General features: G+C 32.8%; 4 protein-coding genes across 6 annotated transcripts in view; 1 reads left to right on the forward strand and 3 right to left on the reverse strand.

Moving 5' to 3' along the window:
- Positions 1-4,355, reverse strand: part of LOC107877526 (adenylosuccinate lyase) — a 7,510-nt gene extending 3,155 nt beyond the window's left edge. The window contains exons 1-6 of one of the 2 annotated variants that reach the window (XM_047415072.1): positions 3,907-4,042; positions 1,416-1,507; positions 1,013-1,165; positions 653-868; positions 393-575; positions 1-88 (exon numbers count right to left, since the gene is read on the reverse strand). The exon at positions 1-88 is cut by the window's left edge and continues 134 nt beyond it. In XM_047415072.1, coding sequence (XP_047271028.1) covers positions 1-88; positions 393-575; positions 653-868; positions 1,013-1,165; positions 1,416-1,478 — 703 coding nt within the window. In that variant the 5' untranslated portion in view covers positions 1,479-1,507; positions 3,907-4,042. Of the gene's footprint in view, positions 89-392; positions 576-652; positions 869-1,012; positions 1,166-1,415; positions 1,508-3,906 lie in introns of both variants that reach the window. The other variant, XM_047415071.1, reaches the window with a different exon arrangement.
- A 1,318-nt stretch (positions 4,356-5,673) lies between these two features.
- Positions 5,674-14,408, forward strand: LOC107877527 (preprotein translocase subunit SCY1, chloroplastic). Its single transcript, XM_016724191.2, has 8 exons — positions 5,674-5,944; positions 9,849-9,991; positions 10,084-10,469; positions 10,905-11,204; positions 11,426-11,515; positions 11,635-11,758; positions 12,568-12,731; positions 14,064-14,408. Exons 1-8 carry the CDS (start codon positions 5,745-5,747, stop codon positions 14,289-14,291), a joined length of 1,635 nt encoding a protein of 544 aa, XP_016579677.1. The 5' UTR covers positions 5,674-5,744; the 3' UTR covers positions 14,292-14,408.
- A 5,351-nt stretch (positions 14,409-19,759) lies between these two features.
- Positions 19,760-28,915, reverse strand: LOC107877528 (cyclic nucleotide-gated ion channel 17). Its single transcript, XM_016724192.2, has 7 exons — positions 28,762-28,915; positions 25,763-26,315; positions 24,209-24,418; positions 23,258-23,559; positions 21,917-22,028; positions 21,520-21,756; positions 19,760-20,801 (listed from the first exon to the last, which is right to left on the reverse strand). Exons 1-7 carry the CDS (start codon positions 28,788-28,790, stop codon positions 20,076-20,078), a joined length of 2,169 nt encoding a protein of 722 aa, XP_016579678.1. The 5' UTR covers positions 28,791-28,915; the 3' UTR covers positions 19,760-20,075.
- An 8,586-nt stretch (positions 28,916-37,501) lies between these two features.
- Positions 37,502-41,683, reverse strand: LOC107877529 (probable alpha,alpha-trehalose-phosphate synthase [UDP-forming] 11). Of its 2 annotated transcripts, XM_016724194.2 has the most exons (4): positions 41,441-41,640; positions 38,571-40,483; positions 38,206-38,479; positions 37,502-38,119 (listed from the first exon to the last, which is right to left on the reverse strand). In XM_016724194.2, exons 1-4 carry the CDS (start codon positions 41,441-41,443, stop codon positions 37,754-37,756), a joined length of 2,556 nt encoding a protein of 851 aa, XP_016579680.2. In that variant the 5' UTR covers positions 41,444-41,640; the 3' UTR covers positions 37,502-37,753. The 2 variants fall into 2 exon arrangements, with proteins under 2 accessions (XP_016579680.2, XP_016579679.2); XM_016724193.2 differs by having other exon boundaries at positions 38,571-41,683.
- Positions 41,684-72,089: the final 30,406 nt, after the last annotated feature.

Raw genomic sequence — 72,089 nt, forward strand, 5'->3', positions numbered from 1 at the left:
TCTCAATTTGAGAAATCTCCTTTCTTTCTCTACTCAATCGATACGCAAAAATTGCCATTTCCTTTCCAAGGGTTGTTGGCGAAGCTGGCTACAAGGTGCAAAAAGAACGAGAAAACCTTTTAAAAATTGTTGTCAACAATTAATCATAAGCAAACAATATTACGCATTATATTAGACCACCGTTTTCCACGGAGCTTGAGCTTCTTCTATCAAAACCTATTCAAAGCTATGTTGCTCGGTCTCGCTAAAAGTGACGCCACGCCCGTGTCGGATCCTTAAAACTGAGCTACTTTTGAAGGACCCGACACAAACCTGTCGACATTTTTAAAGAGTCCGAGCAACACAGATTCAAAGTACGCCTAACTAGAGGACTGCTGGATAAAAACGCATACCTGCCCATGGGTGCGAGAAAGCATAGGGACAGAAGAATGTGTTGTGGCCATCTCACATATTGCTTTAATCAATTCATCCATAACGGGCAAGATGACCGTGTTCAAAGCTCCTTTCAGCATCAATGCATGGGCAAGATTGTTGATGTCCTCAGATGTACAGGCAAAGTGAAAAAACTCGAGCACCTACCACAGAAAGAGGGACAACTATAGGAACATGCACATTCAAAATAAAGCTTTTTGGGGTTTCAATTTATTCATACCTTAGATATCTCTGGATGTGATTGACATCTTTGTTTCAAGAAGTATTCCACCGCTTTCACGTCATGGTTTGTGACTCTCTCAATCTTCTTAACCTCCAACGCATCGTCCATACTAAATCCATCAATCAATTCTTGCAAAAATGTCCGAGCTCCTTCGGAGAATCTCGGAACTTCAACTATTTGAGGTATCTGAGACATTTTTATCAACCATTTAACCTGACAAAAAAAGACATCACCGAAATTTCATTACTGCTTAATGCTATCTCCCTCGGGTAATCTAATTCCATTTGAAATTTTTTCCATGAAAATGATCCGAAGTTAGACTTTACTACTAGATAGTCAAGTAAGAAAAGTAACCACCTCAACCAAAATGCGGAAATGAATTAAGCCATACTCGCTCATAAACGGGGCCAATTCTTTGACTTTACCCCAGTAACGACCATCCAATGGGCATAGAGCTGTTAAACTTGAGAGTTCTAGATCTTGAGAATGATTAGAAGACATCCCTGTGACCTAAGAAGTTTAACAAGATACCATGTCAATAAATTATATAGCGATAATTCCTCCAACAAAGAAAAACAAGCGACCTCGCTCCACGAGACAATACTAATAAGATGAGCGGAGTACCAATGAACTCCGCACTAGATATGAAACTGTAAGAAAATTTCCATAGATTAGTCATGCATATTTATAGAGCAAGTTCAGGTAGCATAATGAGTCTTCTAATCTTTGATCTTACCCTAGCAAATGATACAACTCTTACATTATTAATTCCCGTAGAGCATATGCTGCAAGATGGTGACTCAAATGTTGTCCATAAAAGCATCCGCAACTATGCAATTCCTTCCTAGTCAACTTACGAATACAAAACAACGAACTAAGATCTCTTTCTGCCTTTATTGTGACGGTTAACAAGAATAAACTCTATATTAGATTTTCCATTCAATAAATTGCAGAGATTCTGAGAGGCCTAGGTTCAGATAGAAGCAGATATAGATATATACGACAAATATCCAAACCATGGAATTGTAACATCCAGCAACAGCAACATTAACAACATCAAAGAAGGGAAATCTACATCTATAACTAATCAGGAAAATTATATTTAGCATTGAAATAATAAAACAGAGATAATCATCCAATTAACGAATCATTGAATTCTACTGAATAATTTTATCTCATCCCAACATGGCGTCACGAATCGCGCTGGCAGTGGCAAAGGAGAATAGAGAGGTAGTGACACCCTCACTCCCACTCCCATTCCAACGCTAGATAAATAAAATACATAACCAAGAAAATTCAGCTGAAATAAGAACTCCAAACCGATATTTTAAAAATTCCTAATCATAATAGTTTCTTGTTATCCTAAAAGAGGGGCAATGAAAACCCAAGTCGTCGTCATGGTCATCATCAAGATTGCACCTTTACTGTAATAACATATACCATGTAGCAAATTGACCACCTCTAAAGTTCTGTTCCAAGGAAAACCTTATTTTGACATAACAGTCCAACACAGGAAGGTCTATCGGAAACAGGTAAGTTTTGCGTACATCCTGCTGTCCCCAGATCCCACTAGTGGATTTACACCGGACATGTCGTTGTTGTAACATTCTAACAAGGACTATACATTGGATCACATGATTAACAACAACAACAACATACCCAATGTATTCCCACATAGCGGTGTCTGGGGAGGGTAATGTGTACGCAGACCATACCACTACCTCAGATGAAGTAGAGAGGTTGTTTCCGATAGAACCCTCCGGCTCAGGACAGATAACAGTATAACAAACATAAAATACAAAAGCACACAACAAAATGAGATAACACATTGCTAGCTAATACAGGAAACAAGACAACCACAAGATAATACGATAATCTATCTATTCAAAATCCTAGACATCACCAAAACACCACGAAACTATCTATTAGCACACATGATTAAATTCATCAAAATTGTCAAAACTGATTCCCAAAGACTTATCCTCAACACAAACCATTAAAAAAAATCTCCAGCATTTTTTTTTTTAAAAAAGAACAGCCCAGTATACTAAAGGGAAAGGCCGGACCACAAGGGTTTATTGTAAGTTGTTTCCATTGCTTAGAAACACATCAACTTTACCGATTACTCCAAAAACACACTTGAAGCATTGAAACATGTTCGAAGTTCCATCATTTTTTGGTTAAACACTAAAGTTACCTGATTTCTTCCTATCTATTCTAGCCTTAGTAGACACAGTTAACTGATATATTTTATTACTCATGGGGTGGGAGATATTCCCTGGATTTAGTCGAAGTGCATGTAAACTGACCCGGACACCACAGTTATAAAAGGAAAACTTACATATAACAAAAATAAAAAAATCATACAAATTTTATATTTTAGCTAGCTCGGACACCACGATTATCCAAAAACACTAGGTGAGCTGGGAGATATTGTGTGGATTTAGTCGAGGTACGTGTAAACTGACCCAATCAGCACACTTATAAAAACAAAAAGTTACATATAATAAAAAAAAGGAAATCATACAAATTGTAGATTTTAGAGGTTCATACTCGGGATGCGTGAAAGCTGACCCGGACATCAAAGATTATAAAAAGGAAAAAAGTTCCATATAATAAAAAAAAGTTAATACAAATTGTATATTTTAGCTAACTCAGACACCACGATTATCCAAAAACACTAGGCGATTTCTTCCTATATATTCTACCCTTAGTAGGCAAAGTTACTGGTGAGCTGGGAGATATTGTGTAGATATAGTCGAGATGCGTGTAAGCTGACCGAGACAACACAGTTATAAAAACAAATGTTACATATAAGAAAAGGGAAATCATATAAATAGTAGATTTTAGGGGTTCATACTCGGGGTGCACGAAAGCTGACCCGGACATCAACAACAACAACATACCCAGTGTATTCCCACCAAGTGGGGTCTGGGGAGGGTAGAGTGTACGCAGTCCATACCACTACCTCAAGCGAAGTAGAGAGGCTGTTTCCGATAGAGCCCGACCAATAACAATATAACAAACACAAAACATAAACGTATATAAACTAACAACGCTAGCCACAAGATAATACTAGAGCCACAGGATACTACTACTAATACTAGACCCGGACATCAAGATTATAAAAAGAAAAAAAGTTCCATATAATAAAAAAAAAGGAAATCATACAAATTGTATATGTTAGCTAGCACAGACACGATTATCAAAAAAAAAACTTCATATCATATCAAAAATAAGAAAAATCAAACCTTTTCTTGAATTTTCAAGGAGCTGATGGTGGACCCTTTAGCAATTGCTCTACAAGAACAATTTTTGAACCAAGAACATGGCAGAAAATTGGATTTTTGGATAATTGGAGCAGAAAAAAACAATTTTTTATTGACATTAGAGCCATTGAAACAAGTACCAAGTTCCATTGTTAAAGCTTTGACCAAAAAAAAAAAGTATAGCAAAAATAGAAGAGTGATAGTAGTAGGGTTTTAGCCTTCTTAAACCACCCAAAATAGAAAAAAAAAATTAAAATTTGAAATTAATTTTTTCTTTTGTATTTAGTTTTAGTTAATTGCTAAGTTCAAAAATTATTTTATATAAAAATAACATAAACACACACATTAACTTATCATATTTACACAAATTCTCACAATTATAAAATAATTTTTAAAAATTTAATTAATTATGTGTCTTTGTTGAATACATCGAGTTAATTGCTAAGTTCAAAAATTATTTTATGTAAAAATAACACAAACACACACTTATCATATTTACACAAATTCTCACAATTATAAAATAATTTTAAAAAATTTAATTAATTATGTGTCTTTGTTGGATATATCGAGAGCTAATTATGTATCTCGATAGACCCAAAATCAAAATAATATAGTTGGAGCTAATTATATATCTTTATAAGAAAAAAATGTATCTTCGTTAGCGGTATGATATATCTCGATAGATCCAAAATCAAAAAAAAATTATCAGAAACTAATTATGTATTTAACAAAGGAAAAAAAGCGTATGGATTGTATCAAAAGCTAATTATGTATTTCGACTGACCAAAAACTGAAACTTTTAATAATTATATAATATGTCAAAATTTCTTGTAATTAAACTCCAAACTGTTTATGTATAAAAATATATCTTTGTTGAGTGTATGATGTATATCGACAGAATCAAAATCAGAAAAAAAAATATATCAAAAACTAAGTATGTATTTTTACAATGAAAAAAAGTTCAGCTTCGTTGGATGTATCGGAAACTAATTATGTATCTCGACAGATTCAAAATCAGAAAAAATATATCGAAAACTAATTATGTATTTTTACAGTGAAAAAAAGTGCATCTTCGTTGGATGTATCAAAAACTAATTATATATTTCGACAGACTCAAAATCAGAAAAAAAAAAAAATATCAAAAACTAAGTATGTATTTTTACAGTGAAAAAAAGTGCATCTTCGTTGGATGTATCAAAAACTAATTATGTATCTCGACAGACTCAAAATCAGAAAAAAAACATATCAAAAACTAAGTATGTATTTTTACAGTGAAAAAAAGTGCATCTTCGTTGGATGCATCAAAAACTAATTATGTATCTCGACAGACTCAAAATAAAAAAAAAATATATCGAAAACTAAGTATGTATTTTTATAATGAAAAAAAGTGCATCTTCGTTGGATGTATCGGAAACTAATTATGTATCTTGACAGACTCAAAATCAGAAAAAAAATATCAAGAACTAAGTATGTATTTTTACAATGAAAAAAAGTGCATCTTCGTTGGATATATCGGAAACTAATTATGTATCTCAGCAGACCCAAAATCAAGAATTTTAGTAACTATACAAAATATCAAAATTTTCTTTAATTAAACTCCAAACTGTCGGAGCTTATGCTGTTTGCCCAAAAAATTTTCCTCAAACTAAGATAGCCCAAAAACCAATATTTCAAAACTATAAGGACCCAAGTGATAATAAACAAACTTATTTTTCTCCTTACAAAGAACTAAAGTACATTTTTCTACTTCAACTGACAAAATCATATCTAGTTCAACAATAATAATCCTAATATCCATAAAACAAAAAATTCCAAAGATAATGTTGATAACAGTTAGAGAAATTTCTTCTTCTTCTTTGTACTTCAACTCACTTATTTCTACCAATAATAATAATAATAATTACAAGCAGGATAGGGTAATACCTATTTGTAAAGCTAGTAACAGTCTCAGTTTCAGTAAAAAATCCATTGCTAATATTGCACCATCATGGAATCTTGGTCTTTTTCAGTCTACAAATAGGTAATTTATTGGAAATAAAATGTATATTTTTGGTGTTTTTGTTTAGTTTTTGTTCAATTTGATAATGGGAATATGAAGAATTGAACTTGATTTCTTATGTTATATTTGTTGTAATAGTTTTTGTTTAATACTTTCTTGAAAATAAAAATGAACCCTTTTAGTGTTTTTGTTTAGTTTTTGTTCAATTTGATAAAAGTTATGTGCTGGGAATAGAGAAAATGCACCTATTCCACCCTAAATTATACACGAAATTGCTGAGCACCCGAACTTTAGGAGAGTCCTATTACCCTCGGACTAATTAAATCTGTATTTTTGACAAACTTAGTGCTTACGTGGCACATACGTGTGCCTAGTGAACCTCGGTGTGTTGATTCACGTATGTGTCACGTAGGCACCAAGGTTGACAAAAATATATTTTTAATTATAGTCTCAACAATTTTGTGTATAGTTCAGGTGTAAACAGAGCAATTTTCTCTGGGAATATAAAGAATTGAACTTGATTTCTTATATTATATTTGTTGTAATAGTTTTTGTTTAATACTTTCTTGAAAATAGAAATGTACCTTTTTAGTGTTTTTGTTCAATTTGATAGAAGTTATGCGCTAGGAATATAAAGAATTGAACTTGATTTCTTATATAATATTTGTTGTAATGATTTTTGTTTAACACTTTCTTGAAAATAAAAGAGATAAGCGTACAATACCCCCTCGAACTATGGTCAAAGTTGCTACAACACACTCCAGCTTCACATGATTCCTATTATATCCCTGAACTCAATTTTAGCATATTTTTGACACCCTTTTGTGCTAACATGGCAACATTATTACGTAAAAATGAAATTCACGTCAAAGGTGCCACACCAGCTAAAAAGGATGACAAAAATACATTAAAATTGTGTTCAAGGGTTATAGGATCCTTGTGAAGTTGGAGTGTGTCGTAGCAAATTTGGTTATAGTTCAAGGGGTACTAGATGCTTTACTCAAAATAAAATGTACCCTTTTGGTCTCTTTGTTTAGTTATTTGTTCCTATCTAGCGGTGTGATATCCCTTTTTGTTGGTTGGTTTTTTGTTTGTTATATTTGTTATCTGTCCTGAGCCGAGGCTCTATCGGAAACAACCTCGCTACTTCCTCTGTGGCAGTGGTATGGACTGCATACACTTTATCCTCTCTAGACCCCACTTTATGGGAATACACTCGATATGTTGTTGTTGATAAAAATATGTGAATATAAAGACTTGAACTTTGTGGGTAATCTTAGTAGTTCAGTTGGTTGGCTGGCGATTTGAACTTCCACCTTGTTGGTGAGAGTTCGATTTCCCACATTGTACTCCCCTCTCCGTTTGCCCTTTCCCTATTCCCATTTTTTTAAAAAAGGGCAAACAACACCGACAGTTTGGAGCTTAACTATAGAAATTCTAATATTTTGTATAATTACTGAAAATCTTGATTTTTCTCACATCTGAGGCAGTGATATGGACTGCGTACACTTACCCTTCCTAGACCCCTTTTGGTGGAAATATACTGGGTATGTTGTTGTTGTTGTTATTTGTACTGAAAATCCCGATTTTGTGCCCATTGAGATACATTATTAGCTCCCGACACATCCAATGAAGATACATTTTTTTCTTTGTAAAGATACATAATTAGCTTCCGATACACTTTTTTCAATTTTGATTCTGTTGAGATACATAATTAGTTGGGCTTTTTGTAGTTACTCTGTAAGGGTGAGAATTTGTGTGAATATGATAAGATAAGGTGTATGTTTATGGGATTTTTTCTAAAAAAAAAAAAAAGACTTGAACTTTCTTATTCTGTTGTAATGGTTTTTGTTCAGTCCTGGTCTAGGTACTTGAAAATAAAATGATACTTTTTTAGTCTCTTTGCTCTTACTTTCCTTGGATATAAAGATTTGAACTTTCTTAATCTGTTTGTTGTAATGGTTTTTTGTTCGTTTTAAAACGGGAGTCTTGGAGTAACTGGTAAAATTGCTGTCATGTGACCAAGACGTCACAAATTCAAGTTGTGGAAACAGCCTCCGACAGAAATGCAGGGTAAGGCTGCATATAATAGACCTTTATGGTTCGGCCCTTCCCGAACCCCACACATAGCGAGAGCTTTAGTGCATCGGGCCGCCCCCTCCTAAATATGTAACCTTTTGGTCTCTTTGTTCAGTTTTCTACTCAATTTGATAAAAATATGCTGTGAATATGAAAACTTGAGCTTTCTTAATCTGTTTGTTGTGATGGTTTTTGTTTAGTCCTGGTCTTCTTTACTCCAAAGATCGGTACTTAAATGAAAATAAAAAGTAAAGCATCTAGTACCCCTGAACTATGACCATATTTGTTATGACACACTCCAACTTCACGGTGGTCTAGTTACCCCCTAACTAAATTGCAGCGTATTTTTGTCATCCTTTTTAGCTGGCGTGACACCTTTTGTCAACCTTTTTAGCTGACGTAGCACCTTTGACGCGGGGCCCATTTTATGTAATAAAGGTGTCATGTCAGTACAAAAGGGTGACAAAAATATACTAAAATTGAGTTCTGGGAGTTAATAGGACCCCTCTGAAGTTGGAGTGTGTCCTAGTGACTTTGGCCATAGTTCGGGGTATTGGGTGCTTATCTCAAAAATAAATGTACTCTTTTGGTCTCTAAGCTCTTACTTGACTTGGGTTTTGCTCAATTTGATAAAAATGCATGCTGTGAATTTAAAGACTTGGAACTTTCTTATTCTATTTGTTGTAGCGGGTCTTGTTTACAACAAAAAACATAGCCAATGTAGTCTCACAAAGTGTAGGTCTGGGGAAGGTAGAGTATTCGCAGACCTTACCCTCTGTGGCTGTTTCCGACAGACCCCCAGCTCAAGAATAACGGATCTTGTTTAAAACTTGTAATTTTGATTCATATATTCCGGAACAAGTAACCGGTAATGTTGCTGCCATGTGACCGAGTGGTCATGGATTCAAGCCTTGGAAACAGCCTGAAATGCAAGGTAAGGCTGCGTACAATACACCCTTGTGGTGGGGCCCTTCCCCGGACCCTGTGCATAGCGGGAGCTTTAGAGCACTGATCTGCCCTTTTTGTATTCTGGAACAAGTCTTGAATGTTCATATTGGTCTTTTTAATTCCAGAAACAGGCACTTTGTTGAATACGGAATATATCCTATTGGTCTCGTTGCTCTTAGGTGCCTTGGTTTTTGCTCAATTTGATATAAAGTATGTTGTGAAGATAAAGACTTGAACTTTCTCACTGTTTGTTGTAATGGGTCGTGTTTAAAACATCTTAACTTTAATTCATTGATTTCTCAAACAAGTCTTGAATTTTAATGTTGTTTATTATGATGATTCTTGCGTAGAGCTTCTAATTTCATGAGGTTCAAGACTTTTGTGTTGTCTTTTGTTTTCTAGGATTGTATCATTTACTTTCATGTCGAGTGTTTTCCCCGAAGCATAAGGCTTTTTTCCTGTTAAAAAGAGTCGAGACAAATAGCCTTTTTTTCCTCCAGCGGAGGAAGTATAATAAATTTATGACTTACTGAGTATATTACAGTCGTTTATTTTAGAACAATAGAGGAAATGTAAGAGTAGTTAACATGATAGTTGGTCCAAAAGACCCTTACTGTATTTTACAGTTGAGGTACGTGCAAGCTGGCCTGGGCACCACCAATATTAAAAATAAAGGTTGTAATGGTTGAATATCAATTTTTATTTCTATGTTTTTGTGTGTTGATCACATGCATGAAAAATAATAAACTGTTATGTGCTGTTTCACATACACTTTCTCCTTCTCGATCTTTTTGCAGTACTATGTGTCGTCGATCCATTTCATCCGTTTAATAATTTCTGCACCATTTACTAAATCTTTAGTCCTATCGTCTTTCTGACTTTAACCCTCTTTCTCCAGCTGCAATAGTACAGCATTTGATCCATTGGGTATCAATTCAGGTAAATCATCATGGGATAATTTGGTTAGCTTGCTCTCTCAGACATTTGAAAACTCGTCAAATACGAGAAAAGAGAAAAATTCATCAGCTAGAGGATTGGCAGGTAGTTTAACTATCCACGATACCGTGCTTTTATGTTATCGGTTACGCCCCCACATATCTTAACCTTTGATTAGGATTTTTTGTCGCTGTCAGCTGCAATTGAAGATACTAGCATTGATTTCGGAGACTTTTTCAAAGGCCCGTTACCAGGAAAGTTTCTAAAGCTGTTAGGCTTTTTGGCTTTGTCACGACTCGGGATCTACATACCGCTCGGTGGAGTAAATCGGGAGGCCTTCGTTGGGAATTTAGATGAGAATAGTATTTTAAGTACTTTGGATTCGTTCTCCGGTGGTGGCATAGGTCGACTTGGAATATGTTCCCTAGGTATTGTTCCTTTCATCAACGCACAAATCGTGTTTCAACTTCTTGCTCAAATATACCCCAAGCTACAAGAACTTCAGAAAAGAGAAGGCGAAGCTGGACGGAAGAAAGTTCTCCAGTATACTCGCTATGCTTCTGTTGGATTCGCCGTAGTACAGGTAATATTTTGAATAGGCATAATTGGCAAGTAATCGCTCTAACTTCGAGAGTGCACATCTAGATACCTCAACTTGGTCTTAACTGACAACCAAACACTCTAACTTGTCCCCATCATGTCACGTGGACAACCGATGCTGACGTGGCACATATAATTTGGAGGTGTCTGGATGATCATTTTGTAAGTTGGAGTGTTCAACTGACACGGTAGTGACGAGTTGAGGTGTCTAAATGTGCATACTCAAACCTGGAGTGCTTACTTGCCAGCTAAGACCAAGTTTGAGTGTCGGGTTATGTATTATGCCGTTTGAATTAGATAATACGTGAACAAAATTGTATTGGTAGTTTGTTTCTAATTTGATTCTCCGTTGTACGTTTTGGTCGCATGTTTGCAGAATCAATTGGCAAATTACACTGATTTTTAACTTCTATGGCAGGCAATTGGCCAAGTATTGTTCCTTCGTCCTTATGTTAACGACTTCAGTACCCAATGGGCGATTTCTTCTGTTGTTCTCTTGACCCTCGGCTCAGTATTTACGACGTATATTGGGGAGCGGATCACTGATTTAAAGCTTGGAAATGGTACGTCGCTTTTGATCTTTACAAATATCATCTCCTACTTGCCAGCGTCCTTTGGTAGGACAGTCGCCCAAGCATATCAAGATGGTAATTACGTTGGGCTCGTTGGCATCCTAGTCTCATTCTTCCTGCTAGTCCTCAGCATTGTATATGTTCAGGTACGTTCTTATATCATATGTTGCTCGAACTTTTTAAAATTGATGCCGTACCCGTGTTGGATCCTCCAAAAACGCACTAGTTTTGGAGGATCCAACACGCATCCATTGATATTTTTGCAGATTCCGAGCGACATAGCTTATGTCTAGGTTACTTGGCATTTAACTTATTGTCATACCATTGAGGGAAGATCTCTAACAGTGTTCGCAACCAAGGTTTTCAGGAAGCGGAGAGGAAAATTCCGCTAAATTATGCATCGAGATATGCTGGCAGAACAGGAGGACTTGAAAAATCTGCGTACTTACCGTTTAAAGTTAGTATCCTTTTTTTTTTCCCTCGTGTTTCGTTTAGTTTATTTTGAAGGATCGGAATGCTAGACAAAAGTGAAGCTCTTTTGCAATTACAACTTACGGTTATAGTTACAACGAGCAGGTGAACAGTTCCGGAGTAATGCCGATTATTTTCTCTACATCATCACTAGCCCTTCCCGGCACTTTGGCACGATTCACCGGTGTAGGTTTCCTGAGGAAGGCTGCAGCAGGTTTAAACCCCGGAGGTAAGTCAAAAAAATAGTGTGGTTGCGTTACTTCATGTGGACTTTTCACTGAAAAGAGTTTGTGCCTTAAAACTCGATTCCGTATGAACTTGTGATGCGTATGCATTTCCATTCCTGATGTATAAAAGTTCCGAGACAAATTCCAACTATCCCGAAGTGAAATGGTGGAGCCGGGATTTTCACTAAGGGGTTCAAAATATGAAGAAGTAAACACATGAAGAAGTCAAAGGGGTTTAACATCTGCTATATTTAAATAAAAACAGTATAATTTTCTGGCGAAGGAAGGTTCGGATGAAACCCCTTGGCCCTACTTGGCTTTGCCCCGACCTAAGTGAAGAGGTTTAGTTTTGTAATACCTGTTGTGCAATACCTTTGAGTTAGTGGTACTACGTAAAAGATAGAGCAATTAGAGGCGGAAACCGAAAAGTGACTTGTCTAAGATGGAAGATATGATTTTACGTGGGGTTGTGATCTAATTCTTCTCTCCGAAGGGAGATTATCGGTGACCGTCATTTTGGAAATAAAGGAAAAAGATAAAAACCGGTTTTGTATTTTCAACAAAAGGAAATAAGCAAAACGATGAGAAATAGTTTGTTATTATTGATAGTGCATTTCTTTTGGTACATGCATGTTTCGACTTAATTTTTTCACTTTATAATATTTTGAGGTCCTCGGAGGTAGCGGTATGGACTGCGTACATTTTACCCTCCCCAGACCCCACTCTGTGGGAATACACTGGGTCTGTTGTTGTTGTTGTTGTTGTTGTCATAATATTTTGAGGGCTACACCTAACAAACGCTCGTTTGTAGGTTCTTTCTATCTCCCGACGAACATTTTGTTGATTGCCTTCTTCAATTACTATTATACATTCCTGCAATTGGACCCCGATGATGTCAGTGAACAATTGAAGCGACAAGGTGCCTCAATCCCACTTGTTCGACCGGGTAAAAGCACAGCGGCATTCATCAAAACGGTATTATTGCCTTCTTCGATTTCCTTGATAGTCGTAGGCTTTTTCTTCTTCATGCCAATCTTGATAATTTTGAATGATTGGAAAGTTCAGCGCTAAATATAATTGTGGTACTGCTGGCACACGAGTGTGGACGTGTGGTTACGTCGCCCAGCTCTTTCAAAATACAGTATGAACTCGATTAAAGTTTCAACACATCCGTATGGAAAAGATACCCATGCCTGTGACGGAGTTAATGCAACGCGAGAGACCCTATTTCCTCGAGCGTGATTATAACTTCTGCACTTGTTTGATCTGTAGCTGAGCGAACACAATCATTTTGGAATAATTGATCACTGATTACTTTAGTAAGATTTATCTGAAAATTTTATGGGCTCGGCGCTAACAAATTACAAATAGAGCAAATGAAGCTAGGAGTCCACCGATCGGTTTAAGCAAGGTGCATTTTGTCGAGATGATTTGGATTTCCGTTCTTTTTTCCCTTTCTTTTTTGGGTTTTAACAACTTGATGTTTGAAATTATTGGCCCGATTAATTTGAATTTGTGACGCATAAGGCGTATAAAAGGGGGAAAGCTCCCTACCAGGAGTTCCTCCATGCTCGAAGGCTTGAACTGATCTTGTTTAAGGGTCGGAGGATACCTAAGTTGCTCAGACTTGGGTACGGGTATCCGATACGGGTACGGATCTAGAGGTCGGATCCTTCACTGTCTCAATTTAAAGATTCGGGGATATGGATCTAGGGATGGATACGGGTGCGGGAATTCGGCGAAAAATAATTTAAATATCTAAAAATAGAGTTATAAAACATAAATTTTAAGATATTTTGTGGAAAACTTAAGGAGAAAATATTTTTCAAGAAGAAAATCCCGAAAGGAGATAAAAAGAAAAGTAATAACATAGAAATTTCTATATACAAGGTATTTCATTTCTTCAATTTCACCTTAGCTTTTATTTTGATTATAGAATTTCTTAAATTGTCTGGACTTTCCCAGTCGATTTTGGTCAAAGTACCCAAAATCGGTTGACCATTTCGGGTACGGATCCCACACCCACACCCATGTCTTGTCGACACGGGTGCGGCAAGAGTCCGAGTAACTTAGGAGGATAGTATCCATCCCACCGCAACCTTTCGTGGTGGGATTTCACTTCTCCGTTTCTTTTTAGTAAGGATGGTGTCCCTTTTCCTGTATACTTGAGTCTGTAGAATCGGTTATCGGTGTACTGCATATATATTTATGTACACACCATATGAATAGCTGCACGTTGTAATCTTATTAAGGTTCAAAGATGAAAGTGCTTCGTCTTGATTAATGCCTTAAATGGGTGATTTACAGGTACTTAGCCGGATATCAGTTCTTGGTTCTGTATTTTTGGCGGTTCTCGCTGCTGGTCCTGCTGTGATTGAACAAGCCACACACCTCACTGCTTTCCGGGGCTTTGCAGGCACGTCAGTGCTTATACTTGTCGGTTGTGCTACAGATACTGCAAGGAAAGTGCAAGCGGAGATCATATCCCAAAAGTACAAGAATATAGAGTTTTACGACATTGATAATAAATATTGAAACAAGACTTCTGGTTAAAGCTGAAGAAACGAGATTCTATTACATAATGAGATCTATGTAAAATGCTGGCAAACAATTGCCATCTATTTTGTGTTTGGTTTAGTTCCCTTTTTCAAATTCTTGGAGCATTTCAATGATCTGAATTCAAAGACAAGAGAAACAACATCTGTGGACTTTTTTTAAGTGGGAGGTTAAGGGGAAATTTGAAGCTTAGAGCGGGTAAGGGTGGCTCGACGGGGTCAGCGTGACCATTTGGGTGGTCAAACGGGCAAAACAGCGCGAACGGGTCGTTTTCGAGCCAATTTGGTGGGTGTTAGCCCACGGGTCTCAGGGTGGGTTCGGGCGCGGTTTGGGTTGAAAATCGACTGGCAACCCCCCGGTCGTGTGTGGAGCGGCTGAGGGTGGCCCAGCGAGGTCGGCAGGGCCATTTGGGTGGTCAAAAGGGGCGAAACGATGGGAACAGGCAATTTCAAGCCAAATCGGTGTGCTATAGTGCACGATTCTTGGGGTGTGTTCGGAGCCCGAACGTGTTTTGGACCAAAAATCGATCAGAGGCTCTCAGGCAGGCTAAGGAGCGGGGGAGTATGGGCCGGTGGGATCAACAGAGCCGTTTGGATAGTCAAATAGGCTAAACGATGTGAAAAGGCCATTTTTGTACCAAATCAGTGTGCTATAGCCCGCGGTTTCTGGGGTTAGCTCGAGTATCAGGCGTGTTTGGGATCGAAAATTGATCGAGCTGCCCTAGGCAGGCTGGGGAGCGGCCTAGTGTTGGCCTTTGGGGTCGTCGGGGCGGTTTGGGTGGTCAAATGGGAGAAACAGCGCAAACGGGTCATTTTTGAGCCAAATTGGTGTGCTATAGCCTACGATTTTCGAAGTCATGGGGCCCAGGCATGTTTTGTGCCGAAAATCGATCGGGTTGCCCCAGGCAGGCTGGAGAGCGGCCTAGTGTGGACCTTTGGGGTCGTCGGGGCGGTTTAGGTGGTCAAACGGGCTAAATGGCGCGAACGGGCAGTTTTCGGGCCAAATCATTGTGCTATAGTCCACGGTTTCAGGGTGGGTCCAGGGTTCGGGCATGTTTTTGGCAAAAAATTGACCAAGCTGCCCCAGGCAGGCCAAGGAGCGTCCTAGTCTGGCCTTTGGTGTCGTTTGGGCAGTTTGGGTCATCAAACAACATAAATGGGCTGTTTTCGAGCCAAATCGATGTGCTATAACCCATGGATTTGGAGTGGGCCCGGGCGTGTTTTGGACCAAAATTGACCAGGCCGCCCCATGCATGCTGAGGAGCGGCCTAGTATAGGCCTTTGGGGTCATCGAGGCGGTTTGGGTGGTCAAACAGATGAAATGGCTCAAACGGGCCATTTTCGAGCCAAATCGATGTCCTATAACCCATGATTTCTGGGTTGGGCCCCGCGCCTGAACGTGTTTAAAGCTAAAAATTAATCGGAATGTCCCAAGCAGGCTGGGGAGCGACCTAGTATTTTGGGTGAAAGTTTATATTATTTGACTCCTTGATTATATTAGTAATATTACACTATTGACATCTGGTTTTTGGCATGATTGATATTTTGGATAAGTTCTTTCTGCATTATTATGATTACTTATATGGTTCGGCTTCGTTTTAGAAGCCTTACCTTTGAATATTTCTATCTTTTCCTCCTTTTGTAGCAATTTGGGTGATAAGCTTACTTGTGAAAGTACGTCGCGACAAGTGTCATCATGACCCTCATTTTCGGATCGTGACATATATATTATAAACTTTTCAAATCTTGATATGACAAAAAATATATCCCAAAATGTTGGTCAAAGTTTATATTGTTTGACTTTAAAAAAGGGATTGGGAACAGTAATTTAGAACAGTGGGAATATTGAATTGACCACCAATTTGGAACTGTGGGATAGTTGGTCAAACTACTGACTGAAAGAAAATTAAATCTGAAAGAAAATTAAATATACATAATTCAAGTCCAATGTTTCTTTCTTATTTTGGCATAAAATTGAATATACATAACTCAAGAACTATGTTTCTTCTTATTTTTGCATAAAATTGAATAGGTCACTAAATAGGTAAACATATGAACTAGTATATATAGATGAGTGCAAATAGCAGTAGACATATCTCAAATCAAATCAAGCAATAATTTCTATCTAATATGGAGAAGTTCCTCCAAATTCACCTTTTGATTTCAATTATTTTCTCAATTTTTCTAGTAGTTTTTGGTGGTGAAAAATCTTTTTTATCCCTTAACTCCAGTTACATTATGGAAGCTAGAGAAAGATTTATGTCTATTGATCTAACTAAGCTTCCAGATCCTCCAAGGCCATCCTATACGTTCACCCTTTTCAGTCGCGATTTATTTGAAAAATCAAATTTCAAGGACTATGACTCGTTACTTGAAAATAAGTTATCCCGTACTCGAGCTAGAGTAAGTCATTTGGCATCAATACTTGACAATGGTAATTCGAGTAAAAGTGCTGATGTCAAGGCTCCGGCTCCGAGAAGAACAAGTACACATTACGTAGGTCCTGGTGACTACGTTGCATCTTTTACTATTGGCACTGAACAAACTAGAACTTACTTGATCATAGACACTGGCAGTGATGTCGTTTGGTGGCAATGCGGACCATGCGCGGAAGGAGGGTGTTACAGACAAAATGATCCTCTATATGTTTCAACTAGTTCGAGAACATATGAAACACTCGATTGCATTGCAAAAAGTGAAAGTTGTTTCCAATCCGATCGTATTATATGTTGGCAGAGTACTCGCGCGTGTCTCTATGATGTGATATACGCGGATGGATCAAGAACGCGAGGTTGGATTGCCGAGGATACAATTACTTTTGTTTTAGACCACAATCAGGAAAGAATTCTTTTTGGATGTGGAAAGGATCAAAGAGGTGAACCTGGCGGCCTGTCTTTTAGTCCTCGATATTCTGGAATTGCTGGCATCGGGCGTAGAGTGTTGAGTGGTGGATATTCTTTACCATCGCAATTTGAAGCAGACATAATGGCCATGTGTCTACCGGGAATTGACCCCCAAGGATCAATACTTAGCTTCCACACAACCCCATTTGAGAAAACAATATCAGCACAGCTATTACCAAATCCCACAAATCTGTATTACGTCAACCTTTTTAAAGTTTTTGTTAACGATAAGGAAATCACTCTGAACCCATCAATTGGGAATTCTAGAAATGCCATAGACCGTTGCTTGGTGGATACCGGAACAGCTGTTACCTATTTCCCTCGAGATTTTTATAATGTATTTCGCAACACATTCAGACAAGTAGTAAAAGACCATCCTTTGGTTACTGGTCCAAGACCTGCAGGTTTCGACACTTGCTACACGGGGGATGCGGTTGTTGTTCCAGATTTTCCCCAAGTGACGATGTACTTCGGCCGCCAAGACCCGGAAAATCTGTTGTCACTGACACACCAGCGAGTCATGGTGTACATTAGGGGGATGTACTGTCTGGCTTTTTTCGCATCGGACACTAACTTCGCAATTTTAGGAGGTACTCAACTACAAGGCATAGGATTAACTTTTGATACTGCAGAAAATACTTTGTCTTTCGACTTAGATCAATGTAATTGAGTATCTATATGTTGTAGTCTAATTGTGTCTTTTGATTTTTAATTATTTCTGTGCTTTCATAAATCATAAAATAAGGTTAAACTCTGTGTACATTACACAATTTTTCGAGTCGATCTAATGACCCGAGACAATCTTGAATCCGCTACTGAGGAAAGTAATTAATCCCTCGGTCCAGAACCTTTTTTTTTTTTTTCCTTTATTAAAAAAAGAAATCAACCCTCTAGTGAAAGTCCAGATTATTTAACTTTGATGAAAAAGAAAGTAAGTCGAAGAGAATTAAATATAACATAATCTAACTCCTATTCAAGGTTCCTGATCGTCTGATGCCAACTTTATACTTTTTCCATCTACAGTCGAGATTTATTTGAAAAGTCAAAATTTAAGGACTATGACTCGTTACTTGAAAGTAAGCTAGCTCGTTGTCAAGCTAGAGCAAATCATTTGGCATCGATTCTTGCAAATGGTAATGTGATTGGTGCGAACAGAAGCCTGACAAGCCAACACTGTATGCGTCAGAATATAAGGGCCCACGACGAGGTTCCGAAAAAAACAAGTACACTTCTCCTAAATGGTGATTGTGCAGGAGTTGCTGGTATCGGTCACCGGGAACTTACTTCAACAATTAGCTTCCACACAATGTCATTTAGAAGAAAACATCAGCAGAGCTATTACCAAATTCCGCATTCCCTAACTGTTATTTCATCAACCTTTTATCAATGATAAGGAAATCCCACTGAACCCATCAATTTGGAATTTGAGAAAGGACATATCCCGTGGTTGCATTGTGGATATAGGAACAATAATTACCTGTTTCCCTCGTGGTCAAACGAGCTAAACGGCGCGAACGGGTTATTTTCAGACTAAATCGGCATGCTATAGCCCTCGATTCCGTGGGTGGGCCTGAGGCCCTGGAGTGTTTTGGGCCGAAAATTGACTGAGGGCTCCCATGCAGGCTGAGGAGCGGGAAGTGTGGGACGGCGGGGTCAGCGAGGTCGTTTGTATGGTCAAACGGGCGAAACGACGCAAACGGAATGGTTTTTAGGTGATACGATGCAAATAGGCGGGGCCGCTCGGGTTAAGTTGGTGCTCAAATGACCAAAACGATGCGAATGGGCTGCTTTGGGCCCAAATTGGTTGGGGGTGTTAGCCCATGATTAGATGGGTGGTCCGACAGAGCCGTTAGGGTCATTTTAGTGGTTAAACGGGCGAAACGACGCGAACGGATAATTTTTTGCCCAAATCGATGGTTGTTAGCCCACGGTTCGATGGGTGGGCTTCGGGCCCAATGTCAGATCTTGGCAAATATTGATCAAAGGCCCCTCGACGTGCTGTACAGTGCATCTTGGTGGTCCAACGGGGCCGCTAGGGCTATTTTGGTTGTCAAACGGGCGAAACAACGCAAACAAACCATTTTTGGACCAAATCGGTGTGTGTTAGCCCACGGTTTGGTGGGTGTATGTAGTATCTGCGATCGAAGCACCCTTTCTTAAACCTTTCAAGGCACATAGTAAACGAAGGGCGTGATAATTCACACCCTTCGTCAATTATATGCCTTGTACGTCGTCCTGCAAGAGAACTACTTTTTCGCATTATTCCATACAATATTCAAAATCTACCGATCCGATTAATTTGAATTTACTCTGAGCGAGCCGCCTACTATAGAAATGTTGTTTACGCAGCCTTACCCATACCTTGTGAAGGTAGAGAGGTTGTTTACGATGAACCCTCGGCCTAAATATCACATACAGAAAAATATATAGTAGTGAAGAAGTCATGCAGCAAATAATTGGAAACAAATTAACTACCTCCAAGCAACTCTTAAGGCAAGTTAAAAGGGAAAAAGTGGACATATTTAGCTCAGTAAGCATTGTAAAGTTTGGTAAAATACTTATTTACTTTGTACTATGGAACTAGCAAATTTTAGTTTTTACAGATGACTTAAGATGTTATTGAGTTTGTATAAGTCCAAATTAGCATCCTGCTACTGAAGAAAACTAGTCATAAATACAATTACATTAACAACAAAGGCAAAAAGTGCCAAAAACTTACCCTCTTACAGTGCGGTTATCTCTTAGAAAGGCGTGTTCCGCATGTACAACGATGATCCTTGAGTGTAAGAATGTATTGCGGAAAACCTCAAGCTCGGAGTTGGCCATTGTAGCGATGTCTGAATGAAACTATTGGTCGTAAACTAGTCATCTGGCTCAGCTGAAAAGTCGGGCTCTTCCGGTTTCTGTAACTTGGGCAATCTTACATCTTTAAGCTTTTGAGCTCTTCTTGTGTTAGCAGCAAATCTCGAAGCTAATATCGTCACTCCGAGGTGTGATATCCTCGGAGACGGATTTGAGCTAGCGTTACCTTGATCTTGCTCCTCGTTTTGCTCAGTTTCATCGACTGCACTCTCGTCGAGAGAAAATGATTCTAGTGCTGCAAGATCTTTTGCCAGTGTCCTCCGCTTATGTCGTCTCCATGCAGCCTGAATGAAACAGGCTGCCCATGTGCGCCAATGGTGAGAGTAGAACCGGAATGTGTGCTGGAGCCTCTTGCTATGAAGGCGTCTAAATTGGTTGGCGACAAACTTGAGATCTTCAGCTCCTAACGCGAATGCTTCCACTTCAACAAGCGCTCTGACTGTTCTGGTCGAAGAAGGTAAGTTCACCGTTGATTTCGGAAGCAAAGCCCATGCGAGTAGCTCCTCACCGCAAAAATCACCAGGCCTCAATGTAATGGAATTGAAGAAACCAGTCCGTCCACCATTCGTTGTAGAACTCTCGAGCCTACCTCTGATGATAAACAACATTTCCGTCACTGGATCCCCTTCACGGACAATATAAGTGCCTTCGGTGCTTAAGGATGAGACTAGACGTTCGCATATTGCATCAAGTAATTGATCATCCATTTGGGAGAAAAATGGAACCTAAACAGATATAACAAATAAGTGAAGATGAGCTTAACATGCAAGAAAGAATAGACAACAACAAATAGAGCCATCAATTTGGGCCAGACCCGTTGGGCCGGCCTGTAATTTGATGGAGTTGGGCTTCAATTTTTGCAGCCCATTTAAGAACAGGGCTTTTTAGCCTGACCCGAATAAGCCTATGGCCCGTGGGACTTGAGCAATGTGGGTTGGGCTAGCTCGTAAGTCAAATACATGCAACTATTTAAATTGCTTATTAGTATTTTTATTTGGTTCAAAGGATATCATGTCAAAAGTTATTCAATTTCGCTATTAGAGTATTTTTTGACGGTGTTGGAAACTTGATTAACAAGTATTAACACTATGTAATATTGGCTGGTAATATTTAAGTTTATTATTAACATTCTAATAATAAATTATAAAATATTATTTTTTAAAAAGTGGGCTGGCCCATGATGCCCGCGGCCCACAGAGTAATGGTTTGGGCTTGACGTTTTTTGGCCCATCAAAATGATGGGCCAGCCCGGCCTGACCCGTCAAACTCAAAGCCCGTGTGGGCTAAGCCTGGATGGGCTGGGCCGACCCGTATTGACGGGTCTAACGACAAAGAATGCATCCATAACAAATGCTTATATAATTGCAACTGAATCACTTCAGGCATGTTGATGAATATAGCAACACTTGGGAAAGAATCACTTCAGATGAAAGAAAGTTATACCCGTCGAACAAGGTCCAGGCAAAGATGACGTTGGATGTCACGACGAAGATCGGTAGGCAGGCCATGCAAAATAGTTTCTTCATCTACGCCTCTAGTAGCAACCCATTTATATTGATCAAAACGTCTAACACGCTTTCTTAAATCTTCTGGAAGTTGTCGATGTTGCATCCACTCTTCAGTATCTCTTCTCTTGAGTCTCCATTCCTCGAGCCTCACCGTCAAAGACTGCAAGTACGTCTACATGCAAGAAAAAATGAAGGGTTAGTATCCAAATAGAATGATACAAGACGTTATGTACAACTTGCAATGTGCACCCGAGTGTTGATCAAGATCATGCCGTTAATAAAACAAGATCATACATAGGGAGAATGAATAGCAGCGGAGCGTTTTGATTTACCTGCATATTCCCAATAAGGTGTGCGAACAAAACCAGTCCCAAAATTGCAATCAGTATCGCAAAGGATGTCTCCCCGATAAATGTACTCGTTTCCAAATTCTGCCCATACGAACTGTAACACACGAAAAGGAAAGATTAGAAGTTCGGATCTTCCATCAACTGGCTCGTTAAAAGTTGGATTAGAAGAGGAACCGGCAGATTCACTCTCTCAATGTAATTACATCCTTCAGAACTTTTTTCAACAACTTCATCGTGTATTTTCATGTCAAAGAAGACAAAACCATGATTTATAGACTACAACACAACAACAACAATACCCAACGTAATCCCACAAATGGGGTCTGGAGAGGGTAGAGTGTACGCAAACCTTATCCCAACCTCGTAGAGATAGAAAGGTAGTTTCCGATAGACCCTCAGCTTAAACAAAGCAATTTACAGACTACATATGCTCCTATCAACATTTTTAGGTGCTAGCTTGTTTAACGAAGCAAAATAAGTAAACGTCTACCACTGTTCTTTGGAAGACGAGAATGATCATATTACCCCGAGAAACTCCATGTGAAAGATCGTGCGAATTAGATATTTGGAACTCGTACCATTCACGTTAGGTGTTGAGATGCACGTCAATCACAGGGCCAAAAAACAAGTTATTACCAAGCACATAACGAGTTAGTACTCCTTTCACAACTACGGTGACCCATTGATAATTGAAAAATTAAAAATTTTGAATAGTAATATACTGGAGTTCTCGATTGGAAACAACCTCTCTACCTCCAAGGTACGAGTACGTACGCTCGACCCTCCGAAGAACCCACTTTGTGGGATTACACTGAGTATGTTGTTGTATTATATTGGAGTTAGCTAGATGTATTAAGACGGGCTGAACAATGGAAAGCCGGATAGATTGTTAAAGAGCTATCATTGCAAGGTTAAAGTAACTCCAAATCCAAATAAACTAATTCTATTTCGATTAATTTGAACTTGAGTTACTTAAGAGGTACTATATGATAAGCCATTGGGCATCTCGATTAATTTAACAGGGTATTGTACCGTGTAACTATGTGCATGCATGCTTGGACAAATGGCAAGAAAACACCAAGCGTTTTTGTCTCCGCTAGGATTCGAGCATGAGACCTCACGGTTCTCAATCTACGTCAGCGACCACCAGGCCACACCCTTGGGTGGGGTGCTCAAATTTAGCGGGAGGTTGTTACCATGCGCTTTCGAGATCGAAAATGTCTAAATAGGTTACCATTAAACAATGTGCGGACAAAAACACTAGATAAGAACATTATAAATGTAAACGACATCATCATTTATCCAACCACATAGGAAAATTACCTCAGTTGTTGCAAGCCCCACCACAAGCAATAGAAGTACTTTGCTATAAAACTTGAGGAGACAACATCCTTATCAACTGCGTTTTCAAATATTCCATATTTAAAAGTACTATGTCCATCGGGATCGCAACGTTCAAATACCTTGGTGATACTTGCCCAACTCTTACGAACATCATCGTCAAACATATCACAATCCAAGTATCGAAGAACACACTGCGTAGAGCTGGCTTCATTTCGGCATATTGATTTCCAGCAAGAAGTGTACCGATCGATCGACAGCAAATACCATGCTGCCCCTATAACCTAAAGATAAAGAAAGAAAAAAAAATACTCTGTCGTTATATCAACTCTAAGAAATGAATAAAAAAATGAAAAGAAAGAGAAGCGCAACCCCTGTGCATAACATCAGACGTTTTCAACCAATACTTTGTGACGTTCACGGGTTAATACCACAATTAACCAGACTTTTAAAGCATACAAACAACAACAACATACCCAGCGTAATCCCACAAGTGAGGTCTAGGGAGTTTAGAGCTAAGTTGCTCAGACTCTCCAAAAACGTTGTCGCACCAGTGCCGGATCCTTCAAAAATGCACTACTTCTGAAGGATCCGACAAACACCCCAATGACAATTTTGAAGAGTCCGAGAAACATAGAGTTTAGTGTGTACGCAAACCTTACCCCTACCTTAGGAGGTAGAAAGGTTGTTCCCAATAGACCCTCGGGCTCAACGAAAAGCATATCAAAAAAAGAAATAACCGAAGTTAAGAAATCATGGCAAAATACTATAGAAAGCATGACAAAGCAGTCTGAAAAAATAAAAACAGTAACTACAAAAAAATACTGAAATAATTGAAGCACAAACGACAGCACATAGTAACAGAAATTACAGGAGAAATAATACAACTTCTCGTACGAAAATTTTGAAAATAAAGGTGTTGGAGCTACATACGTGACTTGCCAACATGTAGAGAAGTAGATTATATGCAGCGCCAGCCCAAGCCGTTTTTGTGACAACTCCAGTTGCTTTGATAATCTGTGAACTTAACGGGAATATAAGATACAGTCTGGGAACATATTGGATTAGGACAATCAGCGCAAGAGCATTATTGTTATGATTAGCATGGCTTCTCGTCGCTGGAATAATAAACCAGATAACAATCTGCAAGAAAGATTACTTTTTCATCACACGCTGCTCTATTACGGTAAAAGTAGTGAAATTTCAAAAGCAACGAGGACTGATGAGACCAGAAGAACGAAAAAAAGGGCAGCCCGGTGCACTAAAGCTCCCACTATGCGTCGGGTCGGGGGAAGGGCCGGACCACAAGGGTCTATTGTACACAGCCTTACCTTGTTGCAGTCTGGGGATCGGACTAGAAGAACTTGTTGTCGCGTTCTTGACACGTAATGCTTCAAATACTCTAACACCAATTAGAAACCTAAGTTGCACGGACTCTTCACTTTCGATGCCGCACCCGTGTCGGATTCTCCCAATATACTCTACTTTTGGAGAATCTGCCACGCACCCGCTGACATTTTTGAAGTGTCCAAGCAAACATAGTTAGAGACAAGAAATTGGAACTGAGTGGCACAATCACAAGTCCGAAATCAGGCTAACACTTGTCAGAGATCAGGCTACCGTTATGCTCACGTAGCGTATAGTATAATCAGAAGAAACAAACTGCTTATCGATGAAGAATTTTAAAGCCACTTAAAGGTAATACGATACATTATAATTAATTACTTAAAGTATGCTCTTTGTAACAACTAGTTGTAGTTGTTCAAGAGAGCATACTTTTAAATAATCAACACGCTCCTTCACATGTCGGCCTGATTCCTTTTTCATTGGTCAAGTACACGGATATATCTTTTGCTTTTTGGTGGCGGTGATTCGACCTCGGGACTTCTGTCGACTTAGATATCAAAAGGCAATAATTACATTCCCACAAAATCTCCTAATCACAAATATGATAGTCTTTCAATATTTACACGGTATATATTTTAACCATATTTAATACCTAAGTTGAAAGGACTTTTCACTTTCGATGCCGAACCCGTGTCGGATTCTCCAAAAATACACTACTTTTGGAGAATCTAATACGCACCAGTTGACATTTTTGAAGAGTTCGAACAACATAGTCTAACACTCCCCTCAAGATGGATGTATATACGTATACTCCTAGCTTTCCACAAATGTATACTCCTCAACGTACTTTTACGAGAACATCAGTTAGTTGGTTTTTTGAGTTGACAAAACTCGTAATAATGAATCCGGATTCAATCTTTTTGTCGAATGAAATGACAATCTACTTCAACGTGTTCCATTCTTTCATAAAAGACTAGATTTGAAGTGATATGTAGTATTGCAATATTATCAATTTTAAGCAACGGAAAAAGCCTTTTGTACGTATTATTTGCTATTGGTAAATTCTCGAAAAACTCTATGCAAGCATGTAAGCTTGTGAAATGGTTTATAAGGAAAAATGCTTCTCGCGAAATAACGTACCTGAGGTAGAGGAAGAGTTGCAATCAGATCGATGAAAAAGTCCGATCTTAAATATCTTCGAGCAATCTTTCCGGGATCCATGACGAGCTCACCCTTCCCAAATACCCTTGTATTTGGGGCAATATAAGCAGTCCGGAACTTAATGAACACATGTAATAGATAGAAAAAATCTGCTATAGTTCGGAAAATGGTGACGATGATTCGCAAATTCAAATCCGTTTTCACACAACTCGACTCTTTAGTTCCTTGTATGATGGGCAAATAGAAATACAATGGGTCAACAAACAGCGCCACCAAGCATGATATAATAAAAATTCGATTCCATTGGATTACTAGGTCACTTCCCGGATCAAAAATTCGCTCTCTCCAAGACTCGTGATCGTCAGGATACACCTTAGATCTCCCAAACTTAAGAGTATCTGTGAGTTTGTATCCGCCATCGGAGTTGAATAATGGAAACGACAATTTATAGCCAGAAGATGATTTCTCAACGTTCGAACCGTCTGCTTTTCCTCCCAAAAAACTAACTTGTTGCTTTTCACCGGAGTAGAACCTAAAAAAAAATGCATAAATCAACTATGAGCTTAACAAGAAAGTCCTTATAATAACAACATAACCAGTGTAATCTCACGTAGACCTTACCCCTACCTCATAGGGATAGAGAGGTCGTCTCCGATAGACCCTCGGCTTGAAATAAAGCCTATCCTAGCCTATGGTGCTCGGACTCTTCAAACATGTTGATGGGTGAGTGTCAGATCTTCCAAATATAGAGTATTTTTGAAGGATCCGACACAGGTGCGGCAAATTTTTTGGAGAGTCCGAGCAACTTAGATCCTAGCAGTTTGAAAAGGGGGATACAGAAATAAGAGCAGTAATAACGATGAGATAATGTGAAATGAAGAGCAGTACACAACATACGTAGGAATGAACAGTATGAAAAACGAAATAATCTGATATTCGAAACACAAAAAACACTGATGATACCGAAGAACAAGAAAGTCCTTGATTATGATAAAACTAGGAAATTTCCAACCTCATTGGACGAACTAAATGATCTTCCGGTAAAGAAATCAAAACACAAAATTATACAATCCAGCTTACAATAAAACTAGTAAATTTGCCCGCGCTTCGAGAAAACCTCATTGAACTAACAAAAATGTTCTTCCGGTAAAGAAATCAAAACACAAAATTATACAATCCAGCTTACAATAAAACTAGTAAATTCGCCCGCGCTTCGAGAAAACCTCGTTGAACTAACAAAAATGTTCTTCCGGTAAAGAAATCAAAGCACAAAATTGTACAATCCAGCTTAAGATAAAACTAGGAAATTTGCCCACGCTTCGAGAAAACCTCATTGAACTAACTGAATGATCTTCCGGTAAAGAAATCAAAACACAAAATTGTACAATCCAGCTTATGATAAAGCTAGTAAATTTGCCCGCACTTCGAGAAAACCGCATTGAACCAAAACAATCCAATCTTTAAACACCCAATGTTCTCTCAGCAATATATATCACAGAAAAACTACCCTGTTCTCTAAGAATGCATAAATCAACTATGAGCTAAACACGAAAGTCCTTGATTATGATAAAACTAGTAAATTCGCCCGCGCTTTTTATAGTCAAGAAAGCCTCATTGTACTAACTAACTGAACTTCCAGTAAACAAATACAACAACAACAACAACTTACCCACCCAGTGTATTCCCACAAAGTGGTATCTGGGGAGGGTAGAGTGCACGCAGTCCATACCGCTACCTCAGATGAAGTAGAGCGGCTGTTTCTGATAGACCCCCGGCTCAGGATAGATAACAAATATAACAAAACATAAAAGCAAACAACAAACAAGGGGTCGCACACCGCTAGATATTAAAGAAAACAAGACACCCACGAAGTAATATTATAAACTTGCAATAGAAAATCATAGAAACACTGAGAACAAGAGACTACAAGATACTACAAGCACCAATACAAACAGAGCACTCTTTCCTACTATTACGAACGTACTCCCACCTAATAGCCCTCTACCCTAATCCGCGTCGTCCACATCTTCCTATCAAGGGTCATATCTTCTGTCGTAAGTTGTAACTGCCTCATGTCCTGCCTAATCACTTCCCTCCAATATTTCTTCGACCTACCTCTACCCTGCCTAAAACTATCCATAGTCAGCCTCTCACACCTCCGAACTGGAGCATCCGCGTCCCTCTCATCACATGCCCGGACCAACGCAACCTCACTTTTCACATCTTGTCCTCTACCAAAGCCACTCCCACCTTCTCCCGAACCAACGCAACCTCACTTCTCGCATCTTCCAGTAAACAAATCAAAACACAAAATTATACAATTAAACTAATAAATTTGCCTGCGCTTCGAGAAAACTTCATTGAGCTAACTAAATGATCTTCTAGTAAAAAAATCAAAACACAAAATTGTACAACCCCAGCTTATGATAAAACTAGTAAATTTGTCCGCGCTTCAATAGAACCTCACTAAGCTAACTAAATAATCTTCTAGTGAGCAAATCAAAACACAAATTTGTACAATTCAACTAGTAAACTTGCCCGCGCTTCGAAAAAACCTCATTGAGCTAACTACATGATCTTCTAGTAAAAAAATCAAAACACAAAATTGTACAACCCCAGCTTATGATAAAACTAGAAAATTTGTCCGCGCTTCAATAGAACCTCACTAAGCTAACTAAATAATCTTTCATTGAAAAAAAAAATCAAAACACAAAATTGTACAACACAACATATGTTCCAACTCATATTATGGAAAAACACAATATATCAATATCTAACACCAAGAACAATAAAGAACCAAATAAAAATCCAATCTTTAAACACCCAAAGCTCTAATCTCACCACTAAACCACAAAAAACAAATCTTTTTTTTTTCACTTTTTCTTCTTCATATTACTACACAACAATTCATCAAATCACACAAACTAAACCAAAAACAAACATAAAAATTAAAAACACAAAACAAAAATATTATATACCTTACAAGCCTCTCCTTCTTAAGCTCCATTCCAAGTCAAAAAAAAATAAAAATTCAAGAATTGGGTTTTCTTAAACCCCCTTTACTCTTTTCATTTATTTTCTTCTAATGTGTGAACACTACACAAGACTTGTAGGAAAAAGTGGACAGAAGGGAACAGTGAACTAGACATAAAATACCCAAAATACCCTTAACCAATTAAATAATTTTTTCAAAAAAAAAAAACATTCTTGAAAGTATGTTTTATAGTTGTGTCTCAGGGTTAAAGATTGAATGGTTGTGTCAGTGGTTTTATTTAGATTTGGAATATTTCAAAGTACGCTTTTCAGTTTTACTTGTTATATTTGTACTTAACATATATATTTTTTTGTTTAATTTTATTTATCATATTTATATTTGACATTAAGATTTCAGAATACTCACGTTTATTTTTACTTATCATATTTAAACGTGACTATTTTAATATTCTACCTCTATTAATTAAATAATAAAATCTTAAAAATAATTTAAAAATAAATAATTAAGGCTTTGGTAACATGAGAATATGTTAAAAGTAGTAAGAAGGACTAAAAATGAAAATTCATTTTTTGAAATATTAGAAAAGTAAAAGTGAATGGAGAAAGTAATTAATTTTAAGTAATAATTAAGTATTAAATTATGGAGTTAATTAAGGGGCCAGATTCAATTAGTCAAGAAATGTTGACCACAACAGGACTATAATACTAATAAAAAATAATTAAAAGATGAAGTTGCATTTATTTATTTATTTATTTTTAAAAAAAAAGATGTTTTTTCCATGTGAAGTCATATTCATTTGTGGGTCCCATTAGAATTTATGTTTTTTTTAAAAAGAAATTATCCTATTGGAGGCATGGCTGCTAGTGGATCTATCAAAAAAAAAATTATTCTTAATTTTCTCCATAATGAAAAGAAAAAATAGTAGAAAAAGAAGAAGAAAAAGTCATGCCTTCTAGATATTTTCTGCTTTATTATAAAAACGCAAAAAAATTGGGATTTCTTTTTTTAATTTTGTAAATTGTAACTGAAAATTTGGTCGAAGTAGATTGTATTATTTTATAAAGCTACTATTACTCTAACCGTTTTCTTTTACTTATCACGTTTGCTTAACAAGAGTCGATTTGATTAATTTTTAAAGTTATATTGAATAACATTAATTAGATAAGTTTAGATTTTTGATAACTGCATGAAAAATACTATAAATAGTTATGAATTATCTACAGAAGGATAAGTTATGAATTAAGTGAATTTATACTTATTATTTGTAATTTTGTACTTTAATTATCATATTATTTTAGTATAGTTATTGTTCTTTTACTATTTGTTTATTTTGCTACTATTTGTTGTTAATTTCTTGTATTTCTATTACTTCTTTTTCGGAATCGCTTTAGACTATTTTTTATTTGAGTCGAAAATCTATTGTTTTACCTCTAAGACCCCACTATGTGGAATTATACCAGATACGTTGTTGTTCTCATACTTTAAGAAGTATACCATGGGAATATATGTTATTTCAAAACGAGGCAAGATAGGTAGTTCAATATACTAAAACTTTCATTATTTGCGGGGTTCGAAGAAAGATCGGACCACAAATATCAATTAAATAAGGCAAGATATAAAGCAAAATTTAGCTTATGACTTTCAATGTAGGCTAGACTCTTTACAAAAAACCGAATACAAAATATTGGATGTCAACTGATACACAATGTTCTTTATGTCATATGAGTCAGTCGCGAATTCAGAATTTAGGGGTCGTGGGTGTGTGGAAGGTTCGAACACATATATTGACGTCCTAAACTTTAAGGTTCTGCCTGAAAACTAAAACACCCAACCATTTTCTTAGCTTGCTGGGTGCTTTTCTAAATTTTATACCAAATTTTATACACTTTTTATATAATGATACCTAATCTGCGTCGAATTTAATGAGTGCTCGAGTATAAAAAAAATTGGCTATAGGTCCGCCCCTGATGAAATTAGAGACCATTTGATTGTGACTTGTGATTACAAAGACGGTCATATTCAACTTGTTTCTGCTATCTGAGGCGAATTCAAAACTTCGATAAGTTTTAAAATCAAGGAAGAACTTATAACATTTAAACTTATATATAAGTTTGAAATCAAGAAATGATTCGTGATGTTCAAACCTTATAACTTTTTTCTTATTTCAAGTAGGACATTTTTGTCCGAATATTATTTTTGCATTTAAGTATCGCTATTTTTCTTGTACTTTTTAAACGTTGACTAAAAACTTAAAGATTATACTTCATCGTTCAAAAAATAAATTAGTAAATTTTGCAACAACTCTCTGAATGTCTGTCATTCATTTTATTTGATTCATTTTAGGATTTGACTAATCTGAATTCGAGTCGAAAAGTTATCCTTTAAATGGTAAAGTGTTTTCTATCAAAGACGATTTTACTCTTTATACTAAAGTTCAAACTCAGAGATTTATAATTAATAACGAAAAGATACTTATCATCTTACCATAATATTTAATAATTCTTACCATAATCTTTTAATAATGATGCTTAGTATTTTGTTTTTTTCTTTTTAATTTGTTTGGTGATGCTTCGTGAAATTGACATTTATCACTACCTAAAAGTAGAAAATAAAGCAAAAAATCAATGACCACCCATGAGCATTGTCATGAATTATTAAATACTTTTTTATTCTTAATTAAATATAAAATTTTCTAGCACGAATTCAGATTCAAGCTGACTTTGATATTTAATATAAAAATCAAACATATATATATTGAAAAACAAGAATAATGGAACAAATCTTGGCATACTAACATGATTAATACCAAGATCATTTATTTTTTCTTTTTATTAATAAATAAATACTCTCGACTTCCAAAGGATATTTTATTGGAATTAGCCCTGTCCGGCGGGTACGAATTCAAATTAGTCGGGTTCCAATGCAGGTACCGAACAACAAATGAAAAACTAAAAAAAAAAAAAAACTTTTGACCTTTGAACTAATTGTTGCATGCACCATGCATCTTAATTTAAAAGTTGCAAAGAAGTACCTTCCCGTTCATATTTACTTGTTCGTTTTTCTATGGACGTAAGAATTAAAAAATAGTAAATGATAAAAATAACTTTACTATATTATCTTTTGAATATAATAAATTTAATGCTTTAAAAAATACGTTAGATAATAAATCTTACTTAATGCTAAATGTAAAATAAATAAAAATAGATAAATTACCTATTGATTTTATAAACTGGACAAGTATGGTAGAACATTCTAAAATGAAAAAGCTAACAAGGAAAGATGGATGCGAGGAGTAATTATACAAACCGTCTAAGTTATGGGCACGCTTCACTTACGACGTCGTATTTATGTCATGTTTTCTTCAAAAAAATTTTACTTTTGAAGAATTCAACACGCATTTTCGAACATTTTAAAGAGTCAGAATAACACAGTAAACCGTAAGAACTTCTAAAGATGCTTAAGAGACTCGTCTCACGTCAAAGATAAAAGCCCATTACTAGTTGGGCTTTCAAGCAAAGGAGCCCATCTGATAGTTGGACTTGGGCCCAAGTGATGAGATAGCAGCTGGACCACTATTTAAGATATAGACAAAGTTCATAAAAAAATAAAAGTTACGTAAATCTCAATACTTTGGGATCGTTTGGTTTGAGGTATAAAAAATTCAAGAGATAAGTTATCTCAGAATAAAATAAAAGACCACTTAATACCTTATTTGGTTGGAGGGATTAATCCAACCCGGGATCACTTATCCCACCACTTTCCCCTTAGTGATGAGATAACTTATCCCATATACACGGTGAGATAAGTTATCCCGGGATAACTAATCCGGATAACAATTTCCCAACCAAACGACCCCCAAGTGTTAATTACTCATTATCCTATTTTTTATCAAAATTACTTTAAAGTCTGAATTTTAATCATTCGGATACATCACTTAACGTTGATACATCATCACCAGATACATCACTACCCACAACTCCAACTCCATCCAAATACATCCTTTTTTCTCCGTTAACACACACTAGCGGAACACTCCCTCAGTCTACACCGATCCAAGCTCCATCCTCGTCGAACTTGCATCGGCGGAGCAACCACAACAACTCCAAACTGCCACGAGCTCTAACTCGTTAAACCCTCCACCGCCGGGCACTGTTTCGGCTGAATCCCATACTCAAAAATAAAAAATCTCCTCCTCTTCGTCGAAAAGCACATAACCGTCGCTCCAACTAGCCAACCGGTGAAACACCACTATCCACCCAAATTCACACAAGAGACACTCATCCCAATACATAATTCTTATGTATCAGTATACAAATCTCATTCCGATGCCTAAGTCTTATTGTATCAGTAACACACATCTCATTTCGATACATAAGTCTTATGTTCATTTAGATACATAATTTTTGTCATATTTCAAGACACACTCATCCCGATACATTATTCTTATGTAATGACAAAAATTGTGTATCAGAATATTTTTTTGTATTATTGATACATAAGATTTTATGTATCGGAATGAGATCTATGTTACTGAAGATTCCAACGAGCTACTGCTACATCCATTTCAGTTTTGTCAAAATCTTCATTATTCATCACCTACTAAGACTTGATATATATAATACGTCAATATCTAAATAACATTCTCTTCCTGCGTCATCGACCTTCATTCTTATATTCTAATTAAAATGATAGCGGTTATTTTATTCGTCGCATGTGTGCAGTATGCGTTGAATCATTGATGAGAAGCGCATAGCTCAAATTAAAGTGCTATTTTTCCATCGAAAATGTTTCTGATAAATATTTGAAGGAAATTTTTATCGAAAATTCACGTTTATTTAGTAGTACGATTGTGCTAGGAGCACATAAATAACAAAAAAAAAAAAAAAGGAATATAAAAAAGATCAAGAATTAATTTATCCAAATTTGAGAGGACATTTATGATAGAATTCTTCAATAATTATGAAACAATTATGAATCAATGGAATTTAATCATTAGTTATTATTTGGATAAGCCTTTATTACTCTGTCAAAATTAATTTGTAGAGGTTAGACTTTTCATCTTAGATCTTTTTTCACCCCTTTTCATTGATTGTACATTTATTCTAAAAATGAAAGTATCACTTACAAATGGAATTTTACAATAATGTTTTTCATCACTATCAATCAGTAACGGACGCCAGATTTTCATCAAGAGAGTTCACTATTGTCCTCAATACATACAATAAAAAAAATATTCTTTTATATATATAATGTCCTTTTTTACAAAAAGATTCGAATGAACTAAATATAATAGAATTTTTCAATGAATAATATTTCTCAAAAATTCACATTAAGTGTTGTTATTTAAACAATCTTTCCAATGATAAGAAAGTTAGGAGCATAATTCTAATAATTATTACTATTAGAATAGTTCTTTATCTTATCATCTTTTGCAAATTGACATATCATAAGTTTGTATTCTGTACTTATAATATTTTTTTAATCTTTATCACATTACAATTAAAAGAATAAAAAATTTAACAAACAAGTACCAAAAGATAGTATAAAAAAATATTGGATACTTATCTTCCAAACCAAACAATTATAAACATTAATTTCCATGACAGTTACGAAGTATAAATTATAACACAAGATTTATAATTTATTTTATCTTTTTTTTTGTGTGTGTTCCTATCACATTATTTACGATTGCGTAGCCACATATAGTTTAAGGTAATTAATTGATATTCTTCATTGAAAAATTATATTATGTATATAAGAATTATACAAAATATATAAATTCAATATACTATATATAATTTCGAACACCCTTAGCGAAATTTTTGATCTCGCATTTGATTGATTATTAAATTCATTAAGAAATCAATATTTATCCTTTCGTACTATCAACTTATTTGGATAGTTCCTTTATCTTGTCAAGAAGTATTGTCCTATCATTACAAATTTTAGAAGTGGTTTCCTAACTCTTTCCTTCCTATATTATTTTATGTGATAGTATTTGATCGGATACAAAATTTTACAAAAAATAATAATTAATTTTTGAATATCGAAGAACTGAAAATAAAAGTACTCCACATATTAAGGAAGTAATAAGTATTTTGAAGTTTATATAATTTGAATCTCGAGAAGCATAAAGTGACACGGATTTAAATAGAAATAAAGTAAAAATTTGTGAATTGGGACAACAAACAAGACCAAGAGATTAATTAGGCACTTATCTTCCAACCAAATAAATATTTTAAAAAAAATCTATAGATAAATATGAACTTTTCTTCATTATATCAAGTCTTTGGCATGTTATGCATAAACTATATAGTATATTATATTAACAAAAGAGATAAGAAATGACTAGCAAATAAGCATGCCAAGACCAAACTATTTTTAACTTTACGTTTCCATTGAATTGATACAAAAATACAACAACCACCTTCATTTTTTTGTTTATATCTAGATAAACAAGGGGGCAATTCGAGCACAAAGCATTTCACATTAGCAAAGTTTAAGAAAGAGTCGTATCCGAAGAGGTATGATGTAGATAACAAGTATTAGTGACCGATTTTACAGCTATATATCACACGTTAGCAGGGTTTAAAGAAGGGCCATATTCGAAGAGGTGTGATGTAGGCAGCAAGTATTAGTGACTGATTTCACGGCCATCCCACGTTAGTAGGTTTTAGGGGAGGGTCATGTTTGAAGAGGTGTGATGTAGACGATACGTATTAGTGGCTGATTTCACGGTGGCTGATTTCACGGCCATCCCACGTTAGTAGGGTTTAGGGAAGGGTCATGTTTGAAGAGGTGTGATGTAGACGATACGTATTAGTGGCTGATTTCACGGCTATTCCACGTTAGCAAGGTTTAGGGAAGGGTCATACGGGGTGATATGGACAAGTAGTATTAGTGATTGATTTCACGGCTATCCCACATTAGCAGGGCTTAGAGAAGGGCCATATTCAAAGAGGTGTGATGTAAGCAACAAGTATTAGTGACTGATTTTACGATTATTCCACGCTAGCAGGGCTTAGGAAAGAATCATACTCGAAGAGGTGTGAGGTAGACAACAAGTATTAGTGACTGATTTCACGGCTATCCCACGTTATCAGGGTTTAGGGAAAGGCCATTTCCAAAGAGGTATGATGTAGGCAACAAATATTAGTGACTGATTTCACAGCTATCTCACGTTAGCAGGGTTTAGGGTAGGGCCATACCCGAAGCAAGGGCAGAGCTACATGTGCTCCAGGGGGTCCCCCTTCAACGAAAAATTATACTGTTTTTATACTAGTTTTACATGATTGAAAATATTTTTTATGCATAAATAGTAGATGTTGAACCCCCTTCGACTAGTTCGTATATTTACTTCTTAACCCCTCAATGAAGATTTTAATTGCGCCACTTATCCGAAAAAGTTTGATGTAGACAAAGAGTATTAGTGACTGATTTCACGACTCGAACCTATGTTAAAGCTAATTAATAAATGGCAATATAATATTGAAATGGTACAAAAATACAAGTGTTAAAAATTGAGATAAAACATCCAAAAGAGGTTCACAAGAAGCAGCAAAATCTTGGGAACATTCTTGGAATAGTACTAATTTTATCTATTAGGATATATGCGTTTAGTATTCCCCATTTTTTGAGTTGTTTCCAAGAAATGGATAAAGCATTTGTGGATCTAATTAATTAATTATGGACTTCTTGCAATTATGTATGTCCCAAAACTTTTTTGTAGCTAGACAAATTCATGACTTGAATATTATAGATTTCTCTACTAATACTAATTATATATATGATCTGAGTTAAAGTCACTGAAATCGTCTGAACTCGTAAAATGCTTGCTAGTTCTACCCCTAACTTGTTTAAGGTTAGTTTAAGCTCACTACATGATATCCGTTGAGCGATGACCCTTCCACTCAACCCTGTCAAATCACTACACCCCAACTCTATCCAAGCTCAACGCGATTCAAGCTTGAGCTTGATTATTAGTTGAGAGACGACTCTTCCACTTGGCACGGTTGTAGCATTGCGATCACTATGGCCGGCCAACTATCGTTGCTGCTTGATCGACAGGATTCGAGCAAGCAAAAGAGATATCATCACTAGCATCAAGATCGTCACTATCAAATATCAAGAGGGCAACCCGATGCAGTATGTGCAGGGTTCGAGGAAGGATCCCACCGCAAGAGTATTGTATGCAGTCTTAACTTACATTTCTGCTCGAAGCTGTTTCCAAAACTAGTCTTTAACTTACATTTCTGCTCGAAGCTGTTTCCAAAACTTGAACTCGTGACCTCCTGATCACATGACAACTTTACCGGTTACTCCAAGGCTTCCCTTCTGTCAATATCAAATATCGATCTCATCAAATAGAAGATCGTCAGTACCATCAATATCGATCTCAACAAAAAGAAAACCTTAAACTTAGCAATGTTCCTCAATAGCCATAACCAAGCATTAATGTTGTATACTTCCAACAACATTAGTTCCAAAGGCAACATAAAAGAACCACTACACTCTTGGGGTGCAAGTACTATACCATTGATGCATTAGTAATGTGCTATGTTGCTCGGACTCTTCAAAAATGTCAGTGGGTGCACGTCGAATTCTCCAAAAGTAGCAAATTTTTGAAGAATCCGACACGGGCGCGGCATCAAAAGTGAAGAGTCCGAGCAACTTAAGTCTCTGTGGAACATGAAAATTTTTAAGATGAATGGAACCAACCAAAAAGGTTCAAATGAGCCATTTATAATTTTTACCCAAAAAAATGTAGTACTATCACCTTGAGAATCCAGTAACTACACTGTATACAACCTGCCCTAGACAAGTCATAAGAGTAACTATGAACCAACAAATGTACTAAACCTTCAACTCCCTAATGGGCTGGCTGTGAAAATGGAAATTTGCTGAAAAACTATTAAAACTATGTTTCTTTCAACTGTTTCTTTGCATATGACCTCTGAATTCTATGATGTTTTTTTCTATACAAAGGATGTAGGACTCTTATCTATGGAGTGATCGTCAACGGAGGCGGCGGCGGCTTGATGGACCGGCGACTTAGGTGGTAGCTGCATTGCTGCACTAGCTGTTGAAAGGCCTTGAAGCATTTTTATGACTTCAGATGGATCATCCAGATAGTACTTAGCCATACTCGGCTTCTGGCCGACGGTGCAGGCAAAGACTTCTGTGTGGTCAGACAGAGATTTGTTGTCTAAAGAACTTGCAATGCTCTCGAACATGTCTTCATCCGATCTGTCATCACCTACACACAAAACGAAATCGGGGGACTTCCCTTTGCTTTGCATCGAGGCCAAGAGGCTTTGAAAGACTAGACCTTTGCTTACATCCTGCAGAATAGATTTGTATACGCGTATATGATGATTTTGCATGTAATTGACGGATTATTGTAGCAAGGGTGTGTGATTTTTCATACCTGTGGTTTCACTTCAACAATGTGCTGGCCTCGTTTAACGACAACAGGCTCGTTAGCAAGGACGCTCTCGAGGTGATCAACTAGCTCTTTAGCCTGCCAAATACCAAAGTCAGGGTCAGCTTCAAGATGATGCCACACTAGTGCACTTTCCTTCTGCTCTATCGACGAACCATCTGTTGCCTCAGTGTATTTCTCCATAATAGGCAAAACCACTTTTTTCCAATCGAGGTCTGCAGGTACAGGACGAGATTCCCAATCGGAATCCTTACTCCACCTTAACGAGACACAAAGCAATTGAAAAGTGATTATAGCAGCAGCACAAAGATAAAAATCTAATCTTGAATTATAAAAGGTCAAGTTGTTACCTAGTGAAATAACCATGCTCCGCTGACAAGCCAAGTTTCGGACACGGAGAGAACCACTTGCTGAGCGTATCCTTTCCTCTGCCGCTCACAATAAACACGATATTCTTTGGATCACTGCACAAACCATTCAGAATTGAGATGACTTCCTCACTTGGGGCTTTGTCGAGCTTATCCTCTGGCAACATAGTACCGTCATAGTCGAGTAGGATAAGTCTGCTTTTTGTCAATTTATAAGAAGAGACAATATGTGCTACCGAAAGCTTCCTGAAATTCGGACCGAGGGCAACGACCCTGAAACCAAGACCAAGGCCAATGCCCCAACATCTCTTGCCATAATGCTCTCCACAAGCTCTCTTGAGGTCTTGATCGAAACTCCTCGCCCAATATGCAACGTCATGAGAAGAAACATATTTGTAGTGTTTCTCATGACGCAATTCTTTCTCCAACTCATTCATCATGGATCCCGAAAACATACCATTGGCTACACTCTCAACGTCCCACGGATTGACCCTGATGGCACCACTAAGCGACGGAGAGCAGCCGATGAACTCGGAAACAACAATCATACTCTTTCGTCGTTGTCCATCACCTAGACCCAAGGCCTTATCCAAATTACTGCTGCTCTGCCTGGAAACCGTATACTCATAAGGAACCAAATTCATTCCATCTCTAACGGCATTAACAACAACACACTCGGAAATCGCATAGTGTGCAATCTTCTCCTGCGTAGAAACCGGACCGTTAATACAAACAATAGGTTCATACCCCGGTTCCCCATATTTCCTATTGATCTCAGTAGCGATCTTCTTAACCTCTTCTTCAACCTCTTTGATATCATTCCCTCTACTTCTTGGGGGGTTCGTAATCTGAACCAATACGATCCTTCCCCTCAACGCCGGGCTTTGCTCTAAAAGCTGTCCCATTGCTAAAAACTTTAAACCAATCCCTTTAAACATGTCCATATCATCGATACCTAACATCACGATCTTCCCCGCATACTTCTCTTTCAACTCCTTTGCTTTCTTCCCCGTATCAGGCAACGACATAACATTTTGGATCTGCCCCATGTGAATACCAACAGGAAGGATCATAATAGTCACAGTTCTACCGAAATAGTCAATACCAATGTAACCCCTTTTGGACCGATAATCCAAGCCCAACATCCTACTACAACATGACAAGAAATGCCTAGCATAATCAAAAGTCTGAAAACCAACAAGATCACAATTCAACAAAGCCCTCAAAATCTCATCCCTAACAGGCAATGTTCGATAAATTTCAGACGACGGGAAAGGACTATGAAGGAAAAAACCAACTTTTATCCTACTATACTTTTTCCTCAACATAGTAGGCAAAACCATGAGGTGATAATCTTGAATCCAAACATAATCTTCATCTGGATTAATCACCTCATAAACTTTATCAGCAAAAATTTTATTCGCCGATACGTATGCCAACCAATTAGACCTATCAAATCTTACACCATGACTAGGTGTAACAGGCAACATGTAATGAAACAAAGGCCATAAATAATGCTTACAAAAGCCATGGTAATACTTGTTGATCAAATCTAATGACAAGAAAGTTGGAACACACCTAAATTTCTCCCACAAGAAGTTCGCAACTTCGTCTTGATCATTCAATTCGATATCAGCTTTCAAACAACCTACATAAATGACCTCCAAATCTGATGGCAAACCATCTTTAAGCTGCAAAATCAATGTATCCAAAGCAAATTTATCCCATTCAAAACACCATTTTTCATCCTTAAAAGCTTTCACTGGTAACTGATTTGCTACAATGATCCTTCTACTCCCATTCGTCACACCAGGTGAAGAAGCAAGAGCAACTTCAAATCCTCCTTTCTCTTCTCCTCCATCAAAATCTGTTAGTATCCCTGGAACATTCATCAACTTTGGGATTCGAGCCCGATCAGCAACAGAACAGTCATCAAGATTAAGCAGATTGAAACAAGATCTTGACAACATAATGACTAAACCAAAAAAAAATACACACAAAAACAACAACTTGCGTATGAAAATCAAGAACTTAAATTGATAAAAGTTGAGATTTTTACAACATATAAGGAACAATAAACAGACCAAACACCAATGATTCTTGAAATTCAAATGCTGAACTCAAAAGGGTGCTTGACAGAAACACACACAAACACCAAAAACACAGACAACCCCACCAAAAAGAACACAAAAACAAAAACTTGGGTATGAAAATCAAGACTTTAAATTGATAAAGTTGAACACCAATGATTCTTGAAATTCAAATGGTGAACTCAAAAGGGTGTTTGACAGATACCAAGAAAAAAAAAAAAAAAAACACTACCACCACCAAAAAGAACACAAAAACAACTACCTTGGTATCAAAAATCAACACTTTCTATACACCATAATTAACAGCAATAAACACAAAGCAAAACTCCAATTGATTCTTGAATTTCAAAAATGGTGAAATCAAAACTCAAAAGGGGTAAAGAACATTCATCAACTTTGGGATTAGAGCCAGGTCAGCAGAGACAGAACAGTCATCAACAAGATTAAGAAGAATGAAACAAAACAAGATCTTAACAACATAATTAACACACACACACACAGCAAAAACAAGAACTTGGATATGAATAATTAACACTTCTTTGAATAATAAAGTTGGGAACTTTATACCATTAATAGAGCAAAACTCATTTGATTCTTGAAATTCAAATGGTGAAATCAAAAGCGTGTTTTAACAGACCCAAACACACACACAAACACCAAAAACACACACAACAACAATAAAAAAAAAAAAAAAAAAAAAAACAAGAACTTGGATATCAAAAATACACTTTTTAATAATAAAAAAAGTTTAGAACTTTATACCATAATTAGAGCAAACTCCTTTGATTCTTGAAAATTCAAAAAAAAATTTGAAGAATAATTTTTTTTCTTTTTTGCTTCCTTTTTTTTACCTATGGGTGTTACAAATGAAAAGTTTATACTTGATGAAAAAACAAGAACTAGTATATAAGAGTTTCATGGAAGAACAAATATGGAAAGTAAATAAAAACTTAATTAAGTCTTATATATATATAATGTGTATATATATATATATATATATATATATTTCTCTATACAAGGAAGGTGGTGGTGATTGAGGATAAGAACGAAAGGGAACAGGACCGACTTTACACCAATATGGGTTACTACGTAAATGGGATTTTGGAAGGTTTGAGATTTGGTGGGGTGGGCGTGGGGGTGGGGGTAGAGTGGGGGTAGGGGTAAAATGGGGGTGGGGTAGGGGTATACTAATCAATGCCAAGATTTTATTTTTATTTTTTTTTATGGTCAAGATTTGATTTTTATTATGTTTGATGGTTCAGATCTTTCGAAAACAGTTTTTTTAGATAATCGTAAAATATGCATATACAATATACTTTAATAAAATATTTATTTATTTATTTTATTTTATTGATCTTTCATATCTATTTTAGCTATCAGGATAAGATTTTACAGAACTGTTACGAAAACATAAATTATAAGTATAATTGACTAATAATTTTATCTTAATCTTTTTATATGCCTCTTAATTCTGAAATAATTAATTATATGGATAAAGTTGGAAAAAATAATTAATTTATTCTTAATTGTTTCAGTTTGACAACTGTTTTAAAACAATGTTAAAGGAAAAATATTTAAATTTTGGTCTTTCATATATATCTTGAAAACAAAAGAATTATTTTTTTCCTTTTTTATTTTTTCATTCTAATCTACTTGGTGTAGTTGTAACGTTTTCTCTCTCACTAGAAAATCTTTGTTTTCTCTCACTATATCTATATAATAAAACTATATAATTATGGGTCAATATGTATGTAAATATTTATTATTGGGGGTGGGGGTGGAGGTGGGGTAGGCGTAGGGGGTGGGGTGTTTTTATTATAGGATTATATTAGGTCACATGTTAGATAACGTGGTCATTTTTTACACGAAGTTTACTAGTGGTGTTTATTGGTCTAATTTTGATACTATGATTCTTTCTTCCATCTTGGAAAATAACAAATATATGAGAAAATAGTTTTAATTAGTTCAGGATAATAGGATCCTCCTAAAGTTTGAATATATCTTATCAATTTCGTATATAGTTCAAGTGGAAACAGAGCATTTTTCCTAAATATTTTTAAAATTTATTTTTACTGTATAATATATGGATAAAACCAACATCATTTTCAATATTTGGAAAAAGGAAAAAATATGGAGAAAATAATCTTGCAAAAAAAAATTTGTAAAATTTGAATGTCTGAGGAAGTTGTTTGAAGTTATTTTAGGAAAGTAATATATCGCGATTTAATTTATAGGTTCACTTCATGGATTTATGTGCTATAACGAATAATGAAAAAAGTACTTGATTAACTGTATAGTTGGTGAATAATAATTGGCGGCTTTGTTGAACTCGATCTGTGTGATTTGGATGTATTCGCGATAATAGTTCAGAAAAATTAAATTTTGAAAATTGGTGCGCAATCATAACATCTGATTTAGCTGTCAGAGATTGTCGGGGGAAAGTGAAAATAGCATGATCTTGCTTGTAAATCATGTTTTATGAAATAATTATATACCGACAAAAAAAAATTATGCAAGCATGAGAATGCAAGTGGTTGTTTTCGTGGAATCCGATCTATTTATTTGATTGTATACATATTTGAAAATTGGTTTGTAATTATAATGTTTGAATCAGTTATCAAAGATTATCTAGAAAAAAATAAAAATAATGTGATCCTACTCATAAGTAAATATCTTGTGATCTACTTACATATCTTATTTAACGATGTTGTGCTATGCTCAAAATGAAAACAAATTAGCAAAATATGTAGTTGATAAATATAAAGTATCAATTGTTAAAAATCGTCTGTCTCTACTCATATATCTCATTTTATGAATAAAATAATCTAGAAAAAAAATATGCAAAATTTGAATGTTTGACGAAGTTGTTTGAGGTTATTTTAGAAAAATGAATATATCGCGATCTGATTCATACATTTCGCTTTATTGAATAATGTGTTATAACGATAATAAAAAAAAGTACTTGATTAACTCTGTACCTGATAAGTGACAACTGATGGCTTTGTAGAATTCGATTTGTTTAATTTGGCTGTATTCACAACAACAGTTCAGAAAAAATAAAATTTAAAAATTGACGCGTAATCATAATGTCTGATTCAGTTGTCAGAGATTGTCGGGGGAAAGTGAAAATAGCGTGATCTTATTTGTAAATCTCGTTTTATGAAATTATATAACGGCAAAAAAATAGTAATCAATTATGCAGGTGTGAAAATGCAAGTGGTTGTTTCTGTGGAATCCGATCCATCTATTTTAGTTGTATGTATATTTAAGCATTGACGTGTAATTATAATGTTTAAGTCAGTTATCAGAGATTATTTAAAAAAATAAAAATAACGTGATCCTACTCATAAGCAAATATCTTGTGATCCTACTCACATATCTTATTTTACGATGTTGTGTATCAATTGCTAAAATTTGTCTATCTCTAGTCATATATCTCGTTTTATGAAAAAAAAATAATCTAGAAAAAAAATGCAAAATTTGAATGTTTGTGAAAGTTGTTTAAGGTTATTTTAGGAAAATAAATAGGGAAAAGTCTCAAATCTGCCACTGAACTATCAGAAATGGCTCATTTATGCCATTCGTTAAAAGTTGGGCTCATTTATGTCATCGCCGTTAAAAAAATGGCTCATCAATGCCATTACTTTTTAACATCCGGTTTTAAAAAACAACCTTACCACGTGACAGCTTATTAGAGGGCCACGTCATTTTTTATTTTATTTTTTAAAAAAATAATTTTCTTTTCAATTTTTGTTTTATCCATTAAAAAGAATCCACCCAATTTTTTGATTCATTAAAAATTAATTTGATCTATGCTTTTAAAATTTGATTAATTTTTCATGATCAAACAAATATTTAAAGAATTATTTTTTTTAATCTACTACTATAATTTATAACCAAACGCTATTCTAATTAAGCATATAGTATGTCTTAGCATACATGAAATATTTTGTCAGCTGAATATAAGTAATATTTTAGTTTTTTATTTTTTTCTTAAGCATAGAATGGCATCAATAGTATCAGGGGCGGCTTAAGAAAATTTATAGACTAAGGCAAAAATCAAACGGAGGCCTTGCGTTTTATTTTTTTATATAATTTTTTTCTATAATAGTATTTAATATATTTCTTAAAATTTGTAATTTATTATTACTAAACAAAAATACGTCCCTCAAATTTTGTGGTCTTAGGCGGCTGCCTTTTCTCCTAAAGGGTTGAGCCGCCCCTAATCAGCATTCAACATTTGTACGTAACACTTTGTGCATCATCATTTATCATTGCAAAAATAGGAAGGCGACAACATGACGACATATAGAGTATACGTAGAGTTGGCAAAATGAGAAGCTAACTATTAATAATATAATGATAATATTTGATGTTTCTATATCCCTTCAGTTTCAACTGAAAAATGATAAAAGTTTTAGTTAACGTGAATCTTAAAAAAAAATAAAAAAATAAAGTGATAAAAAGCGTGGAGTGTATACTCTCTCCGCTCCCTTTTAGTTACTCGTCCGTCAATTAAAATAACTATTTTATTATAATATATTTATTAAATGATGTTTACTATTGTATTTGAAACTAATTTGAAGCAAAAAATAATTAATATTAAAGGTAAAATATGAAAACAATCTTAATATGTCAAAAATGACAAAAAAAGAATCGAACGAGAATGTTTTAAGAATATATTCATGAAAAATTAATCAAATTTTAAAAGTATAGATTAAACTAATTTTCAATGGATCAAAAAGTTGCATGAAATTTTTTTTAATGGATCAAAAAAAAATTTAAAAATAAAAAAATAAAAAATGATGTGGCCCTCTAATAAGTTGTCATGTGGCAATGCTGTTTTTAAAAACCAGTTGTTAAAAAGTGATGGCAAGAATGAGCCGTTTTTGTAACGGCGATGACATAAATGAGCCCAACTTTTGACGGATGACATAAATGAGCCATTTCTAATAGTTCAGTGGCATATTTGAGTTTTTTCCCAAATAAATATATCACAATTTAATTCATAAATTCGCTTTATGAATTAACGTGCTATAACGAAAAATGAAAAAAGTACTTGGTTAATTGTGTATTTGGTAAGTGACAACTGGCGACTTTGTTGAATCCGGTCTATTTAATTTGGTTGTGTTCGCAACAATAGTTTAGAAAAATAAAATTTAAAAATTGACACGTAATCATAATGTCTGATTCAGTAGTCAGTGAAAATAGCGTGATCTTACTTGTAAATCCCGTTTATGAAATTATGTAACGGAAAAAAAAATTCAATTATGCAGGTATGAAAATGCAAGTGGTTGTTTTTGTGGAATCCGATCCATCTATTTTAGTTGTATGTATATCTGAGCATTGACGTGTAATTATAATGTTTAAGTCAGTTATTAAAGATTATCAAGAAAAAATAAAAATAACGTGATCCTACTCATAAGTAAATATCTCGTGATCCTACTAACATGTCTTATTTTACGATGTTGTGTATCAATCGCTAAAATTTGTCTATCGCTATTCATATGTCTCGTTTTATGAAGAAAATAATCTAAAAAAAAATGCAAAATTTGAATGTTTGAGGAAGTTGTTTGAGGTTATTTTAGGAAAATGAATATATCGCGATCTGATTCGTGAATTTCGCTTTATGAAATAATGTGTTATAACAAATAATGAAAAACGTACTAGGTTAACTGTGCAGTTGGTAAGTGACAAAGGACAACTTTGTTGAATCTGATATATTGTGTTTGGCTGTATTCGCGATAATAGTTCAAAAAAATAAATTTTGAAAACTGACGCGTAATCATAATATCTGATTAGTTGTCAGAGATTGTCGGGGAAAAGTAAAAATTGTGTGATCTTACTTGTAAATTTCGTTTTATGAAATAATTATTCGACAAAAAAGAAAATAACCAATTATGCAAGTATGAAAATGCAAGTGGTTGTTTTCGTGAAATCCGATCTATTTTTTTTTACTGTATACATATTTGAAAATCGATGTGCAATTATAATATTTGAGTCAGTTATCGGAGGCTATCTAGAAAAAATAAAAATTGCGTGATCCTACTCATAAGTAAATATCTCGTGATCCTACTCACATATCTTGTTTAACGGAGTTGTATTATGCCCAAAATGAAAACAATTTAAATCAATTGTTAAAATTGAGTTCAGGAGATAATAGAATTCCCGTAAAATTAGAGTGTATCGTAGTAACTTTAGTCATAGTTCGAGATGGTACTAAATGCTTATCTCCAAAAAATTAATTGATGAATTCGATCTGTTTATTTTTTTTTGTACTTTTTGCAATAGTTTAGAAAATAAACTTTTAAATTTAAATAACAATTGGTTGCTTTGTTGAATCCAATTTGTTTACGAAAAAATGTGCGAAAAATACCTGTACTTAGGCTAAATTTACAATTACGTACCCTGAACCTTGTGGAGGTCCTATGACCCCCTAAACTATTTTTTACCATATTTAACTGCATATTTTTGCCGCTTATCAAATATTTGTTTCTTAGCCGCTCAATGTGCGTGAAATACACACAGTAATCTAAGTGTCAAATATATGTTAGTTAAATACGATAAAAAATAGTCTAGAGGAGTCATAGGAGACCCGCAAAGTTTAATGCGAAGTTGCAACTTTCGCCAAAGTATAAGTATTTCCACACCTTTTTTTTCTTCTGTTTATCTTAATTGTATTTTTAAACAGTTTAGAAACTGAATTTTAAATTTCGATTTTTGAATCAAGACAGTGTTAACATGCAATAAAATAAAAAAATAAAAAACCACATTTCTTATAAATCAATAAGAATATTTAAAATGAATTTTATTTATTGATTTGACAGTAATCATCATCTCTTAGTATGAAATAAAATAATTCACTCCTCGATATTTACATCAATTAAATAGATGCATATTGTGTGACTTCATAATCAATACATTCTTACCTTGATCTATCACTTATAAATTGTAATAAATATGAGTAAAATTTTATCCCTATATAATAATATACACACAATAATAGGAAAAATAATATTTTAAAATCTAAAAAGCAAATTCATGCTTTGCTAAATTTTGTTGTACAATTAATTATTCTCAACAACTTCACTTTGATATATTAAAGCATTAAGCCTGTGACATGCTGAAGAATTAAATAGACAAGATACTAAAAAGAGATAATTTGAAATTGAATAGGAAAAATAAAGTGTGAATGTAGTAAATATATATATATTTTTAATTAAAAGTCTCGTGTTTGAGTTTTGACTGATGGTAAGGTTCAGATTTTCACTAATGAAAGTCGAAACGTAAGAAAATTCAACATGAGTTTGAGTTTTGACTGATGATGAAGTTACAATTTTCATTAATGAAAGTCGGAATGTAAGAAAATTCAATTATTATTACATATACATTACAAAAATAATATTACAGTTTTTTTTGGGTGTCTGTCTGATTAGCCTTCAATATTTTTCGTTGCGGTGAGTTAATTGTTTCGGATTTTTTTGGTTTTGGGTTTCTATTATTACTGAAATGATTAGAATCGTAATTGACAATTTGGCTGCTACAAATCTTCTAACCGTAGTTGTGTTTATTGTTCGTATTTTGAAAATTACGATATGCAAGTCTCTAGTTCTGCCTTAATTAGATATGACTGTTTCAAATTCAAAATAAAAACATTCGATGCTAATTATTAATGAATTTGCATTTTTAGGTATAATCAGTTTTTTTGCCTTTTTTTTTTTGTGTGTGTGTGTGAGTTTTTCGTTAGGGTGAGTTAATTGTTTTGGATATTTTTTATTCTGGGTTTCTACGATTACTGAAATTGATTAGAATCGTAATTCACAATTTGATTGCTACATATCTTCTAGACGTAGTTATATTTATTTTTCGTATTTTAAAAATTAACCTTGGATGTATAATTTGTTAAAAGAATGTTTTACCCCTAATACGAGACTGTTCGGTATAAATTCAAATTTAGTTGAGACCAGCTTGATTCGTGTTATTAAAGTAAATTTCGAGACTAACAATTAATCCCGAAGGATAACTTAAAGCGTGAAACAGCTCAAACCAAATAAAGAGTCCATGAAACTCATCCATCTCCGATGTAAGATTCCTTTTAACATCAGATTTAGAAAAGCACCCAATAAGTCAAGAAGATAGCTGACTGCTTTAGTTTTCAAGTGGAACCTTAAAGCTTTGAACGTTAATACGTATATTCGAACTTTTCGCACACCCACACTCCCCGGGTTCGAAGCGTTGGATGTTAATATCTAGTACTAGATGCGTGAACACTCTATTCGGGGTCCCGACTCTAAATTCTGATAGATACCACGCTAATGAAATGAACATTAAACCCAACTCAATTCTAAAAATTAGCTTAAGAGTGATAGATCGCCACACAATATTAAAAATCCAAAATCTACCATACATGTTCGCAGTAACGGAGCCTGAATTTTCAGTAAGGGATTCATAAGTGAACATACGAACTAACCAAAGGCGATTCAACATCTAATATATATACATAAAAAAATAATTTAACCATGTATATATACACTCCAACTTTTCGTCGAAGGATAGCTTTACCCCTGCATGTCCGATGTGAGATTCCATTCATCACGTATATCGAACTTCGGATGAAAAAATTAATTTTAAAAAAGATAATTAAATTTTTTTTATTTTTTTAAAAATAAATAGGAACACGTTTTACAAGGGGGGGCCTTTTTTGAGTATTAACAGCTGTGACGAGTCGACGCTGCGAATTTGGATAAAATAAAATAAATAAAAAGAGTACAGCTATGTACTACTCATGCGTGTCTGCTAGACAACCTAATTAAAAAAAAAATGTCGACAAAATTATTACGTGGGAAAAAATATGTAAAAGAGAAAAAAGTAAAAAAAAAAAAAAAAAAAAAAGGTTTTAATTACTACTCCCTCCGTTTATATAAAAAAAAAAAATTATTTTGATTTGATATAAAATTTAAAAAAATAAAGAGAATTATTTAATGTATTATTTAACGTATTGTTAAAAAAAGAAAGATGTTGTTCTTCTTTAAATAAATAAAAAAATAGGTTTTTTTATTTAAATGAAGAAATTACTTTCTTTACTTTATATATTTATATATAATTATATTTTGCCTGTCTTTTTCACTACTAAAGAATGAGAATTTTTTAGGAATGAGACCCTATTTAGCGCGAATCCGGATTAGTCGGGTTTCAATGCGAGTATCGAACATCGGATGGAAAATCCCCCCAACAAAAAGAGATTGGAATATAACTTGTCGATCACGTTTTTATGGATATTTAGTAGATATTAATTCTAATTGATTTAATCTAACAATGGAGTTAAGATTTTCACTAAAGAGTTTCAAAGTATGAGAATTTTTTAGGGAAGTCTGAGTGAAACTTTGTTGGAATTTCGCTCGTCGATCGTGTTTTCAACATATTTTTAATAGATTATAATTTCGATTAATTCTACTCTATGGCGAAGTTAAAATTTTCATTGAGGAAGGTCAAGTATGAAGAAGTAAATATATAAATAAGCTAATGAGATTCAGCATTTACTATATATACATAATAAATAATAACTTTAACCTTATACATATACAGTGTAATTTTTCACCGAAAGATAATTTAAATGACTCCCTTAATCCCTTTGCATCCACTTGGCCCTGCCGACGGTCCGTGATCCTATTTGAGATATTCGTAAAAAAACAAAAAAAAATCTCTTCAACCTAAAATAAAATAAGTATCGTTTAAATTTTTGACACGCCCATTAAGAAAATATTTGATTACGTAATATTTTATTATAAGAGTTGTTTTGACCAAATGACTCTTCATCTCTCCCCTAAACTTACCCTTATAAGATAATGTTCTTTTCAAAAATAAAAATAACAATTACCTTATTGGTTTATAAAGCAACAATCATTTTAGACCAAATTAGTTAGGCTAAAAACAACACATATTTTGAACATGAGGAAATATTTAATATATCACATGTTTCAATATATAGTAAAAAAGCCTACAATATAGATTAGAGTTTCATTTAGATATACATTAGAAAATGGATTTTTTTTGTTTCCTATCTGTTATCCGGTACCTGCATTGGAGTCCAATTAATTCGAATTTGTACCGCATAGAATCCCTTTCGGGGGGGGGGGGGGGGGGGGCGTTCCCTACCAAGGATTTTTTCATACCTAAGACTCGAATCCGAGACCTCTGGTTAAGGGAGAAACAGCTCATCCGCTGCACCACATCCTTTAATAATGGTGAAAATGGAATATTTAATATGAGCAACTTTAATTTATGCTAATATTTAAATCCACATTTGTTTTTGGATCAAATTGGTTTGCCAAACACAATACTACTAAACCCTACAATATAAACAATTAAAACATAATGAAAGTTGTTTTGAGTCAAACTTCAATTAAATTTCTTATATTTTACTTCGGGACGAGATGTTAGAGGTTGGATATAAGGGGTATGAGCAGAGGTAGAGGTATGTCAAAAAATATTGACGAGAGGTGACTGGACGAGACTAGCAGTGTAACGTCATGTTATCGAAGATATGACTTTAAATAAGACGATGTATGAAGGTCACATATTATGGTAGAATGTTACTTTTTGTTGTCCGCGGCGTAATATTAGTTATATTCTTGTAGTTCTTGTTTCTGATATCTATCACTGTGTGTTATTTGTTGTGTTTCGATTGTCACATTGTTTTGTTGTTGTTAGTGTTCCGTTCTTGAAAGCTATGCACCGGTTTTCTTTTTTCTTTTACTTGGATTTGTTGCACGTGAACCGAGAGTCTTTCGTAAACAACATCTCTACCTTCACGAGATAGTGATAAAGTCTACGTATACTTACCAACATGGGTTGTGGTGCAGCGGATGGGGTTGCTCCTCCCTTAACCGGAGGTCGAGGGTTCGACCCTGGGCATGGAGAAAACTCTGTTGGAAGCGCTACCCCCCGAATGGGGCCCTACCCAGCGCGAATACGGAGTAGTCGGGCTCCAATGCGGATACCGGACACCGGATGAAAAACCAAAAAAAAAAAGTCTACGTATACTTTACCGTGTTTGGACTCCAGTTATGGAATTTCACTGGATACTTATTTTGCTGTAGGAAGTCTCATTTTGGAGGCAAAAACGTTTCTATCAAAAATAATTTTATTTTTAAAAATTATAAAATTTGAGATCTTTTATTAAAAATAAAGAAATACTTATCATTTTATCGAACGAACGATGGATAAAGAGTTACCACCTTACGTGTTAGAAATATAATATTTAATGTTCATTTTCTTCTTCTTTTTCACTCCCTAATCTGACAAAAGTGCAACTTATTAAGCTAATTATTAGTGATTATCTAGAAGTTTTGACTGTTGATTAGTGAAATTTTGTCTAATTTTAATTGATTTTTTTTTTTTTAAAAAAAAAAGAGAGAAAAAAGTTACTTCCTTCGTATGATCATATTACTTGTCCATGTTACTAAAATTATATGTCCAAAATTATTTGTTAATTTACAAATCAATATAAACTTTTGATTAAATTTTACATTTTTTCCTTAAAATTAATTCTTTTTTAAATTATAAATATATTGACCACTTACAAAAAATATTGTGAAGTTGTAAAAAAAGTTCTTTAATTGTTAATTTTCTTCATGCACACATTAAGTGAAAAGAACACATTCATTGTCTGGATAACACATATAAATAAAGTGCACTAAAAAAATAAAAGGGTAAATTAATAAAAAATATAATTATATTCTTAAAGAAGTTTATATATTCATTGTGACAGTAAATTCATAAATTTTGCCATTAAAATAATAAAGTTGCCACGATGGATTTGTTTTGTGTTAAGAATAGATAATGTTTACACCTATTATTTTAATGGGACCAGTTATTAAATCTAATATTTTACTAAAGAGGATAAAGTTCAATAATTTTGTTATTAATGAGTAATAAAATTCAGCAATTATACATGAAAATATCATTTTTGATACCATATAAGTTTTTATTCCTCCATATAAGTGGGTTTGCAAAAGGCATTATTAGATTATTGTAGTTGGTTGGGTAAATATTATAATTAAATTTGTGTGGTTTACCAAACAAAGAAAAATATAAGTGTGAATTGGCCATGCGGGGGTTGGGGGTTGGGGGTTGGAATTTAAATTTTATCTGCCAGAAATATAAAGTAAGACTCCATAATTCGATCTTTTTCGAAACTCAATATATTGCAGAAATTTTAGTGCGTCAGACTGTCCTTTGTTTTTACAATAATTGTGTTGTCAGACTAATTTATGCTCACTTCGACTAATTTAATAGAACATAAAACTGCTATCCTCCACTAATATAAATATCGACCCCTGGACGATCTATAACCCGCCTGGGGGTCTTCGGACGATTTTCAGCTCAAAACACGTTCGGATCCCGAGCTCACTCAGAAAATCGTGAGGTATAACACTCCGATTTGGCTCGAAAACGGTCTGTTTCCGTTGTCCATTGTTTTTACAATAATTGTAGTGTCGGATTAATTTGTGCTCAACTCTACTAATTTAACAAAATATAAAACTGCTATCCTCCACTAATCTAATTATTGAATAATTGTACGAGCCACCGTCCCACCCCTGGCCGATCCACCGCTCGCCTGGGGGCCTTTGGTCGATTTTCGGCCAAAAACACTCTCTGGCCCCGAGCACATTTAGAAAATTGTGAGCTATAACACACTGATTTGGTTCGAAAACGATTCGTTCGCGTCGTTTCGCGCTATATATAACACTCGGGCCCCAAGCACATCCAGAAAATTGTGAACTATAGCATACTGATTTGATCCGAAAACGGTCCGTTCGCGCCGTATATATATATATATATGTTACATCCACCAATGAATTAACAATATTAGCCTTTTTTTCTATGTTAAGAAAAGTGATTTTTTGTTCGAACATTATTTGAATTTGAGCTATCTCAAGTTTTTTCTCTTACAATTTTGTCATCAATTTAACTAATTAGGCACCTAATTAAATAGAGTTAGATGCTAAGTTGGATAAGGTCAATTTGATAACTTTTGACTATTTAAAGATTTTGTTCTAACTTTTTGCAGTACATTTTGACTATAATGTCCTGTTTATGTTCTGTATTTTAGGTTTGATATATTTGGATATTTTCAAAAGCAATTAATTTTGACTATTGGGTCTCTTTTTATTTTAATTTCAGTCATATTTATTTATACTTTTTGGGACAAATTTCACTTGGATGATATATCAAGAACTACTCCACTTTTAAGATATAAAAAGAAGAAGAAGATTTTTTTTCTTCTTTTTTGACTAACTTGTCCCTTATCTAAAAGATTTTATATATTTATATATATGGATATTTTACTAAAGTACTTTGATCATTGAAAGTATTTCACGATTCTTACCTTATGAGTTAGTTATTTTCTTAATACAGCATGAGAGCATGATTTAAGTATTAAATATTTTTATTATTTTATTCACATTCAATGTATGTTTTAGTTTGACATTGTATATTAACTTATTAGCTTATCGTATCTTAGTTAAAAAAATGTGTTGTAGTTTTTATATTCTTAAATAATTTTCATTTTATAAATAGCAATATCGTGATTGAAAAGAGCAAAATTAAAACAATCACCATTTTAGATATTCACATTAGTTAGATAAATTGAGTTTTGATAATTATAAAATGAAATAAATTTCTAATTCACTTATAAAAGAATGTTTATTGTCTATTTTAAAGAGTACAAGAATTTTTGATACATCTAAAAAATTTGAAACCAAGACTATTATTCCAATATAAGTCAACCGTACTTAAAATTAGTTTATTTAATTGCTTTTCTTTCTCATTTATTTAGGCAAAAAAGTTAAGTAAACAGCTTTCTAATTCAAATTTTTGTACTTCCCATATATTCCTTTGTCCTAATGTAACTTCAAATTTTTTATAATATCCTTTTGATATGATTTCTAGCCACATTAATTTTTATGGTTTATTTTAAATTATAAGTTCAAAAGTTTTTATTTTTTAAAACTCCATGCTCATTTCTAGCAGTGATTGTTTTAAGAATAAACAAAAGTATATAAAATTATCATTATCTTGGGAGTAATAATTCCTATTATTTTTTGAAAATGTTGTGGTAATACTTTATTTGTCTCAATTTATATGACTAATTTTTTTTTATTCAATTTTAAAAAAATGACAAATTGCTATGTTTAGTAGTAATATTTTGATTTTAAAATATTTATTTTATACTTAATGAAATAATCACATAAATATCTATGACTTATATTAGACGGCATGTTTCAATATTTTTTTTCTTTCTTAAATTTTGTATCGTATCAAATTCTCTTATATAAATTGGGAAAAAATATGTGAAAAATACTTGTACTTAGGCGAAATTTGCAGTTACGCACCTTGAACTTTGCGGGGGTCCTATGAACCCCCTAAATTATTTTTTACCGTATTTAACTGGCATATATTTATTTGCTCCTTATCAAATATTTTTTTCTCACGCGCTCAATGTGCGTGAAATACACACAGTGATTCAAATGTTAAATATATATCAGTTAATATGGTAAAAAATAGTTTAAGGGGGTCACAGGACCCCCGCAAAGTTCAGGATACGTAACTATAAATTTCGTTATAGTATAAATATTTTTTACATCTTTTTCCTTATAAATTGAGACGAAGAAAGTATTTAAGACGGAGGTAGTAGAGGCCCACATATACAAGTGGCCACGTGTCGATCATAGAAGCCAAACGTGGCATTGTCCATTTTTGCTCGAACTAGCCAGCCAGCCAGCCAAACCCCATTGCACTTTATAAGTGACCCATTATTTTTTCTTTATATCGTTTGAAATATATAATCAATTATTTCAATAATTATAATTTTTAGATTAATTTATCTTATTTAGAAAATGATGATCGTGCTCGTCTTGTACCTGGCCGGTGCCCTTTTGAGCTGTCAAGCTTATGCAATGCCAAATATTATTAAGGAATGTTTTACGTTCTTTTCTGATCGATTTTATTTTGAGCTGTAAGTCTAATTGAAACAATCTCTTTACCTCATCGCTGAGGTAAATGTACAATTGGCATATAATATAACCTGTTTATATTCCATTTTGTAGGAATACGCTGAATATACTATCATTATTAAAAAAAATAAGAAATTATTATTTTAGGATTAATTTATCTTATTTGAAATATGACGATCGTGCTCGTCTTCCACCTGGTCAATGCCCTTTTGAGTTGACAAGCTCATGCAATGCCAATGTCATCGAGGAATGTTTTACGTTCTTTTCTGATTGGTTTTCGTTTTGAGCTGTTGATCTATTTGAAACAATCTCTTTACCTCATCAGTGTGGTAGATGTATAAGTTGCACATAATATAATCTGCTCATATCCCATGTACTTTGTAGGAGTAAACTGAATATATATTGTTGCATTATTATTTTTAAATTAATTTATCTTATTTGAAAGATAACAATCGTGCTTGTCTTACATCTGGCCAGTGTCCTTTTGAGCTGGCAAGTTCATGCAATGTCAATGTTATTGAGGAATACTTTACGTTCTTTTCTGGAGGATTTTTATTTTAAGCTATGAGTGTATTCGAAATAACTCTTTTACCTCTTTATTGAGGTAGATGTACAATCTGCGTATGATATAATCTGCTCATATCCCATTTTATAGGAATAAGCTGAATATATATTATCACACTTATCTTTTTAAAGAATAGAATAAAATAATTAATATTTTAAGATTAAGTTATCTTATTTGAAAGATGACAATCGTGCTCGTCTTGTACTTGGCCAGTGTCCTTTTTGAGCTGCTCAGGCTCATGCATGCGATGCTAACGTTATAGATAAATGTTTTACGTTCTTTTCTGATTGATTTTTATTTTAAATTGAGATCTATCTAAAATAATTAATTTACCTCACCTCTGAGACAAAAATACGATCTTCATATAATATATCTTTTCATATCATCATACTCCATTTTATAAAAATACGCTCAATAAAATAAAAGATAGTAGTAGCATATATCATGAACAATTATTTTCATTTCATAGTTCATAACACCACGTCATTACATTTTTTTGGTAACCGACACGTCAACTAACAGTGGTCGTGTTAAATTTACACACGTGGCTACTCCTTATTGGATGATAAAAGTAATCATGTGACAGTAGATAAATATTCAGCACTACCTTTCATAGTAGTATATATTTTGTTGTCTCATAATATAACATCTTACTCTTCATTTAAAAAAGAATTATCCATTTGAATTGACATAAAATTTTAAAAAATAAATTATTTTATAATTTTAAATTAAAGTTGCATTAATTTTTTTTAATTATATGTGTTTAAACGTATCAAATAAAAAATTAAAATTAAAACATTACAGAAAAATAAAAAAAATCATTTATTCAAAATAAATGAAAATAAAGTAAGTTGTTTATTTATTTTTTGAAACGAAGGGAGTATTTTAGTATGTTGGATTTTTATTTTTTTTGTATGACTGGAAACTCCAAATTCTTTGGACTAACTACAACCTCAAGAAAACTGTGAGGTAATAAATATACTACATCAAAATACATGCAATTTATGAGATATTATAACTATTTAATACTTCATATGAAACAAATGATAAATTTAATCTCAAATTTTATTTGAGATTATTTTTCTTTATTTTTCCGATTTACCAAATGATCCCACCTTACTATTAGTTGTCTTGAACTTTTTAAATCGTAAAAGTTACATATATCTCAATATTTTTAGAGTTTATTACTCTCTATCTCAATCAATTATTCAGAGCAAATACTTTTTTTTTCCAAAAATCACCTTGTGTTTCATATTTGCATTGTAATTTCAAATGATTTGAATTCACAAAATATAAGGTCTAATTAAAAAAAGAACGTAATAATTGAGAAGTTGGTTCAATAAAAAGTATATTACTTAAAAAATTGAATAGTTCAAGACTCGTTTAATACACATATGAAATAAATAAATAAAGATATTTGATGAAATTAACTATTTTATTATTTTAATATATTTTATGAAATTATAAATTATTATATCATCAACAAAATATAAAATAAAATAATCTAATATGTTGTCTCAGAGTATAACTGTAGTTTCTTTTTTTCTTTTACAAAAAAAAAATAAAATAAAATAATTTAAACTACTTAAATATATTCTTGTTCTCTTACTTGTGTTGGTTGGATTAGGTAGTTATCCACTTACTAACAGGCCACCTTGTGGGGCCTACAAAAATAGCCAGGTAGCTATTTGGCAGATTGGGTCCCACTTTATCCATTTTCCAGACAAGACATTGATGATAACCTTTTATTATTATTTTTTTTAATATTTTTAGTTTATCCCTTTTAATTATTTCAAATGATTATTGTAGCGCGAGGAATTAGAGTAATTTATAAAGTTGTTATCTGAGATAAAGTCAAAATTTTTATGAAGGGATTTAAAATTTAAATAAAAAAATAATCAAAGGAGGTTCGACTTCTATTTTATATACATAAAACATAATTTTAATAATATATAATTATATAATTTCCCGTCAAAAAAGATTTGGTGAATACATGTTATAAAGGTTGGCTCCGACCCTGATGATAACCTTTTATTATTTTTAAAAATATATTTTTAGTTTATCCTTTTTTATTATTTCTATTCATTATTATAGTAAAAGGAAGTCTCGTAGTAATTTATAAAGTTATTGTCAAAGGCAGAGTCAATTTTTTCATAAAGGGGATTTAAAATTTGAAGAAGAAGTACTAATCAAAGAGGATTCAATATCTATTATATATACATAAAAAATAATTTTACTGATGTATAAATAGTATAATTTTTTTAAAAGGAATTCCGTGAGCTCTTGTTATAAAGGCTGGCTCCGCCCTTAATTATTGTCATGTGATCTAGAGGCCACGGGTTCAAGCTTTTAAAAACAGTACCATGCAGAAATGAAAGATAAAGTTACGTACAATATTTTTTTGTAGTCGAGTTCTTCTCTAAATTTTATACATAACGAAAGCTTTAACCTACTGAACTGACAATTTATCTTTTTTTTTTTTTTTTTGAAAAAATTACTATTATTATTTGTAATGATTATTAAAATATAATTAGGTATTAAAAAGTAAGAAGGTGTAGAGGCAGCATGAATATAAAAGGTCGGCTGGGTGGCTCATTGAATAAAATTATGTGGCTAGTAATTATCATATATAGATTTTGCTTCATTTCATTTTCAAAAGTTGAAGATCTTGCACTTTTGATATGTTCACATTTAAACTTTATCCAATTTCAAATACCTTATGATGTTTGATGCACAAAATATTTCGTGTTAATTAAATTTGAAAATGATCGTATAAATAAATAATCAGCGGTGAAGTCAATATCTTAATTAAAGAGATTTAAAATAAAAAAATATGAATAAAAAAATTAGTCGAAGAGGGTTCAACGCTGTTATATATACATAAAAAAATAATTTTAAGTTTGTATAAATATTTCGTCGAAGGGGGTTTCCCTCACTATTAGCTAGCTCCGTCCCTGTAGACAACTTATCTTAACACAAATATTAATGACTATTTTCATAGTTTAAACTCGTGAACTGTAAATCGCCTTTGCTTCAAAACTCCCCATTAGTGTATTCAATGCTTGTAATAAATTATACTTCGTCTGTTTTAATTTATTTGACATAATTTAACTTTACAGTAAGTTCAAGAAAATATATATAAAAAAAAAATTCTTGAATCTTATGATCTTAAACTAAATACGTCTCAGATGTATCAAAATGTCCTTTAAATTTATGGTACTTTTAAACATGCTATATATGTAAGGTTAAAATTATATAATTGCTTAAAAGAGAAATTAAAGGTCATTCTTTATAAAATTGACAGAAAAAAAAGTAGATGAAATAAATTAAGATCAAGAGAGTATTAATTTAGTATAGTTAAGTGATAGATTATTAAGGTGAAAATATATGAAGGTATCATATGAAAGGCAGTATATTATTTATTAATTTTATTTAAATGTTTATAATAGGTTAGTTAGTAAAATAAAAATTGGGTATATTTGTTTTGTGTTGTTGGCCATCCACGTGTCCTTTTAGTTAGGCTTAGGGGTATATTAGGTTGAATATATAACTACAAAGTTAAGTTAGTTATAGTCAACAACCCAAAGGGTATACTTAGGGTATGTTCGGTACGGAGAAAAATATTTTTCAATAAAAAAATAAGTGATTTTTACTTATTTTCTTGTGTCGAGATCTGAGAAATACAAGTGAAAAATAATTATATAGATCTAATACAAAATTATGAGAACAGTTGCAGGGAGGAGTGGGGGGGGGGGGTTTGGGGAGGCGGGGTTGGAGTAGGGGGGAGGGTTGTCAGTGACAAAATTAATTTTTTTTGTTAAGAATGTTTAAAACTTTAGGATATATATGTTTAAAAGTTATTTTTGATTTATATACACAATATTAGTTTTTATATGCATAATATAATTTTTCAACGAAGGATGTTCGAGTGACTACTAACCCATGAATCAACATATATCGATATGCCTCGAGGATAATGGCAATGGCTGGGAGGGTGAGAGGAGACGATGTCAGTTGTTTTCTTTACTTTCACTAAGAAAATTATTTTTGTTATTTTCGAGAAACTTATAGTTTCTAACCGAATACAAAAAAAAATAGAAAATTATTTTTTTACAAAATATTGTCCTCCATATCGAACACACCCTCAACCTAGCTATTCCCAAAATAGAAGACCAAATATAATTTTTTTTCCTCATAATAAAAATTGAATATAAAAAGGATGAAATATCTATAAGAGTGCAAATATAAAGTTTTGATACAAAATAGTCTTACATATACATTAAATTAATAATTGAGGTCAATCATGCTTTTGTCATTTGAAAAATGAGTTTTTTTTTTCTCTTATTCACTAACAAAAATAATTAAACACCATCAATTGTAATTTTGAAAAATATAAAATAGTCTATATATGTATATATATATTAGAGGTGCATGGCCCGTGTCAGCACGGGCCCAACACTATAGACATTTTTTAACATCGAAATTTGATATTGATGAGATACAAACATAAGAGTACATTGATTTAAAATGATAAGTTTTTAAATAATAACTATTTGACGGTACTCGCTAAGGAGTGAAGTTTTCTAAGATAATTTTTTCACATGATAAGAAAGTGTGATATGTCATGTAGTCGGACTATTTTAATTGTTTGATGATAAGGTTGAGACCTATTACAAAATATAGAAAAGATGTAAAACTAATATTCATAAGATTATTTCATACAAAAACTGGAACAAAAGATACTTCAATCAACAACAAAGTCTTGGATCATCTTCTCAAAGGCAAAATCAAGGTTGAAGGACGTCAACTTAATTTAAAGCATCAAGAGTTAATTTATATCATTTTATTAAATATTATTAATTTTTTAATACTTAGATGACTCATCATAATTAATTAGGAGCGATATTTAGTAAAATTATGGTTGAAGCAGCTGCAACAAACATGTCATAAATATATATTTTTCTTGTTTTAATTAAATACTATTAATATGCTCATACATAAATGACTTATAATAATTAATTAGGGGTGATATATTAAAATCATGGCGCAGCTCTTGAAGCAGCCATGTCGAAACCAATGTTTTAATTAAATATTATGAATTTTTTAATATATAAATGACTTATAATAATTAATTAGGGGTGATACGGTAAAATCACGGTTGAAAGGAGGTCAACTTATAAACATCAAAAGTTAATTTATCATTTTATATTTATTTTATTTTTTAAAAATATTATTAAATTTTTAATACTTAGATGACTCAAAATAATTAATTATGAGCGATATTTAGCAAAATTATGATTGAAGCAGCTGCAGCAGACATGTCATCTATTTTTTTAATTAAATATTATTAATTTTTAATACACTTATAATAATTAATTAGGAATGATATAGTAAAATCACGATTAAAGCAGCTGAAACAAACATCATAAATATCTATTTTTTAATTAAATATTAATAATTCTAATATATAAATGACTTATAATAATTAATTAAGAGTAATATAGTAAAAAATATTATTAATTCTAATATATAAATAAATTATAATAATTAATTAAAAATAATATAGTAAATGATGAAACAATTAAAGATAATATAATAAATAATAAGCAGCTGATTGAAACGAGCGCTTCTATTAGATAGAAACATGTCTTCCGTTAATAATTGAGGTCAAACCTGTGTTTATCGTAAAAAAAAAGGCTATATTTATCTTTATTAGCTATCACTACTCGAAATTTAAGTACCAAAAATAATCAAATTTATGCTCCATATCAAAAGTCACATTTTATTTTATTTTATTAATTTTCAATAGGCAAAACACATGTAGGCTAATAGAATTGGGATGTGTAGATCAACTTTATGGGGAAAAAAAAAGTGGCTAAAAACTATAGGCTTTATATTATTTTGATAAAATGTAGATTCTTTAAATTAAATGTCTAAGATTACAAAGATTTTGCAGACATAGCATTAAAATGAGATGCCAAATTATCATATGGTTGAAACAACATATAGGATATTTATATAATTCTCATTATTATCAAGATCATAAAAATTATGATTACTATATATATGTGTACTCATTGTAACCGCAATTTAAATATATAATTATTTCCCACAAAATCTTTAGAATGAATATGATAAAATTAACGTATAGTAAAATATATAGAACTAGTACATTAATGTTTGTGAATTGAGATAAACTTGTTAAACAACAATTATCTATTCATATTCAGCGTAATACATTCAGCGTAATCTCATAAATAAATAAATAAATAAATAAATAAATAAATATATATATATGATAAAGCATAAAGTACAAATAATTTAATAAATAAATTAATTAAAGGATATTTGACGTTTATATTTTGCAATTGACTTGATTAAATAATATATAAGTATGAGACATAAAATATTATAAAATGATTAATTGATTAGTTAAACAATATGAAAAACTGAATGTTTCAATTGATTTACTACCTAAACTCTACTTTGTTGGTAAATAGTAGAATTTTTTCTTTTTAATTTGTGCTTTGTAATTTCCTCCCTATATATATGTGTGTAATCCCACATGTGGGATATATTAGAGAGCATAATATATATAGCGACGAAGCTAGCCTTTGGTGGGGTTCATCCGAACCCACTTCGACGAATAAATATACTATTTATACTATTTATGGGAGTAGGGAGACTGTTTCCGATAGACTCTCAAAGATAACCTGATCATCATCAACAACAACGGACTGTACTCCTATCTTTATAAGGTAAGAAGATTGTTTTCGATGGATTAATAGCTTGATGAACAACGACAATATATTCTATATCTAGTATAATTTTATATATAAAATATAATTTAATCATGTCGTTGTTTAAATGCCTAAATAAAAATTTACCCACAAATTTAAAGGACCATATCCAATGTATTAATTCCAACTCAATTAAGTACATTGAATTAGTATAAATAAATGCGGCAAATAGTTAAATTTTTGGGATATATATGTAAGTCAACTAATTAACTATTCATAATAAAATCTTTATTTTAATTAATTGCATGGAGAAAATGCATGTATTTGTATCTAATCTAATGGATTAGATAAAGGACCACGTAAATAGAATATGCTTTTTAATATTAAATGCTTTTAATTATTTTTTTTCCCACTTGACTTGGATTTACCAATTGAGTTGGGTCAATTATTATTGACTAGATAGGATAAAAAGGTCTTAGATAATTATTTTTTTTAATACTTATCATTTAATGCTATAGATGTTATAGGATGGACCTCCTGTCAGAATTTAGCTCGTCGATAAGGAATTTTTGATAAAAAATTAATTTATCAAAACAATAGTTAAATAAAATTATATTCAATTTTTAAATTGTCGCGTCTGTACGTAGCTACTTACCTGCTCGCGAGTTCATGTAAGAACTCATATAGATGTTATCGGATCGACGCCTCGTCAGAAGTTAGCTCGTCGGTAAGGAGTTTTTAATAAAAAATTAATTCATCAAAAATTATAATCAAGTAAAATTATATTCCATCTGCAAAATGATTTGATATGCGGACAATATCGTTATGGTAAAAGTTGGATTCGATTTTTTTAGTTGTTGCGTCTGTACGTAAATATTTATCCGCTTGCGAGTTCAGGTAAGAGCTCATATATTGATTATGTCATTTCTTTTTTTCTCATTTTGTTTAAAGCAGACTAAATAGGGAATGAGATTTACGAAAAATAACAGTGAAAGACCGATGAACCAAATGTTTCAAACAAGATATTCGTAAGTAATTAGCATAAAAAATTAGTAATTTTCTAATAGTTAACGCTAGATAAGCCACTATCGAAAAGTTTTGAAGAAGTGATGAATTAAAAATCTTAGTTAAGCGCGAAAAAATAATCACCCATCACACTCCTTGATGGTCTATAGATAATAGTTACTTTTATGAGTACTTTCATGTTCACGCGATTTTAAATTACGATTTTGTCCAATCATCATCGTTAATTTCAGTCTTAAAATATAAATATAAACCTCGTATTTCTACTTCGTATTTATCTTTTAGAAAAAATTTATCCGTTAACTTTAAAGACAGAGGAGGTTTGAAATTCGACTAACAAATTAAAATTTACTGATCCGATTAATTATACTGATGTGGCATATGCTTATAAAACAAAGTAAGATATCATGCATGAAATCTTGAATTTTCTTTAATCAATTTTTCTAAAGGGAGAAAAAAATATCAAAATGTACAAATAATTGTTAACCAACAAAATGTTGTCAAAAACATTATAATTAAAGTATTATAAGAATCCAAGAAGGTAAGAACTCCAACATGTTTAATGCTTTTTTTGATCAAATACGATATAATATTAGTGAAACTTGCATTATGAATAAACTGTGCGAAAATTGTTTTTTGTTTTTTGTTTTTTCCAATTTCGAAATAACTTGAACGAAATGACATAAAATCTTGAATTTTCTTTTATTATAATTTTTCTAAAGGAGGGTAAATATCCAATGTACAAAATAATTCTTGACCATAAAATGTTGTCAAAAACATTATAATTAAAGTATTATAAGAATACAAGAATTTAAGAACTTCAAACATGTTTAATGCTTCTTTGGTCAAATACGCTATAATATTAGTGGAACCTGCATTATGAATAAACTGTACGAAAATTATTTTTTTTTTTCCAATTTCGAAACAACTTAGACGAGATGACATAAAATCTTGAATTTTCTTTTACTATAATTTTTCTAAAGGAGGGTAAATATCCAATTTACAAAATAATTCTTGACCATAAAAATGTTGTCACAAACATTATAATTAAAGTATTCTAAGAATTCAAGAAGTTAAAAAAGATGCTTCTTTTATCAAATACGATATACTACTAATGGAACCTGCACTATGAGCAAATTGCGTGAAAATTAGTTTTCTTTTTTTTCGATTTCGAAACAACTTGAACAAAATGCCGTAAAATCTTAAATTACTTGTATTATTTTTTCTAAAGGAGCTAGGGTAAATATCCAATGTACAAAATAATTCTTGACCATAAAAATGTTGTCAAAAATATTATAATTAAGTATTATAAGAATTAAATAAATTAAAAACTCCAAAATATTTGATGCTTCTTTGGTCAAATACGATATAATACAAGTGAAATCTGCACTATAAACAAGTCATACAAAAACTGCTATTTTTTTTTTTTGTTCCAAAAGAACTTGGACGAAATGGCATAAAATCTTGAATGGTCTTTTATCAACTTTTGTAAAAGAGGGTAAATATTCAATGTACAAAATAATTATTGACCACAAAAATGTTGTCAAAAACATTATAATTAAAGTATTATTATAAGAAGAAATTCTTAGCCTAACGTAATGTCTATTAAAAGCTTATCCTTTATACTTTTCATACTATATAGAATAATTGTACTTTTCTTATTTTTTGTTGGGCCCTTATAATGCCTTTTTTTCATGGTGCTCATGTTATAGCCGAAATTCTTTTTTATGACCTAATTTCAAACTTGCGTATTGTAGTTATCATATGTTCGATATTCGTATTAAAATGTTAATTAATCAAATTCATATTATATAAGACTCATCAAAAGATTAAATGCTCTTTATAAAAAGAATTTTTAGGGTTAGGATTCGAATGTGAAACCTCTATTAAGCAGGGGCAGAGCTATTTTTGAGTCAGGGGTTCATCTCAGGGGCGGAGCTACACTTGGTCAAGGGAGTTGAACTCCCTTCAACGATTTTATTTACTATTTATACATAGTTAAAATTTATTTTTTTTACGTATATACAGTAGATGTTGAACCCCCTTTGATTAGTTCGTATGTTTACTTCTGAACCCACTTAACGAAAATTCTGGCCCCGCTACTGGTTCATCCGCATTCCCTTCGGCGAAAAATTATGTTATATATACATGATTAAAATTATTTTATACGTACATATAGTAGATATTGAATCCCCTTTCAATTTGTTCGTATGTTCATTTATGAACCCCTTAGTGAAAATCCTGACTCCGTCATCGCTATTAAGGGCACACAAGACTATATTTATATCTATCCCAACAGAGTTTCTGGCGGAGATAGTCAGAGGCGGATCTATAGCTAAATTTTTTATGCTCCGACACTAATTGAATTCGATGCAGATATATATAAAAAATGTATAAAATATAATATAAGATTCAGAGAGAACCTAGTAAGGCAAGACGATAGCCGAGTGCTTTAATTTTCAGGCAGAACCTTAAAGATTTGGACCTCCATATGTATGTTTGAAATTCAGCTAATTATGTATAATTCCCAAAACCCAAAATTTGAGCTGGGATTTAACTTTAGTATATAAGTTTTGAAATTTATGCTGCTTAATTTATGTAATCAATGTCCCAATTTCAAAGACTATAATGATTCTCATATGTAAAGCAAATAAACAAAGTTGCTAATAGTCAAACAAAATCATCCAAATAAAAAAGTTTCATACTTGTTGAGAATTATTAGAATTTTTTTTCTTTTATTAATAACCTTAATTTGTTTCTTGGATAAAATTTATAATATGCTTTTTCAATATGTCAACTTAATAATCAAGCTCTTTTTTTGTTTTTTAATCAAATTAATCAGAATTCACACCACATAAAAATATTAAAGAAAAAACCACTCTCTATAACTAAACACCTGGCTCATTTGGTCAGAAATAAATTATTCTGAGATTGTTATTCCACTTTTAATCTAGAATAAATATAATATTTTAATTCTAAAATAAGTTATTTCATAATTTTAATCTAATTAAATCTAAAATAAATTCATTCTAAAATTAATCTCTAAATTAGTCTAAAAATGATAGTATATATTATGAATCTTTTTTTTGAAAATTTTAAAGTGATAGAAAAAAAAAAAGAGAATATTATATTATATTAGAAGTAATATTATATTATATTAGAAGTAGTGTCCAATCACTCCAAAGATATCCAACAAATTATTCAAATTTCCAAAAAGAGTGAAATTATCATTGACCAAAATTAAAAAAGAAGAAGAAAAAAAGAACAAAATTAACTAATACCATTCATTCTCTTTATGTAAAGCCCTTTTTAAAGTAATGGTTTCATACCAAAGAATATTATCCAATATTTATCTCTTTATTGTTTGTTTTTCACACTCGATGACCGATATTTATACTGAATCAGATTAAATTTAAATTCATAAATTGTAGGATTTATTTTTAAAATTAGTATTCTTAATTTTTTTTTTCTATACTCAGGAACTCGAGCTTGAAACCTCTTATACCACAAAATAATTTAATTTAATTTAATTAATTTTTTTTTTTGCTCTACAACAAATACCATAAAAGAATTTTAGTGTTTGGATAAGGGTGGTAACTAAAGTACAATTGGGACTAAATTAGGCTAACGTACACGAAATTCCTATTAATGGACAAGTTCAAAAAGTATTTTAGTTTCTTTATTTAATTATTCTATTTTTTTTTTTTGAAGTGCAACTTTTTTCTTTTTTTTTTCACCTGATGTTTGATATATGCTTTACAGTTTGATTAATTCAAATTTATGTAAAAATAATCTCACTTTGGGGGTAAAGCGTCTATACCAAAGATGACTGTAACTCGAACTCGAGCCCCTTAATTAAGGATGAAGGAGTACTTACCACTCCACGAACAACAACTGGTGGTAAGTGCCAGGGGCAGCACCAGCCTTTGTAGTGGGATTTCACCGAATCCCATTCGGCAAAAAAATTATACTACTATTTATACATCACTAAAATTATATTTAATGTATATATAATAGAGGTCGAACCCTCTTCGATTAATTTTTCCTTAAACTTTGAACCCCTTTCGTGAAAATTCAGGTTCCGCCTCTAATAAGTGCAACCAACTTATGTATTAATTTTTTTTATTTCTGTGATGGACTAAAAGATTCGATTATCCTTAATATATTGTGATGAAATCAGAAATTTCATTTAAATTATTTAGGGATAATAGCACTTCTGGTCTTTAAGTTATTGGTATATTATGCTTTTGGTCCATGTGATATAATGACTCAAACATATTTAACGTTTAATCAATTAAAATGTGAGTTTTTGATCTATTCCGATAAAAAAAAAATAGGTTATATTTGACTTTATAGAATAATATTACGATCAAATATGAAGTAACAACACAAAATTCAACACAATACTATATGAATTATAGTAATACTTTTGGTAAATTTGTGGATTTCAATAAGTATATGATCAAAAGTGTAATTATCAATAATAGAGAGACCAAAATGCTATTAATCCAAAATTTCAAATTTAGTGTGTGTGTGTTTAAAAATCTATATTTGACCTATTTCACATATTTTCAGTCTAAACAAGTAGAAAGTCAAATTTACATAAATACTAGACATCTATAAAATGTGAAAAATTATTTTCAAGTAATGAAAATATATGTACTCAAAAGTCTATATATCTAAATTTAAGCCATTAATTAAGGGGTAGATTGGGGTAGTTCTAGTAATAATTACGGATTTATCTGAACCTAATAACTTTTGGCTAGGACCGACGGCATATATCTCAAACCAAATACGTCAAATACGTCGCAATAAAATTTCAAACTCGAACACAACTAATTATACGAATGTTCCCCTTTTAGGTCACAATTTAGATTTATATCTTTCAAGAAGTGTGCAAATATATGCACCCATGGAAAAAATATCATTTTGAATAACGTTAAACTCAGATCTAATAGTTGCTCCTATATTGCTCAATATTACAGATAATATATTAGATTGTGGTTTATCATTTGCAATAATATATAAAAATTTAGATCGTTGTTAAATGTTTTCTCATAAAATTATCGATTTACTCAAAAGAATTCCTTATATTATGTGGTTCGAAAAACATAAGAATAAAAGGGCCATTTACAAACACTTATTCTTAATTTTTTTTTAACTTAAATTCATAATATTTAAATTTGAATCCACCTATTAAAATTGACATGACCTAAAATCTTGAGACACCTCATGATCACTCTTACCACTTATTTCATTATCAACTTGTATAATAATAAAAAATAACATATAGTTGGATTTCAAAAGTCAAAGATTAACATATACAACATGCTTGTGTCCAAATTTATTCTTCAAATTATTAACTTGTTGGATTAATTTGTAACAAATTTGAGGAACATACTAGCAAATTTTGTCTCTTGGTTTAAAACAATCCCTCGTGATAATATATATATATTTTTAATTATTAAGATCTTATACATGTGATATATGTAGATCACATAGCACTTTAAAAAATAGAATCACATAGAAAAATTAAAATAATATACTACTAATTAATAAATGTGCATTTAAGTGATATATATATATTAATTTCATTTTATATATGTCATGCTTTCTGAATATAGTAATTTGCCTTGAAAATCATAAGAATCTATAATCTATATCTATAATATATTAAAAGTGTGAAAGACTTTAGAAATGTTGCTTGAACGTTTTTCCCTTCATTAAAAGTTTTAATATCATTAGATAAAATCATCTTTTTACTATTTTTTTTCCTAATATTTAAGAGTTGAAAATTAATTAAATATATTTATGGTAAAACATTTCTTTATTAGAAGTAATCAGAATTAATGATTTTTCCTATTATTTAAGTGTTGAAGGTTAATTAAATATTTTTATGACAAAATATTTCCTTATTAGAAGTCATCAGAATTAATGACAACTTATATTTTTTTCATTAGTTTAAAAATTCTAAATCAACTACATTTGATTTTAAGAAGATTTGAAAAATCTAAAATAAATATAAAAGTATTAGAATAAGAAAAATTTAATAAGTACCAAATTTTAAAAGTTTTAAATCCGTAATAAGTATGTAATTAATGATTTTGTAAAAATTTAATTTTAAAAACAAGGAAAGATTTTAAATACAAAAAAAAATATCACAAATATAGTTCAAATTGATGCGTCTCTCTTAGCTCTGACAACAAGAAAAAAAGGTACTGCATACAAATACAAAAGTGATGATCGATCAACCATTTGAATCTTCTAGTGATAAAATATATATGCGCTTAAACTAAAATACATGTTTATTTTTACACTACTTTATTAAAATGTGAAGGATCTTTGAAAAATGAGTTGAACTTTTTACACTTTACTAAAAATCTCTACAATAGATAAAATCATTTAATTTTAAATAATTAAATGTTGCACGTGCGAGACACGTGCATTAAACTAGTATTATAGTTTGCTTAAAATTAAAGTTAAAAATATTTTCTTGCATGTAATAATTATGTTAAAAAGCTATGTACTTAGTTCGCCAAAAACCATCACATATAAATTAAAAAGGAAGAATATAATTTTCAAGGTTGGAAAATTTATGGCTCCGTTTGGTCATAATAATTTTTTTTTTTTTTGTAAAAAAGATTATTTCACCATATTCAAAAAATATTATTTAGATATAAAAATTTCAAATAAAATATATTTATTTTAATTTTCATGGCCAAAACGCCTATATATTTCATGAAAAATCTCTCCATCCCATCAAATAGTAATACGTATAATTTATGGGATGTTGACAGTAGTCAGTATTGTCATGTTATATTACTATACTAGTAAAACTCTTTACCCCACAACTTTTTTTTAAAAAAAATAAAATTCTACACTTAAATTATTAAAATATAATTTATTTAAGGTTTTTTTCTTTTCAAAAAAATAATAATATAAATATGAGAAGTTGTTTTATTGGGGGTCAACTCCATGCACCAACTTTTTCTAGAATTTTTTCTCAATCATGTGAAGAATTTATTTAAATTTTATATTCCCATTGGTAGTTATCTCCTGTCACTTCCTTTGATTCATTATATTTATAATTATATATATCTTCAAAATGTACTATTATTATTTTAATATATTATATATTAATATAATCTTAACCACCAAATCAAATTTCAAGTCTTGTAGCTAATGAGATATTAGTAAAGTGGGGAATTAAGTTGATTAGGTGCTAAGATTTTTGAACTTTTGGGCATGGTCTATAAGAGTAAATTTTCTTTTTCAGTTTTTTTATTCGGTATTTGATATTTGAATATTTATTCCTGAGCTCAATGCATGTCGTAAAGGATCTATTAAATGAAAAAAAAAAACTATTATTACTAGAATTTTTCTGTTCTCAAGACTTGAATGCTCTTACTTTCGATCTCAAGACTTTAATTTTTTTTAATAAAAGAATAGAATAAAATTTAATATCTAGTTTTGAAGTTTAGCCAATTTTCAATGAAAATGCTCCATCCTATCAAAATCAAAGCCTACTTTACATGGACATTGACATGTTGTCATTTAATTGGTCATTTGAGAAGCCAAAAATTTGCTTGTAAAATGGTCCCTCAAACTTGGTTTAGATTATTGCTTATGTTGTTGCAATTGTGACTTGTGAATAACTTCTATGATCTTCCAAAGATTAGGATGTATAAATAATCAGAGGCGGAGTCAGAATTTTAATTCAGTGGATTCAATATTTGAAGAAAATTTAGTCTAAGGGGGTTCAACATCTGCTATAGATACATTAAAATAATTTTAATCATGTATAAAATGTACAAACAGACATGTGAAAAACGAGTAGGCAAGCACGTGGGTTGTACCGGTCAGCTTTGAGTTGTCCTTGCTGCCAACTCTCCAGACGAACGGACTCGATGTTCCTTTTAGAAGGGTAGAATCGAAGTATAGTGTCGAGCAAGTAGGTGTAACTGTTGAGATCTACGGTATATTTTTTCGTCGAAGAGGGTTCGGATGAACTCCTGTCTAAGGGCTGGCTCCGTCCCTGTATATAACGAGAGGAATATGAAATTAAT

This window comes from Capsicum annuum, chromosome 7 (assembly GCF_002878395.1).
Source record: "Capsicum annuum cultivar UCD-10X-F1 chromosome 7, UCD10Xv1.1, whole genome shotgun sequence".
Taxonomy (NCBI): domain Eukaryota; kingdom Viridiplantae; phylum Streptophyta; class Magnoliopsida; order Solanales; family Solanaceae; genus Capsicum; species Capsicum annuum.

Bases quoted from the DNA above. Each gene is read 5' to 3' on its own strand.
- LOC107877527 (XM_016724191.2), top strand. From the start codon at position 5,745: ATGTTGATAACAGTTAGAGAAATTTCTTCTTCTTCTTTGTACTTCAAC. The intron at 5,945-9,848 runs GTAATTTATTGG...CTCTTTCTCCAG, and splicing joins CTTTTTCAGTCTACAAATAG to CTGCAATAGTACAGCATTTG. The intron at 9,992-10,083 runs GTAGTTTAACTA...TGTCGCTGTCAG, and splicing joins ATCAGCTAGAGGATTGGCAG to CTGCAATTGAAGATACTAGC.
- LOC107877528 (XM_016724192.2), bottom strand. From the start codon at position 28,790: ATGGAGCTTAAGAAGGAGAGGCTTGTAAG. The intron at 26,316-28,761 runs GTATATAATATT...ATTTTTTTTTAG, and splicing joins AAGAAGGAGAGGCTTGTAAG to GTTCTACTCCGGTGAAAAGC. The intron at 23,560-24,208 runs GTATGTAGCTCC...CTTTATCTTTAG, and splicing joins TCTACATGTTGGCAAGTCAC to GTTATAGGGGCAGCATGGTA.
- LOC107877529 (XM_016724193.2), bottom strand. From the start codon at position 40,558: ATGTTGTCAAGATCTTGTTTCAATCTGCTTAATCTTGATGACTGTTCT. The intron at 38,480-38,570 runs GTAACAACTTGA...TGTCTCGTTAAG, and splicing joins GAGCATGGTTATTTCACTAG to GTGGAGTAAGGATTCCGATT. The intron at 38,120-38,205 runs GTATGAAAAATC...TCTATTCTGCAG, and splicing joins TTGTTGAAGTGAAACCACAG to GATGTAAGCAAAGGTCTAGT.